General features: G+C 66.5%; 2 protein-coding genes across 2 annotated transcripts; both read left to right on the top strand.

Moving 5' to 3' along the window:
* Nucleotides 1–15157: 15157 nt before the first annotated feature.
* On the top strand, nucleotides 15158–48687 carry SYNGAP1 (synaptic Ras GTPase activating protein 1). The gene is made up of 19 exons (XM_075725307.1): nucleotides 15158–15177; nucleotides 16375–16498; nucleotides 16594–16699; nucleotides 26534–26631; nucleotides 28759–28880; nucleotides 31832–31985; nucleotides 32061–32159; nucleotides 33054–33608; nucleotides 34708–34852; nucleotides 35427–35571; nucleotides 35649–35885; nucleotides 36936–37137; nucleotides 37728–37903; nucleotides 38232–38273; nucleotides 38788–39619; nucleotides 40640–40813; nucleotides 41612–41823; nucleotides 44106–44207; nucleotides 48645–48687. Exons 1-19 carry the CDS (start codon nucleotides 15158–15160, stop codon nucleotides 48685–48687), a joined length of 3588 nt encoding a protein of 1195 aa, XP_075581422.1.
* Nucleotides 48688–54094: 5407 nt separating this feature from the next.
* Nucleotides 54095–55781, top strand: ZBTB9 (zinc finger and BTB domain containing 9). Its single transcript, XM_075725306.1, has 3 exons — nucleotides 54095–54500; nucleotides 54541–55118; nucleotides 55167–55781. The coding sequence occupies exons 1-3, from the start codon at nucleotides 54095–54097 to the stop codon at nucleotides 55779–55781; spliced, it is 1599 nt and encodes a 532-aa protein (XP_075581421.1).
* The last annotated feature ends 14035 nt before the right edge of the window (nucleotides 55782–69816 follow it).

The following is a 69816-nucleotide window of genomic DNA, read 5'->3' as shown; positions in this document are numbered from 1 at the left end:
CCTGCCGGGAGAGCCGGCGCCGTCAGCGACCCCCGCCCCCCCCGCCCCACAGCGACCCCGCCCCACGGCCCCCCCCCGCCCCGCGCCCCGCCCCCCAGGACCCCCCACTGCCCCCCCAGGGCCTCCCCCCCCCCAGGTGCCCCAGGGCAGCAGGAGCCGCCCCCTCCCCCCCCCCAAGCGGCCCCCCCGGGCCCCCTCCCCCCGCCCCCGCCCCTACCCGCCGCCGCGCGCGCCGCTCGGCCGCCGCCCCCACGTGACCCGGCCGGCCCCGCCCCCCCTGCGTCACCGCGGCCCCGCCCCCTTCCCCGCCGCGTCAGCGCGCGACCGGAAGCGGCCGGGGGTGGGGGAGGGGCCAGGTGGGGGCGGAGGGGGAGGGGGTGGGAGCGGGGGCGGGGGGGGGCGCGCGCGTGCGCGAGACTGAGCGCGAGCGGGGGGGCCGCGGCCGTGGCACGCGCGTGGCGGCCCCCTCCCCCCCCCGCCCCCGGGCACCCACGGGCCGCGAGCGCGATCGGCCCCGCCCCCCCCGGCGTGAACTGGGAGCGCTGGGAGCTACTGGGAGCGCTGGGGGCACTGGGGGCACTGGGAGCGCTGGGGGCACTGGGAGCGCTGGGGGCACTGGGGGCACTGGGAGCGCTGGGGGCACTGGGAGCGCTGGGGACACTGGGAGCGCTGGGAGCACTGGGAGCGCTGGGGGCACTGGGAGCGCTGGGAGCACTGGGAGCGCTGGGAGCGCTGGGATCACTGGGAGCGCTGGGATCACTGGGAGCGCTGGGGACACTGGGAGCACTGGGAGCGCTGGGGGCACTGGGAGCGCTGGGGACACTGGGAGCGCTGGGAGCACTGGGATCACTGGGAGTGCTGGGGGCACTGGGAGCGCTGGGGGCACTGGGAGCGCTGGGGGCACTGGGAGCGCTGGGGACACTGGGAGCACTGGGATCGCTGGGAGCGCTGGGATCACTGGGAGCGCTGGGGACACTGGGAGCACTGGGGACACTGGGAGCGCTGGGGACACTGGGATCACTGGGAGCGCTGGGGACACTGGGAGCGCTGGGGACACTGGGAGCACTGGGATCACTGGGAGCGCTGGGGGCACTGGGAGCGCTGGGGACACTGGGAGCACTGGGGGCACTGGGAGCGCTGGGGACACTGGGAGCACTGGGAGCACTGGGAGCGCTGGGGACACTGGGAGCGCTGGGGACACTGGGAGCACTGGGGACACTGGGATCACTGGGAGCACTGGGAGCGCTGGGGACACTGGGAGCACTGGGGGCACTGGGAGCGCTGGGGGCACTGGGAGCGCTGGGATCACTGGGAGCGCTGGGAGCTACTGGGGGCGCTGGGAGCGCTGGGGGCACTGGGAGCGCTGGGGGCACTGGGATCACTGGGGACACTGGGATCACTGGGAGCGCTGGGGACACTGGGAGCACTGGGGAGACTGGGAGCACTGGGAGCGTTGGGCGCACTGGGAGCGCTGGTGACACTGGGAGCACTGGGAGCACTGGGAGCGCTGGGAGCGCTGGGGACACTGGGAGCGCTGGGATCACTGGGAGCGCTGGGATCACTGGGAGCACTGGGGGCACTGGGAGCGCTGGGGACACTGGGAGCGCTGGGAGCGCTGGGATCACTGGGAGCGCTGGGAGCACTGGGAGCTACTGGGAGCGCTGGGGGCACTGGGAGCGCTGGGATCACTGGGAGCGCTGGGATCACTGGGAGCGCTGGGGACACTGGGAGCACTGGGATCGCTGGGAACGCTGGGATCACTGGGAGCACTGGGGACACTGGGAGCACTGGGAGCACTGGGATCACTGGGAGCGCTGGGGACACTGGGAGCGCTGGGGACACTGGGAGCACTGGGATCACTGGGAGCGCTGGGAGCGCTGGGAGCGCTGGGATCACTGGGAGCGCTGGGGGCACTGGGAGCGCTGGGATCACTGGGGGCACTGGGAGCGCTGGGGGCACTGGGAGCGCTGGGGGCACTGGGAGCGCTGGGAGCACTGGGAGCGCTGGGAGCGCTGGGATCACTGGGAGCGCTGGGATCACTGGGAGCACTGGGGACACTGGGAGCGCTGGGGGCACTGGGAGCGCTGGGGACACTGGGAGCGCTGGGAGCACTGGGATCACTGGGAGTGCTGGGGGCACTGGGAGCGCTGGGGGCACTGGGAGCGCTGGGGACACTGGGGGCACTGGGAGCGCTGGGGGCACTGGGGGCACTGGGAGCGCTGGGGGCACTGGGAGCGCTGGGGGCACTGGGAGCGCTGGGGACACTGGGAGCACTGGGATCGCTGGGAGCGCTGGGATCACTGGGAGCGCTGGGGACACTGGGAGCACTGGGGACACTGGGAGCGCTGGGGACACTGGGATCACTGGGAGCACTGGGATCACTGGGGGCACTGAGATCACTGGGAGCGCTGGGGACACTGGGAGCGCTGGGGGCACTGGGAGCACTGGGAACACTGGGAGCGCTGGGGACACTGGGAGCGCTGGGGACACTGGGAGCACTGGGGGCACTGGGAGCGCTGGGGACACTGGGAGCGCTGGGGACACTGGGAGCACTGGGAGCACTGGGATCACTGGGAGCGCTGGGGACACTGGGAGCGCTGGTGACACTGGGAGCACTGGGGGCACTGGGAGCGCTGGGGGCACTGGGAGCGCTGGGATCACTGGGAGCGCTGGGGACACTGGGAGCGCTGGGGACACTGGGAGCGCTGGGGACACTGGGAGCACTGGGATCGCTGGGAGCGCTGGGATCACTGGGAGCGCTGGGAGCACTGGGAGCGCTGGGATCACTGGGAGCACTGGGAGCTACTGGGAGCGCTGGGGGCACTGGGAGCGCTGGGATCACTGGGAGCGCTGGGGACACTGGGAGCGCTGGGGACACTGGGAGCACTGGGATCGCTGGGAGCGCTGGGATCACTGGGAGCACTGGGGACACTGGGATCACTGGGAGCGCTGGGGGCACTGGGAGCACTGGGGACACTGGGAGCGCTGGGGACACTGGGAGCGCTGGGGACACTGGGATCACTGGGAGCACTGGGATCACTGGGAGCGCTGGGAGCGCTGGGAGCGCTGGGATCACTGGGAGCGCTGGGGGCACTGGGAGCGCTGGGATCACTGGGAGCGCTGGGGACACTGGGATCACTGGGAGCGCTGGGGGCGCTGGGAGCTACTGGGAGCGCTGGGGGCACTGGGGGCGCTGGGAGCGCTGGGGGCACTGGGAGCGCTGGGGGCACTGGGAGCGCTGGGAGCACTGGGAGCGCTGGGGGCACTGGGAGCGCTGGGATCACTGGGAGCGCTGGGATCACTGGGAGCGCTGGGGGCACTGGGAGCGCTGGGATCACTGGGAGCGCTGGGAGCTACTGGGAGCGCTGGGGGCGCTGGGAGCGCTGGGAGCGCTGGGGGCACTGGGAGCGCTGGGAGCGCTGGGAGCGCTGGGATCACTGGGAGCGCTGGGATCACTGGGAGCACTGGGGACACTGGGATCACTGGGAGCGCTGGGGGCACTGGGAGCGCTGGGGACACTGGGAGCACTGGGATCACTGGGAGCGCTGGGGGCACTGGGAGCGCTGGTGACACTGGGAGCACTGGGATCACTGGGAGCGCTGGGGGCACTGGGAGCGCTGGTGACACTGGGAGCACTGGGGGCACTGGGAGCGCTGGGGGCACTGGGAGCGCTGGGATCACTGGGAGCACTGGGGGCACTGGGAGCGCTGGGATCACTGGGATCACTGGGAGCGCTGGGAGCACTGGGATCACTGGGAGCGCTGGGATCACTGGGAGCGCTGGGAGCACTGGGAGCGCTGGGAGCGCTGGGATCACTGGGAGCACTGGGGACACTGGGATCACTGGGAGCACTGGGAGCGCTGGGGGCACTGGGAGCGCTGGGGACACTGGGAGCGCTGGGATCACTGGGAGCGCTGGGGGCACTGGGAGCGCTGGTGACACTGGGAGCACTGGGGGCACTGGGAGCGCTGGGGGCACTGGGAGCGCTGGGATCACTGGGAGCGCTGGGGACACTGGGAGCGCTGGGGACACTGGGAGCACTGGGATCACTGGGAGCGCTGGGATCACTGGGAGCACTGGGGACACTGGGAGCACTGGGGACACTGGGGGCACTGGGAGCACTGGGATCACTGGGAGCGCTGGGGACACTGGGAGCGCTGGGGACACTGGGAGCACTGGGAGCACTGGGATCACTGGGAGCGCTGGGAGCGCTGGGAGCGCTGGGATCACTGGGAGCGCTGGGGACACTGGGAGCGCTGGGAGCGCTGGGAGCTACTGGGAGCGCTGGGGGCACTGGGGGCGCTGGGAGCGCTGGGGGCACTGGGAGCGCTGGGGGCACTGGGGACACTGGGAGCGCTGGGAGCACTGGGAGCGCTGGGAGCGCTGGGATCACTGGGAGCGCTGGGGGCACTGGGAGCGCTGGGATCACTGGGAGCGCTGGGAGCTACTGGGAGCGCTGGGGGCACTGGGGGCGCTGGGAGCGCTGGGGGCACTGGGAGCGCTGGGGGCACTGGGGGCACTGGGAGCGCTGGGATCACTGGGAGCGCTGGGATCACTGGGGGCACTGGGAGCGCTGGGGGCACTGGGAGCGCTGGGGGCACTGGGAGCGCTGGGGACACTGGGGGCACTGGGAGCGCTGGGGGCACTGGGGGCACTGGGAGCGCTGGGGGCACTGGGAGCGCTGGGGGCACTGGGAGCGCTGGGGACACTGGGAGCACTGGGATCGCTGGGAGCGCTGGGATCACTGGGAGCGCTGGGGACACTGGGAGCACTGGGGACACTGGGAGCGCTGGGGACACTGGGATCACTGGGAGCACTGGGATCACTGGGGGCACTGAGATCACTGGGAGCGCTGGGGGACACTGGGAGCGCTGGGGGCACTGGGAGCACTGGGAACACTGGGAGCGCTGGGGACACTGGGAGCGCTGGGGACACTGGGAGCACTGGGGGCACTGGGAGCGCTGGGGACACTGGGAGCGCTGGGGACACTGGGAGCACTGGGAGCACTGGGATCACTGGGAGCGCTGGGGACACTGGGAGCGCTGGTGACACTGGGAGCACTGGGGGCACTGGGAGCGCTGGGGGCACTGGGAGCGCTGGGATCACTGGGAGCGCTGGGGACACTGGGAGCGCTGGGGACACTGGGAGCGCTGGGGACACTGGGAGCACTGGGATCGCTGGGAGCGCTGGGATCACTGGGAGCGCTGGGAGCACTGGGAGCGCTGGGATCACTGGGAGCACTGGGAGCTACTGGGAGCGCTGGGGGCACTGGGAGCGCTGGGATCACTGGGAGCGCTGGGGACACTGGGAGCGCTGGGGACACTGGGAGCACTGGGATCGCTGGGAGCGCTGGGATCACTGGGAGCACTGGGGACACTGGGATCACTGGGAGCGCTGGGGGCACTGGGAGCACTGGGGACACTGGGAGCGCTGGGGACACTGGGAGCGCTGGGGACACTGGGATCACTGGGAGCACTGGGATCACTGGGAGCGCTGGGAGCGCTGGGAGCGCTGGGATCACTGGGAGCGCTGGGGGCACTGGGAGCGCTGGGATCACTGGGAGCGCTGGGGACACTGGGATCACTGGGAGCGCTGGGGGCGCTGGGAGCTACTGGGAGCGCTGGGGGCACTGGGGGCGCTGGGAGCGCTGGGGGCACTGGGAGCGCTGGGGGCACTGGGAGCGCTGGGAGCACTGGGAGCGCTGGGGGCACTGGGAGCGCTGGGATCACTGGGAGCGCTGGGATCACTGGGAGCGCTGGGGGCACTGGGAGCGCTGGGATCACTGGGAGCGCTGGGAGCTACTGGGAGCGCTGGGGGCGCTGGGAGCGCTGGGAGCGCTGGGGGCACTGGGAGCGCTGGGAGCGCTGGGAGCGCTGGGATCACTGGGAGCGCTGGGATCACTGGGAGCACTGGGGACACTGGGATCACTGGGAGCGCTGGGGGCACTGGGAGCGCTGGGGACACTGGGAGCACTGGGATCACTGGGAGCGCTGGGGGCACTGGGAGCGCTGGTGACACTGGGAGCACTGGGGGCACTGGGAGCGCTGGGGGCACTGGGAGCGCTGGGATCACTGGGAGCACTGGGGGCACTGGGAGCGCTGGGATCACTGGGATCACTGGGAGCGCTGGGAGCACTGGGATCACTGGGAGCGCTGGGATCACTGGGAGCGCTGGGAGCACTGGGAGCGCTGGGAGCGCTGGGATCACTGGGAGCACTGGGGACACTGGGATCACTGGGAGCACTGGGAGCGCTGGGGGCACTGGGAGCGCTGGGGACACTGGGAGCGCTGGGATCACTGGGAGCGCTGGGGGCACTGGGAGCGCTGGTGACACTGGGAGCACTGGGGGCACTGGGAGCGCTGGGGGCACTGGGAGCGCTGGGATCACTGGGAGCGCTGGGGACACTGGGAGCGCTGGGGACACTGGGAGCACTGGGATCACTGGGAGCGCTGGGATCACTGGGAGCACTGGGGACACTGGGAGCACTGGGGACACTGGGGGCACTGGGAGCACTGGGATCACTGGGAGCGCTGGGGACACTGGGAGCGCTGGGGACACTGGGAGCACTGGGAGCACTGGGATCACTGGGAGCGCTGGGAGCGCTGGGAGCGCTGGGATCACTGGGAGCGCTGGGGACACTGGGAGCGCTGGGAGCGCTGGGAGCTACTGGGAGCGCTGGGGGCACTGGGGGCGCTGGGAGCGCTGGGGGCACTGGGAGCGCTGGGGGCACTGGGGACACTGGGAGCGCTGGGAGCACTGGGAGCGCTGGGAGCGCTGGGATCACTGGGAGCGCTGGGGGCACTGGGAGCGCTGGGATCACTGGGAGCGCTGGGAGCTACTGGGAGCGCTGGGGGCACTGGGGGCGCTGGGAGCGCTGGGGGCACTGGGAGCGCTGGGGGCACTGGGGGCACTGGGAGCGCTGGGATCACTGGGAGCGCTGGGATCACTGGGGGCACTGGGAGCGCTGGGGGCACTGGGAGCGCTGGGGACACTGGGATCACTGGGATCGCTGGGATCACTGGGAGCGCTGGGGACACTGGGAGCGCTGGGAGCACTGGGGACACTGGGATCACTGGGGACACTGGGATCACTGGGAGCGCTGGGGGCACTGGGAGCGCTGGGGACACTGGGAGCACTGGGGGCACTGGGAGCGCTGGGGACACTGGGAGCGCTGGGGACACTGGGAGCACTGGGAGCACTGGGATCACTGGGAGCGCTGGGGACACTGGGAGCGCTGGTGACACTGGGAGCACTGGGGGCACTGGGAGCGCTGGGGGCACTGGGAGCGCTGGGATCACTGGGAGCGCTGGGGACACTGGGAGCGCTGGGGACACTGGGAGCGCTGGGGACACTGGGAGCACTGGGATCGCTGGGAGCGCTGGGATCACTGGGAGCGCTGGGAGCACTGGGAGCGCTGGGATCACTGGGAGCACTGGGAGCTACTGGGAGCGCTGGGGGCACTGGGAGCGCTGGGATCACTGGGAGCGCTGGGGACACTGGGAGCGCTGGGGACACTGGGAGCACTGGGATCGCTGGGAGCGCTGGGATCACTGGGAGCACTGGGGACACTGGGATCACTGGGAGCGCTGGGGGCACTGGGAGCACTGGGGACACTGGGAGCGCTGGGGACACTGGGAGCGCTGGGGACACTGGGATCACTGGGAGCACTGGGATCACTGGGAGCGCTGGGAGCGCTGGGAGCGCTGGGATCACTGGGAGCGCTGGGGGCACTGGGAGCGCTGGGATCACTGGGAGCGCTGGGGACACTGGGATCACTGGGAGCGCTGGGGGCGCTGGGAGCTACTGGGAGCGCTGGGGGCACTGGGGGCGCTGGGAGCGCTGGGGGCACTGGGAGCGCTGGGGGCACTGGGAGCGCTGGGAGCACTGGGAGCGCTGGGGGCACTGGGAGCGCTGGGATCACTGGGAGCGCTGGGAGCGCTGGGATCACTGGGAGCGCTGGGGGCACTGGGAGCGCTGGGATCACTGGGAGCGCTGGGAGCTACTGGGAGCGCTGGGGGCGCTGGGAGCGCTGGGAGCGCTGGGGGCACTGGGAGCGCTGGGAGCGCTGGGAGCGCTGGGATCACTGGGAGCGCTGGGATCACTGGGAGCACTGGGGACACTGGGATCACTGGGAGCGCTGGGGGCACTGGGAGCGCTGGGGACACTGGGAGCGCTGGGAGCACTGGGATCACTGGGAGCGCTGGGGGCACTGGGAGCGCTGGTGACACTGGGAGCACTGGGGGCACTGGGAGCGCTGGGGGCACTGGGAGCGCTGGGATCACTGGGAGCACTGGGGGCACTGGGAGCGCTGGGATCACTGGGATCACTGGGAGCGCTGGGAGCACTGGGATCACTGGGAGCGCTGGGATCACTGGGAGCGCTGGGAGCACTGGGAGCGCTGGGAGCGCTGGGATCACTGGGAGCACTGGGGACACTGGGATCACTGGGAGCACTGGGAGCGCTGGGGGCACTGGGAGCGCTGGGGACACTGGGAGCGCTGGGATCACTGGGAGCGCTGGGGGCACTGGGAGCGCTGGTGACACTGGGAGCACTGGGGGCACTGGGAGCGCTGGGGGCACTGGGAGCGCTGGGATCACTGGGAGCGCTGGGGACACTGGGAGCGCTGGGGACACTGGGAGCACTGGGATCACTGGGAGCGCTGGGATCACTGGGAGCACTGGGGACACTGGGAGCACTGGGGACACTGGGGGCACTGGGAGCACTGGGATCACTGGGAGCGCTGGGGACACTGGGAGCGCTGGGGACACTGGGAGCACTGGGAGCACTGGGATCACTGGGAGCGCTGGGAGCGCTGGGAGCGCTGGGATCACTGGGAGCGCTGGGGACACTGGGAGCGCTGGGAGCGCTGGGAGCTACTGGGAGCGCTGGGGGCACTGGGGGCGCTGGGAGCGCTGGGGGCACTGGGAGCGCTGGGGGCACTGGGGACACTGGGAGCGCTGGGAGCACTGGGAGCGCTGGGAGCGCTGGGATCACTGGGAGCGCTGGGGGCACTGGGAGCGCTGGGATCACTGGGAGCGCTGGGAGCTACTGGGAGCGCTGGGGGCACTGGGGGCGCTGGGAGCGCTGGGGGCACTGGGAGCGCTGGGGGCACTGGGGGCACTGGGAGCGCTGGGATCACTGGGAGCGCTGGGATCACTGGGGGCACTGGGAGCGCTGGGGGCACTGGGAGCGCTGGGGACACTGGGATCACTGGGATCGCTGGGATCACTGGGAGCGCTGGGGACACTGGGAGCGCTGGGAGCACTGGGGACACTGGGATCACTGGGGACACTGGGATCACTGGGAGCGCTGGGGGCACTGGGAGCGCTGGGGACACTGGGATCACTGGGAGCACTGGGAGCGCTGGGGACACTGGGAGCACTGGGATCACTGGGAGCGCTGGGGGCACTGGGGGCACTGGGAGTGCTGGTGACACTGGGATCACTGGGAGCGCTGGGATCACTGGGAGCGCTGGGGACACTGGGATCACTGGGAGCGCTGGGGGCACTGGGAGGGCTGGGGACACTGGGAGCACTGGGGGCACTGGGAGCGCTGGGGGCACTGGGAGCGCTGGGGACACTGGGATCACTGGGAGCGCTGGGAGCACTGGGAGCGCTGGGATCACTGGGAGCGCTGGGAGCACTGGGGACACTGGGATCACTGGGATCACTGGGAGCACTGGGAGCGCTGGGAGCACTGGGAGCGCTGGGATCACTGGGAGCACTGGGGACACTGGGATCACTGGGAGCGCTGGGGGCACTGGGAGCGCTGGGGACACTGGGAGCGCTGGGAGCACTGGGATCACTGGGAGCGCTGGGGGCACTGGGAGCGCTGGTGACACTGGGAGCACTGGGGGCACTGGGAGCACTGGGGACACTGGGGGCACTGGGAGCGCTGGGGGCACTGGGAGCGCTGGGATCACTGGGAGCGCTGGGGACACTGGGAGCGCTGGGGACACTGGGAGCACTGGGAGCGCTGGGATCACTGGGAGCGCTGGGGACACTGGGAGCACTGGGGACACTGGGAGCGCTGGGCGCACTGGGAGCACTGGGGGCACTGGGAGCACTGGGGACACTGGGAGCGCTGGGGACACTGGGAGCGCTGGGAGCACTGGGATCACTGGGAGCGCTGGGGACACTGGGAGCGCTGGTGACACTGGGAGCACTGGGAGCACTGGGGGCACTGGGAGCACTGGGGGCACTGGGAGCGCTGGGGACACTGGGATCACTGGGAGCGCTGGGAGCACTGGGAGCGCTGGGATCACTGGGAGCGCTGGGAGCGCTGGGATCACTGGGAGCGCTGGGAGCGCTGGGAGCGCTGGGATCGCTGGGAGCGCTGGGATCACTGGGAGCGCTGGGAGCGCTGGGATCACTGGGAGCGCTGGGGGCACTGGGAGCGCTGGGATCACTGGGAGCGCTGGGAGCTACTGGGAGCGCTGGGGGCACTGGGGGCGCTGGGAGCGCTGGGATCACTGGGAGCGCTGGTGACACTGGGAGCGCTGGGAGCGCTGGGGGCACTGGGAGCGCTGGGGACACTGGGATCACTGGGAGCGCTGGGGACACTGGGAGCACTGGGAGCACTGGGAGCGCTGGGGGCACTGGGAGCGCTGGGGACACTGGGAGCACTGGGGACACTGGGAGCGCTGGGGACACTGGGATCACTGGGAGCGCTGGGGGCACTGGGAGCACTGGGAGCGCTGGGGACACTGGGATCACTGGGAGCGCTGGGGGCACTGGGAGCGCTGGGGGCACTGGGGACACTGGGAGCACTGGGATCACTGGGAGCACTGGGGACACTGGGATCACTGGGAGCACTGGGAGCGCTGGGATCACTGGGAGCGCTGGGATCACTGGGAGCACTGGGATCACTGGGAGCGCTGGGATCACTGGGAGCGCTGGGGACACTGGGAGCACTGGGATCACTGGGAGCGCTGGGATCACTGGGATCACTGGGAGCGCTGGGATCACTGGGAGCGCTGGGGGCACTGGGAGCACTGGGGACACTGGGAGCGCTGGGATCACTGGGAGCGCTGGGATCACTGGGAGCACTGGGGACACTGGGATCACTGGGAGCGCTGGGAGCACTGGGAGCGCTGGGGGCACTGGGAGCACTGGGATCACTGGGATCACTGGGAGCGCTGGGATCACTGGGAGCGCTGGTGACACTGGGAGCGCTGGGAGCGCTGGGGGCACTGGGAGCGCTGGGGACACTGGGATCACTGGGAGCGCTGGGGACACTGGGAGCACTGGGAGCACTGGGGAGACTGGGAGCGTTGGGAGCACTGGGGACACTGGGAGCACTGGGGACACTGGGAGCGCTGGGGACACTGGGATCACTGGGAGCGCTGGGGGCACTGGGAGCGCTGGGGGCACTGGGGACACTGGGAGCACTGGGATCACTGGGAGCACTGGGGACACTGGGATCACTGGGAGCACTGGGAGCGCTGGGATCACTGGGAGCGCTGGGATCACTGGGAGCACTGGGATCACTGGGAGCGCTGGGATCACTGGGAGCGCTGGGGACACTGGGAGCACTGGGATCACTGGGAGCGCTGGGATCACTGGGATCACTGGGAGCGCTGGGATCACTGGGAGCGCTGGGGGCACTGGGAGCACTGGGGACACTGGGAGCGCTGGGATCACTGGGAGCGCTGGGATCACTGGGAGCACTGGGGACACTGGGATCACTGGGAGCGCTGGGAGCACTGGGAGCGCTGGGGGCACTGGGAGCACTGGGATCACTGGGATCACTGGGAGCGCTGGGGGCACTGGGAGCGCTGGTGACACTGGGAGCGCTGGGAGCGCTGGGGGCACTGGGAGCGCTGGGGGACACTGGGATCACTGGGAGCGCTGGGGACACTGGGAGCACTGGGAGCACTGGGGAGACTGGGAGCGTTGGGAGCACTGGGGACACTGGGAGCACTGGGGACACTGGGAGCGCTGGGGACACTGGGATCACTGGGAGCGCTGGGGGCACTGGGAGCACTGGGAGCGCTGGGGACACTGGGATCACTGGGAGCGCTGGGGGCACTGGGAGCGCTGGGGGCACTGGGGACACTGGGAGCACTGGGATCACTGGGAGCACTGGGGACACTGGGATCACTGGGAGCACTGGGAGCGCTGGGGGCACTGGGAGCGCTGGGATCACTGGGAGCGCTGGGAGCACTGGGATCACTGGGAGCGCTGGGATCACTGGGAGCGCTGGGGACACTGGGAGCACTGGGATCACTGGGAGCGCTGGGATCACTGGGATCACTGGGAGCGCTGGGATCACTGGGAGCGCTGGGGGCACTGGGAGCACTGGGGGCACTGGGAGCACTGGGGACACTGGGGGCACTGGGAGCGCTGGGGGCACTGGGAGCACTGGGAGCGCTGGGGACACTGGGATCACTGGGAGCGCTGGGGGCACTGGGAGCGCTGGGGGCACTGGGGACACTGGGAGCGCTGGGACCACTGGGAGCGCTGGGGACACTGGGAGCGCTGGGAGCACTGGGAGCGCTGGGGGCACTGGGAGCACTGGGATCACTGGGAGCGCTGGGGACACTGGGAGCGCTGGGGACACTGGGAGCACTGGGATCACTGGGAGCGCTGGGAGCGCTGGGGACACTGGGAGCGCTGGGGACACTGGGAGCACTGGGATCACTGGGAGCGCTGGGGGCACTGGGAGCGCTGGGATCACTGGGAGCGCTGGGATCACTGGGAGCGCTGGGGACACTGGGAGCGCTGGGGACACTGGGGGCACTGGGAGCGCTGGGGACACTGGGAGCGCTGGGGACACTGGGAGCGCTGGGATCACTGGGAGCGCTGGTGACACTGGGAGCACTGGGGACACTGGGAGCTCTGGGGACACTGGGAGCGCTGGGGACACTGGGATCACTGGGAGCGCTGGGGACACTGGGAGCGCTGGGAGCACTGGGGAGACTGGGAGCACTGGGAGCGCTGGGAGCACTGGGGACACTGGGATCACTGGGAGCGCTGGGGGCACTGGGAGCACTGGGAGCGCTGGGATCACTGGGAGCGCTGGGAGCGCTGGGGACACTGGGAGCGCTGGGAGCCCTGGGGGCACTGGGAGCACTGGGGACACTGGGAGCGCTGGGATCACTGGGAGCACTGGGGACACTGGGATCACTGGGAGCGCTGGGGACACTGGGAGCACTGGGAGCGCTGGGAGCACTGGGATCACTGGGAGCGCTGGGAGCACTGGGATCACTGGGAGCGCTGGGGGACACTGGGAGCACTGGGGACACTGGGAGCACTGGGAGCGTTGGGGGCACTGGGATCACTGGGGACACTGGGAGCGCTGGGAGCACTGGGGGACACTGGGAAGCACTGGGAGCGTTGGGGCACTGGGAGCACTGGGGACACTGGGAGCGCTGGGGACACTGGGATCACTGGGTGCGCTGGGAGCGCTGGGGGGGCACTGGGAGCGTTGGGGGCACTGGGAGCACTGGGGGCACTGGGGAGCGCTGGAGCACTGGGGGCACTGGGAGCACTGGGGACACTGGGATCACTGGGAGCGCTGGGGGCACTGGGAGCGCTGGGGGCAATGGGAGCGCTGGGGACACTGGGAGCGCTGGGAGCCCTGGGAGCACTGGGAGCGCTGGGATCACTGGGAGCGCTGGGGAGCACTGGGGACACTGGGAGCGCTGGGGGACACTGGGATCACTGGGAGCGCTGGGGGCACTGGGAGCACTGGGATCACTGGGAGCGCTGGGAGCCCTGGGAGCGCTGGGAGCGCTGGGAGCGCTGGGGACACTGGGAGCACTGGGAGCGCTGGGAGCGCTGGGGGACACTGGGAGGGCTGGGGACACTGGGGACACTGGGAGCGCTGGGAGCACTGGGGACACTGGGAGCGCTGGGAGCGCTGGGAGGACTGGGAGCACTGGGGACACTGGGAGTGCTGGGAGCACTGGGGACACTGGGAGCGCTGGGAGCGCTGGGAGCGCTGGGAGCAGGGCACAGGGAGGCACTGGGATGGGGGAGCAGGGTTACTGGGAGCACTGGGAGCACTGGGGTAGAGAGCCTGGGGACCCCCATGCCACTGAGATGGGCCACTGCTGTAACTGCTGCCACTGGTGTTGCTGGTGGCACTGGTATCACTGCTGTCACTGCACTGGTGTCACTGCTGTCTCTGCTGTTACTGGTGCCACTGCACTGCTGTCACTGGTGTTGTTGGTGTCACTGGTGTTGCTGGTGTCACTGCTGTCACTGCACTGGTGTCACTGGTGCTGCTGGTTTCCCTGCTGTCACTGCTGTCACTGGTATCGCTACTGTCACTGCTGTCACTGGTATCACTGATGCCACTGGTGCCACTGCACTGGTGCCACTGATGCCACTGGTGCTGCTGCTGTCACTGGTATCGCTGCTGTCACTGCACTGGTGTCACTGGTGCCACTGGTGTCACTGGTGCTGCTGTCACTGCTGTCACTGGTATCGCTGCTGTCACTGGTGCTGCTGGCATCACTCCTGTCACTGCTGTCACCGGTATCACTGATGCCACTAGTGACACTGCACTGGTGTCACTGGTGCCACTGGTGCTGCTGCTGTCACTGGTGCCGCTGCTGTCACTGCTGTCAGTGGTGTCACTGGTGCTACTGGTGTCACTGGTATCGCTGGTGTCACTGGTGTCACTGGTGCCGCTGGTGTCACTGCTGTCACTGGTGCCGCTGCTGTCACTGGTGTCACTGGTGCTACTGGTGTCACTGCTGTCACTGGTGCCGCTGCCATCACTGCTGTCACTGCTGTCACTGCTGTCACTGGTATCGCTGCTGTCACTGGTGTCACTGGTGCTACTGGTGTCACTGGTGCCGCTGCTGTCACTGGTGCCGCTGCTGTCACTGCTGTCACTGGTGTCACTGGTGCCGCTGCTGTCGCCGGTGTCGCGGGGGGGGGGATGGGGCGGCCCTTAAAGGCGCCGCCTCCGAGAGCGGCCGGCGCCCCCCCCCCGCACCCCTGCCCCTCCCCCCGCCTCCCGCCCGGGCCCGCCCCCCTCCCCCCGGCCCGGGTCCCTCCCCCGGACTCCCGGGTCCCCTCCCCCGACGCCTGCGTCCCCCCCCCTCCCCCGGACGCCTGGGTCCGCCCCCCCCTCCCCCCCCCGGCCGCCTGGGTCCCCCGCGCCGCCCGTGCCGGCGCCCGGGGGAAGCGAGCGCGGAGGAACCATGTCCTATGTCCCCTTCCGAGGGGTACCGGCACCGGGCGGCACCGGGCGGCACCGGGGGGCAGCGGGGGGGGCAGCGGGGGGGGGGCGGTCCCGGCCCCGCAGCCGGTACCGGGAGGCAGCGGCCGGGGGGGGGGGAGCGGCCCGGGGTGGGGCCGGGAGCAGCAGCGGGGACCGGGCGGGGCCGGCACCGGCACCGGCACCGGCACCGGGGGGGTCGGCACCGGGGGATGCCGCTGCCGGGGGATGCCGGTACCCGGGGATGCCGGGGCCGGGGGGGGATGCTGGGGCCGGGGGGGGGCCGGTACCGGGGATGCCGGGACCCGTGCTGATACCCGGGGATGCCGGTACCGGGGATGCCGGTACCCAGGGATGCCGGTACCCGGGGATGCCGGTACCCGGGGATGCCGGTACCCGGGGATGCTGGTACCCGGGGATGCCGGTACCGGGGATGCCGGTGCCGGTCGCGGCCAGTGCCGGGGGGGCCGCTCGCCCCGGGGGGGGCCGGTCCCGGGCTGATGCTGGTGCCGGGGGATGCGGGTGCCCGCTGCTGCCGGTCCCGGGGGTGGCGGCCCCGGGGGTGCCGGTGCCGGGTCCTTCACCGCCGACGGGGCCCGGCCTGGGGGGGGGGGGCTCCGGGGCCGGGGGGGGTGGGGGGCGGCGGCGGGGCCGGGGGGTCCCCGGGGAGCGGGCTGACCCACTTCGAATCGGGGCCGGGGCCGGGCTGGGGGGGAGCTGCCCTGCGGCCTGGGGACCGGGGGGGGGACCCGGGCCTTGCCCACCCCCCCGCAGCCCCCCCACCCATGGGAGCCCCGAGGGACCCAGGCGTCCGGGTCAGGGTGGGGGTGGTGGGGACCCAGGCGTCCCAGCCCCTCACCCCCAGCTCCCCAATTGGGGACCCGGGCCTTGTGCATCCCCCAGCGTGGGAGGCTGGGGCACTCAGGCGTCTGGGGGGCTCCCAGGCGTCTGGGGGGCACCCAGGCGTCTGGGGGGCACCCAGGCATTGGGGTGAGGACCCAGGCATTGGGGTGGGGGCCCAGGTATTGGGGTGGGGGCCCCCTCCCCCGCCATGCGCTGCCGTTGCCGGAGCAACGCCGGGATGCGGGAGCCCAGCACCCATGGGTGGGGTGGGGGGTGTGTGTGTGGGGGGGGGAAGCGGCCGTCGGGGGGCGGCCCAGCGGTGACCCCCCCCCCCTCCCCACTCCTTCCCACCCCCCCAGATGTGCGAGGAGCCCCCCTGGCCCGCGGGCCCTACGCCCCATCGCCCTACGAGCGCCCGCCCTGGAACCCCCGGTTCTGCATCATCTCCGGGAACCAGCTGCTGATGCTGGATGAGGAGGAGGTGAGCGGGGACAGACATTTTGGGGGGTGGGGTGGGGGGTGGGGGGGTCGTCACCCCTGCGCCCCCCACCCTGGGCCTTTCTCCTTCGCTCCCAGATCCACCCGCTGCTCATCCGGGATCGCCGGAGCGAACCGTGCCGGAGCAAGCTGCTGCGCCGCACCGTCAGCGTGCCGGTGGAGGGCCGCCCCCACCCCGAGCACGGTACCGGGGGGCCCCCGCGGGCCCCGGTTACGGGGGGGGGGGGCGGGGGGCGCGGGGGGTGCAGCAGCGCGAGAGGGGAGGCTCAGCAGCATCCACCCCCCCCCCCCCAGCACGCCTCCCCCGAGCGCCGGCAGCCATCCCATAATGCTCGCGGGAGGCACGCATGGCTGCTCGGCAACCGTTGCTAGGGAAACCCCGCGGCGCGGGGAGGCGGCCGCCCCTCCCCCCTCCCCCCCCCCCCAAAAAAAAAAAAAAAAAAAAGAGGGGACCCGGGCGTCCGCGGCCTTGACCCGACCCCTCCCCCCCACCTCGGCCCACGCCCCTCCCCCATCCCCTCCCCCCCCCTCCCCCCATCCCCTCCCCTCCGCTCCCCCCCCCACCCATCCCCCCCCCCCCGGCTCCCCTCCCCCCCCGAGGGGACCCAGGCGTCCGGGCGCTGCCCCTCCCCCCGCATCGTGCCCCGTGGGTGGCCTCGGGGGGGGAGGGGCGTGGGGATGGGGGGGGATGGGGACACGGGGGGACACGGCGGCGCCCCCTCCCCCCCCCCCGCCCCTCCCCCGCTTCCTCCCGGCATTTAAAAAAAGAATTTTGTCTCCCGGCGAAGTTGGGCTTAAAAGCGTCGCCATGGCGACGGCGACAGCGCGGGGGGGACACGCGCGCGCCACCCCCCGCCACCACTGCCACCATCGCCACTGTCACCACTGCCACCATCGCCACCACCATCACCATCGCCACTGTCACCACTGCCACCATCGCCACCATCACCAGCACTGCCACCCCCGCCGCCACTGCCACCACCATCGCCACTGTCACCACTGCCACCATCGCCACCACCATCATCACCATCGCCACCATCACCACTGCCGCCACTGCCACCATCGCCACTGTCACCTTCACCACTGCCACCACTGCCACCGTCGTCACTGTCACCACTGCCACCATCGCCACCACTGCCACCACTGCCACCATCATCAGCACTGCCACCACCACTGCCACCATCGCCATTGCTGCCGCTGCCACCACCATCACCACTGTCACCATTGCCACCACTGCCACTGCCACTGCCACCATCGCCGCCACTGCCACCACCATCGCCAATGGCACCATCACCCCCACTGCCACTGCCACCACCATCACCACCCCCACCGCCACTGCCACCATCGCCACTGCCACCACTGCCATTGTAACTGCCACCACCATCGCCACTGTCACCATCGCCACCACTGCCACCACCACTGCCACTGCCACCACCGGCACCATCGCCACTGCCACCACCATCCAGTGTCACCACCCCCACTGCCACCACCGGCACCACCACTGTCACCGCTGCCACCACTGCCACTGTCACCATCGCCACCATCATCACTGCCACCACCATCCAGTGTCACCACCCCCACTGCCACTGTCACCATCACCACTACCACCACTGCCACCACCATCCAGTGTCACCACCCCCACTGCCACCACCTGCACTGCCACCATCACCACTGCCACCAGTGACACTGTCACCATCGCCACTGCCACCACCATCCAGTATCACCACCCCCACTGCCACCACCACCACCGGCACCACCACCACCACCGGCACTGCCACCACCGCCACTGTCACCATCACCACTGGCACTGCCACCACTGCCACCACCACCACTGCCACCACCGCCACTGTCACCATCACCACTGGCACTGCCACCACCAGCACTGCCACCACTGCCACCACCGCCACTGTCACCATCACCACTGGCACTGCCACCACCGGCACTGCCACCACTGCCACCACCACCACTGCCACCATCGCCACTGTCACCATCACCACTGGCACTGCCACCACTGGCACTGCCACTATCCAGTCTCACCACCACCACTGCCACTGTCATCAGTCACCATCGCCACTGTCACCATCCAGTGTCACCACCACCACTGCCACCATCGCCACTGTCACCACCATCCAGTGTCACCACAGCCACCGTCACCACTGCCACCCACCAGCACCCGCGCAGTGCAGGGGGACCAGCCACGTGCCATCCCCACCATTGCCACCATCCACTGCCACCATCCAGTATCACCAGCACTGCCATTGTCACCAGTGTCACCATCCAGTGTGACCATCACTGCCGCCATCCAGTGCCACCATCCAATGTCACCACCATCCACTGTCACCACCGCTGCCACCACTGCCACCATCACCACTGTCACCAGCACCCACATGGCACAGGGGGGACCGGCCACGTGCCACCCCTGCCACTGCCACCACCACTGCCACCATCCAGTGTCACCATCCAGTGCCACCACTGCCACCATCGACTGCCACTGTCACCAGTGTCACCATCCAGTGTCACCATCCACTGTCACCACCACTGCCACCACTGCCACCATCCAGTGTCACCATCCACCGTCACATCCCCTGTCACCAGCACTGCCACCAGCACTGCCACCGCTGCCACCATCCACTGCCACCATCCACTATCACCACTGCCACTGTCACCAGTGCCACCATCCAGTGTCACCAGCACTGCCACCAGCATTGCCACCCTGTCACCATTCAGTGTCACCACTGTCACCGTCCACTGTCACCACCACTGCCACCACCACTGCCACTGTCACCAGTGTCACCATCCAGTGTCACCAGCACTGCCACCAGCATTGCCACCCTGTCACCATTCAGTGTCACCACTGTCACCGTCCACTGTCACCACCACTGCCACCACCACTGCCACTGTCACCAGTGTCACCATCCAGTGTCACCAGCACTGCCACCAGCATTGCCAGCCCGTCACCATTCAGTGTCACCACTGTCACCATCCACTGTCACCACCACTGCCACTATCACCAGTGTCACCATCCAGTGTCACCACCACCACCATCCACTGTCACCACCACTGCTACCACTGCCACCACTGCCACCTTCACCACTGTCACCAGCACCCACACAGCACTGGGGGACCGGCCACGTGCCACCCCTGCCACTGCCACCACCATTGCCACCATCCAGTGTCACCAGCACTACCACCACTGCCATCAGCATTGTCCCCAGTGTCACCACCACCACCATCCAGTGTCACCGATGCTGCCACTGTCGCCAGTGTCACCACTGCCACCACCCGCTGTCACCATCCCCACTGCCACCAGCATCACCAGCACCATCACAGCGGGGGGACACACTGGCCACGTGCCACCCCTGCCACTGCCAGCAACCGCTGTCACCACCACAGCCACCACCAGCACTGTCACCAGTGTCACCACTGCCACCACCTACCACCACCAGCACTGCCACCACCACCAGTACCACCAGCACCAGCAGTGCAGGGGGACCAGCCACGTGCCACCCCTGCCACTGCCACCACTGTCACCACCACTGTCACCACTGCCACCAGCACTGCCACCACTGCCACCATCCACCGCCACCACCACTGTCACCACTGCCACCATCACCATCACAGCACAGGGGGGACCAGCCACGCACCGCTGCCACCCCCACCGCTGTCACCATCGCCACCAGCATCAGCGCCGCCACCATCCCCTGCCACCACCATCATCACTGTCACCACTGTCACACCTCCCCATCACCACTGTCACCATCACCACAGCCACCACTCTTGCCACTGCCACCACTGTCACCACCATCGCCACAGCCACCACCATCACCATCACCACTGCCACTGCTGTCCCCACTGCCACCACTGTCACCATCATCACTGCCGCCAGTGCCACGGTCACCGGTGGCAGTGCCTATGCTGCCACAGTCCCTGCTGCCACCACCACTGCCACCCGCCATCCCCACTGTCCCCACGGCCACCACCACTGTCCCCGTTGCCACCACTGCTACCATCACCACCACCACCATTGCCGCTGCCATGGCCACCACTCTCAGTGTCACCACTGCCACCACTGCCATAGTCGCTGTCCCCATTGCCACCACTGCCACCACCACCAGTGCCACCAGTGTCACCTCCCCACTGCCACCAGTGCCACCACCACCAGTGAGTGCCACCAGTGTCCCTGTCTCTGCTGCCACCAGCCACCAGTGCTACCACTGTCACTGCCACCGCTGCCACCATCCCCACTGTCCCCACTGCCACCATCACCACCACTGTCCCCACTGCCACCATCATCACCATCACCACCACCAGTGCCGCCAGTGTCACTGTCACTGCCACCATTGCCACCACTGCCATGACCGCCAGCGTCACTGACCCCACTGCCACCATCACCAGCACCACCAGTGCTGCCAGTGACACTGCCACTGCCACCACTGCCATGGCTGCCAGTGTCACTGTCCCCACTGCCACCACTGTCACTGCCACCATCACCACCATCACCAGTGTCACGGTTCCCACTGTCCCCACTGTCCCCACTGCCACCATTACCACCAGTGTCACTGTCCCCACTGCCATGAATTGCCACCACTGTCCCCACTGCCATGGCCACCAGTGTCACTGTCCCCACTGCCACCATCACCACCATCACCACTGTCACTGTCCCCACTGCCCCCACTGCCACCACCACTGTCACTGCCACCACTGTCCCCACTGCCATGGCCATCAGCGTCCCCACTGCCACCATCACCACTATCACTGGTGCTGCCGGTGTCACTGTCCCCACTGCTCCCACTGTCCCCACTGCCCCCACTGCCATGGCCACCAGCGTCCCCACTGCCACCATCACCACCATCACCGGTGCTGCCGGTGTCACTGTTCTCACTGTTCCCGCTGTTCGCACTGTTCCCACTGTCCCCGCTGCCACCACAGTCCCCGCTGCCATGGCCACCAGTGTCACTGCCACCATCACTGCCATCACCAGTGCCACTGTCCCCAGTGTCCCCCAGTGTCCCCAGTGTCCCCCGTGTCCCCCGGCCCCCCCGCTGTCGCTGTCCCCCGTGGGGGGTCTCTGTGGGGGCCGGTCCCGCGGGGGTCCCACGGGGGGGGGAGGGGACACGGCCACGAGACCCCGCGCGCGGCGGCGGGGCGTGGCCACGTCTCCCCGGCAACGCCGCCCCGCCCCCTCCTCCGGACCCCGCCCCCCCCGGCCCGGGGCGGGGCCGCGCGCGCCCGAGGTGAGAGCGGGGGGGGAGGGGGAGGGGAGGGGGCGGGGCCGGAGGGGGCGCGCGGCGGGGGCGGAGCGTGCGCGCGCGCGGGGCGGCGGCGGCGGCGGGAGCGGGAGCGGCGGGGGGTGAGTGTGCAACGGCCGGGGCGAGTGTGCAACCCCCCCGGGCGAGTGTGCGGCGGCGGCGGGGGCGAGCGTGCACGGGCGGGGGCGAGCGTGCAAGGGCGGGAGCGAGCGTGCAAGGGCGGGAGCGAGCGTGCACACTTGCAGGGGTGACAGGGAGTGTGCAGGGCTGGGGCTGAGTGTGCAAGGCTGTAGGGGTGACAGGGAGCGTGCACAGCTCAGGGGTGAGCGTGCAAGGCTGTAGGGGTGACAGGGAAAGTGCACAGCTGAGGGGTGAGCGTGCAAGGCTCTAGGGGTGACAGGGAGCGTGCAGGGCTGGGGCTGAGTGTGCAAGGCTGTAGGGGTGACAGGGACTGTGCAGGGCTGGGGGGGTGAGTGTGCAAGGCTGTAGGGGTGACAGGGACTGTGCAGGGCTGGGGGGGTGAGTGTGCAAGGCTGTAGGGGTGACAGGGAGCGTGCGGGGCTGGGCAGTGAGCGTGCAAGGTTCTAGGGGTGACAGGGAGTGTGCAGGGCTGGGGGTGAGTGTGCAAGGCTGTAGGGGTGACAGGGAGCGTGCACAGCTCGGGGGTGAGCGTGCAAGGTTCTAGGGGTGACAGGGAGTGTGCACAGCTCGGGAGTGAGTGTGCAAGGCTGTAGGGGTGACAGGGAGCGTGCGGGGCTGGGCGGTGAGCGTGCAAGGCTCTAGGGGTGACAGGGAGTGTGCGGGGCTGGGGAGTGAGTGTGCAAGGCTGTAGGGGTGACAGGGAGCGTGCGGGGCTGGGTGGTGAGCGTGCAAGGCTCTAGGGGTGCCAGTGAGCGTGCAGGGCTGGGGGGTGAGTGTGCAAGGCTTTGGGAGTGCCAGTGAGCGTGCACAGCTCGGGGGTGAGCGTGCAGGGCTGGCAGCAAGTGTGCAAAGGTCTGGGGGTGAGGGTGCACAGCTGGGGGGGTGAGTGTGCATGGGCCAGGTGTGACAGTGAGCGTGCACAGCTGGGGACAAGCGTGCCCGGCTCCAGGTGTGAGTGTGCACGGCTGGGAGTGAGCAGGAGCGTGCAGAGCTCGGGGGAGTGAGCGTGCACGGCTGGAGCGTGCATGGCTTCACAGGTGAGCGTGCACGGCTGGAGGCGGGAGGGTGAGCGTGCACAGCTCCAGGGGTGAGCGTGCACAGCCCCGGGGCTGACGGCGAGTGTGCACGGCCAGGGCTGAGTGTGAGCGTGCAAAGCCGGTGAGTGTGGGCATGCACGGCCAGGGGTGAGCGTGCACGGCTCGAGGGTAACAGCGAGTGTGCAGGGCCTGGGGTGAGCGTGCACAGCTGTGGGGGTGAGCGTGCACAGCCCCAGGGGAGTGTGCATGGCCTGGGGCGGGGAGGTGATGGCTCAGGGGTGAGAGTGAGCGTGCACGGCCTGGGGCGAGTGTGCACGGCCTGGGGTGAGCGCGTGCGGTGCCTGGCGTGAGTGTGAGCGTGCACGGCCTGGGGTGAGCGTGTGCGGCTCCTGGTGCGAGTGTGAGCGTGCACGGCCTGGAGCGAGCGTGCACGGCCTGAGGTGAGCGTGCACGGCTCCAGGTGTGAGCGTGAGCATGCACGGCCAGGGGTGAGCGTGCACAGCTGGCGGTGAGCGTGCACGGCCCAGGGCGAGCGTGCACGGCGCCGGGGGTGAGTGTGAGCGTGCACGGCCTGGGGTGAGTGCACGGCCTGGGGGAAGCGTGCACAGGCTGAGGTGAGCGTGCACGGCCTGGGGTGAGCGTGCAGAGGCTGAGGTGAGCGTGCACGGCCTGGGGTGAGTGTGCACAGGCTGAGGTGAGTGTGCAGAGGCTGAGGTGAGAGTGCACGGCCTGGGGTGAGTGTGCACAGGCTGAGGTGAGTGTGCATGGCAGGGGGTGAGCGTGCACAGCTCGGGGGGGGGGTGAGCGTGCGCAGCCTGGTGTGAGTGTGCGCAGCCAGGGCTGAGTGTGCACGGCCTGGGCCGAGCGTGCATGGCTCCGGGGGTGAGTGTGCACAGCCAAGGGTGAGCGTGCAAGGCCCGGGCTGAGTGTGCCCCCAGCCCCCTGCACACGACCGCCTGCGTGTAACCCCCCCACCACCCCCCTCGCCGCCTCTCGCCCCCCCGCCCCGGCCTGCGCGTGGCACACGCGTGTGCGAGGCGTGCGGGGATGCGGCCGGGGGCCGGTTCCCCCCCGGGTGCCCGTGGGGCTCGCGGGGGGCCCCCGGGGCGGCTCTAGGGCGGGGGAGGCGCCATGTGGGGCCCCCCCCAGCCGGGCCCCCCCTGGGCGCTGCGGGGCACCCTGGGCCCCCCCCCCGGCACCCGCCTCAGCCTGGAGGGCGGCAGCAGGACCGTGGCCGGTAGGAACCGGGGGCGGGGGCTGGGCTGGGGGGACCCCCAGACTGGGGGCACTTGGGGGGGTCTCGGGGGGGGCAGGGCTGGGGGGACCCCAAGATTGGGGGCAGGGCTGGGGGGGGCTGGGCTGGGGGGACCCCGAGATTGGGGGCACTTGGGGGGGGGCAGGGCTGGGGGGACCCCCAGACTGGGGGCAGTTGGGGGGGGCAGGGCTGGGGGGACCCCAAGATTGGGGACACTTGGGGGGGGTCTTGGGGGGTGGGACCCCAAGATTGGGGGCAGTTGGGGGGGGTCTCAGGGGGGCACGGCTGGGGGGACACCGAGATTTGGGACAGTTGGGGGGGGTCTTGGGGGGTGGGACCCTGAGATTGGGGGCAGTTGGGGGGGGCAGGGCTGGGGGACCCCAAGATTGGGGGTAGGGCGGGGGGGACCCAGAGATTGGGGACAGGGCTGGGGGTGGCTCGGGGGGGCAGGGCTGGGGGGACCCCGAGATTGGGGACACTTGGGGGGGGGTGTCGGGGGGGGCAGAGCTGGGGGGAGCCCAAGATTGGGGACAGTTTGGGGGAGAGACAGGGCTGGGGGGACCCCGAGATTGGGGACAGTTTGGGGGGGGTCTCAGGGGGGGCAGGGCTGGGGGGACCCCGAGATTGGGGACAGCTGGGGGGGGGCAGGGCTGGGGGGACCCCGAGATTGGGGACAGTTTGGGGGGGGTCTCAGGGGGGGCAGGGCTGGGGGGAGCCCGAGATTGGGGACACTTGGGGGGGGCAGGGCTGGGGGGACCCCGAGATTGGGGACACTTGGGGGGGGTCTCAGGGGGGGGCAGGGCTGGGGGGAGCCCGAGATTGGGGACACTTGGGGGGGGCAGGGCTGGGGGGACCCCGAGATTGGGGACACTTGGGGGGGGTCTCGGGGGGGCAGGGCTGGGGGGACCCCAGGGGCAGAGTTCAGGGGATGTTTAGGGGGGGGTGGAATTTGGGGGGGCGGGGGCAGAATTAGGGGGTCCCCAAGATTGGGGGCAGAGTTAAGGGGACCCCAGGGCCGGGGCAGAGTTAAGGGCATTTGGGGGGGGGGCAGAATTTGGGGGGGTCTTGGGGGGGGCAGGGTTAAGGGGACCCCGAGGTTGGGAGCAGAGTTAAGGGGATATTGGGGGGGGGGGGTCAGGGTTAAGGGGGGTTTGGGGGGGGGCAAAGTTGGGGGACCCCAGGGCTGGGGGCAGATTTGGGGGACCCCAGGGCTGGGGGCAGCGTTAAGGGGATATTGGGGGGGGGGCAGAGTTTGGGGGACCCCAGGAGCATGGGGACGCCCCTTGGTTTTGGCGGGGGGTGGGGGGGTGACGTCAGGGATGGGAGGAGGGACGGGGGGAGGGGCAGAGGGATGGGGGGGGCGAGGGGACCCCGGGGGCTGCTGGGAGGTGGGGGGGGGGAGGGAGGCCCTCAGGGTGCTCCCTGACACGGGGGTGACCCCATGGCCCCCCCATACCCGTCCCAGGATGCCTGGGGCCCCCCCAATTCTCCCAGGATGCCTGGGGCCCCCCAAATCCCTCCCAGGATGCCTGGGGCCCCCCAAATCCCTAGGTCCCCCCAAATGCTCCCCAGATGCTTGGGGCCCCCCAAATCCCTCCCAGGACACCTGGGACCCCCCAAATCCCTCCCAGGATGCCTGGGGCCCCCCAAATCCCTGGGTCCCCCCAAATGCTCCCCAGATGCTTGGGGCCCCCCAGATCCCTCCCAGGACACCTGGGACCCCCCAAATCCCTCCCAGGATGCCTGGGGTCCCCCAAATCCCTGGGTCCCCCCAAATCCTCCCCAGATGCCTGGGGCCCCCCCATTACCCCTCCCAGGATACCTGGGAGCCCCCAAATCCCTCCCAGGATGCCTGGGTCCCTCCCAAATCCCTGGGTCCCCCCAAATCCTCCCCAGATGCCTGGGGCCCCGAAAATCCCTCCCAGGACACCTGGGCCCCCCCAAATCCCTGGGTCCCCCCAAATACTCCCCAGATGCCTGGGGCCCCGCATTACCCCTCCCAGGACGCCTGGGCCCCCCCAAATCCCTGGGCCCCCCCCAAATCCTTGGGTGTCCCTCTTACCCCTCCCAGGATGCCTGGATCCCCCCCCAAATCCCTGGGTCCCCCCAAATCCTCCCCAGATGCCTGGGGCCTCCCATTACCCCTCCCAGGACACCTGGGCCCCCCCAAATCCCTGTTTCCCCCCAAATCCTCCCTGGATTCCTGGGCTCCCTCCCCCCCCGCCGTAGGCCCGCATCCCGCAGCGGGGGGGTGGGGGGGTCCCCACTGTTGTGTGTGCCCCCCCCCTTGTCCCCGGTGTCCCCTCAGGCTCCTGTCCCCCCCTTGTCCCCCCCAGATTACCACGGCGGCCGCTCCCGCAGGAAGAGCGTCCCCGGGGGGAAGCAGTACAGCATCAACATGGACGCCCCGCCCGCCCCCCCCTTCCGGCCCTCGGTGAGCACACGCCTGTCGCCGTGGTTGCCCTCATCCCGCACACGCCTGTCGCCGTGGTTGCCCTCGTGCCGCACACGCCTGTCGCCGTGGTTGCCCTGGCCCCGCGCACACCTGTCGCCATGGTCCTGCGCGTGCGTGTTGTCGTGGTTGGGCTGGTCCCGGGAGGGGCGTGCTTGTTGCCGTGGTTACCGGGATCCTGCACACGCCTGTCGCCGTGGTTACCCCGTCCCGCACATGCGTGTCGCCACGGCTACCCTGCTCCTGCACACGTGTTGCCGTGGTTACGCCGGCCTGCGCACGTGGTTTGTCGTGGTTACCCTGGTCTTGTGCACATGGGTGTTGTCATGGTTACTCCATCCTGCACACGCGTGTTGTCATGGTTACCCCATCCTGCCCTTGTATGTTGCCATGGTTACCCCATCCTGCACACACACGTGACCCCGGTTGCCCACGGTTACCCTGGTGCTGCGCGTGTATGTTGCCATGGTTACGCTCATCCAGCGCACGCCTGTCACCATGGTTACCCCATCCTGCACACGCCTGTTGCCACGGTTACCCTGGTCCTGCACATGTATGTTGCCTGGGTTACCCTGGTCCTGTGTGCACATCTCAACATGGCTGCTCCGCTCCTGCACACATGTGTTGTCATGGTTACCCCACTCCCATGTCTCCATGGTTACCGCAGTCCTGCACACGCGTGTCCTCATGGTTACACTGGCTGCACACGTGTGTGTGGCCACAGTTACCCTGGTCCTGCACATGTATGTTGCTGTGGTTACCTTGGTCCTGCACACACGTTGCCATGGTTACCTTCATCCTGCACACATGGTTACCCCGGTCCCATGTTGCCATGGTTACCCCGGTCCTGCCCATGCATGTTGCCATGGTTACTCTGCTCCTGCACACACGTGTCATCGTGGTTACCATGCCCGTGCACATGCCTGTTGCCATGGTTACCATCACCCACGTCGCCATGGTTACCCTGGTCCTGCCCGCGCCTGTCACCGTGGTTACCGTGACTCTGCACACGCGTGTTGCCGTGGTCACTCTGCTCCTGCACATGCCTGTCGCCTGGTTGCCGTGATCCTGCCTGTGCCTGTCACCATGGTTACCCTGGTCCCACGTCGCCGTGGTTACCGTGGTCCTGCCCATGCCTGTTGCCATGGTTACCCCGCTCCTGCCCACCCGGTGACCCCGCTCCCATGTCACCACGGTCCCCCTACTCCTGCACATGCCTGTTACCATGGTTACCCCGATCCCTCATCCCCATGGTTACCCCTGCTCTTCCACATTCCTGTTGCCGTGGTAACCCTGTTCCTGTGCTCCCCGTTGCCATGGTAACCCTGCTCCTATGCCCCCCATCACCGCGGTAACCCTGGACCCATGCTCCCCATCGCCATGGTAACCCTGCTTCTATGCCCCCATCGCCATGGTAACCCCGGTCCTATGCCCCCCATCACCATGGTAACCCTGGACCCATGCTCCCCATCGCCATGGTAACCCTGGACCCATGCTCCCCATCGCCATGGTAACCCCGGTCCTATGCTCCCTGTTGCCATGGTAACCCCGGTCCTATGCCCCCCATCGCCATGGTAACCCTGGACCCATGCTCCCCATTGCCATGGTAACCCCGGTCCTATGCCCCTCATCACCATGGTAACCCTGGACCCATGTTCCCCGTCGCCATGGTAACCCTGCTCCTATGCCCCCATCGCCATGGTAACCCCAGTCCTATGCCCCCCCATCACCATGGTAACCCTGGACCCATGCTCCCCTTCGCCATGGTAACCCTGCTCCTATGCCCCCATTGCCATGGTAACCCCAGTCCTATGCCCCCCATCGTCATGGTAACCCTGGACCCATGCTCCCTGTCGCCATGGTAACCCTGCTCCTATGCCCCCATCGCCATGGTAACCCTGGACCCATGCTCCCCATCACCATGGTAACCCCGGTCCTATGCCCCCCATCACCATGGTAACCCTGGACCCATGCTCCCGGTCGCCATGGTAACCCCATCCATCCCCATTGCCTCCATGGTCCCCTGGTCCCCCCGGCCCCCCCGCCACCCGTGACCCCCCTGCCCCCCGCCCCCCGCCCCTGGCCCCCCCTCAGCCGCCTGTACCCCAGCAAGGCTTCCTGAGCCGCCGCCTGAAGAGCTCCATCAAGCGCACCAAGAGCCAGCCCAAGCTCGACCGCACCAGCAGCTTCCGGCAGATCCTGCCCCGCTTCCGCAGCGCCGACCACGACAGGTGGGGACGCGCGGGGACACCGCGGGGACGGCCTGGGGGCACCCGTCGAGGCACGGGGATGCTCTGGGGGTGGCGGTGGCGTGGGGACAGGCCTGGTCTCTGGGTGACACTGAGCTGGGCATGGGGACGGTCCTGCTGCCCCGGTGTCACCTGGTCAGGTCTGGGGACAGTCCTGGTCTCTGGGTGACACCAAGCTGTGTTTGGGGATGGTCCTGTTCCCCAGGTGACACCAGGACAGGTTTGGGGATGGTCCTGCTGACCAGGTGGCACTGGGTCATGCTTGGGGACACTCCTGGTCTCTGGGTGACACCAAGCTGGGTTTGGGGACGGTTCTGCTGCCCAGGTGGCACTGGGTCATGCTTGGGGACAGTCCTGTTCCCCAGGTGACACCAAGCTGGGTTTGGGGACGGTCCTGCTGCCCCGGTGGCACTGGGTCAGGCATGGGGACACTCCTGCTCTCTGGGTGTCCCCAGGCTGGGGCTGGGGCCAGTCCTGCCCCCCATGTCCCCAGGCTGGGCACAGGGACGTCCCCATTCCCTGAATGTCCCCAGGCTCGGGGTGGGGGTGGCCGGTCCGGATGCAGGGACAACCCCCTGTGTGGGGCGGGTCCCCAATGTCCCCATATCGGGCCGGGTCCCCCCTGTCCCCATCCCCACGTGTGGCAGCTCCCCAATGTCCCCAGTGTCCCCATATGGGGCAGCTCCCCACTGTCCCCAGTGTCCCCATATCAGGCAGGTGTCCAGTGTCCCCAGTGTCCCCAATGTGTGGCAGCTCCCCACTGTCCCCAGTGTCCCCATATGGGGCAGGTGCCCAGTGTCCCCAGTGCCCCCGTATGGGGCAGGTCCCCAGTGTCCCCGTATGGGGTAGACCCCCAGTGTCCCCAATGTGTGGCAGCTCCCCACTGTCCCTACTGTCCCCATCCCCACGTGTGGCAGCTCCCCAGTGTCCCCAGTGTCTCCAGTGTCCCTGCATGGGGCAGGTCCCCAGTGTCCCCATACGGGGCAGCTCCCCAGTGTCCCCAGTGTCCCCAGCATCCCCAGTGTCCCCATCCCCACGTGTGGCAGGTCCCTAGTGTCCCTGTATGGGGTAGACCCCCAGTGTCCCCAATGTATGGCAGCTCCCCACTGTCCCCAGTGTCCCCAGTGTCCCCGCATGGGGCAGCTCCCCACTGTCCCCAGTGTCCCCGCATGGGGCAGGTCCTCGCCACTCCCCACCTTGGGGACACGCTGGGGACCGGGTGGCCGGGCAGGTGGCGGGCGGTGCCGGCGCTGTTTGGAGCCGGAGCCAGTGGGTGGGAACCGGGCGCAGGATCCGGCCTGGCACCCAGCCCGGCGTCACCGTCACCGTCACCGCGGATGGGGTACGGTCCCCTGTCCCCGGGGAGGGGGGGGGGGGGGTCCCATGTCCCCAGGGAGATGGTCCCCAGGAGATGGGGTCTCCTGACCCCCGTGTCTCCTGGGGATGTCCCCAAGGAGGCCCTCTGTCCCCAGGGGGGTCCCCTGTCCCTTGGGATGTCCCTTGTCCCCGGGGAGATGGTCCCTGGGCTCAGAGGACTTCTGTCCCCTTGTCCCTGTCCCCTGGGGACACGGGTCCTCGCTGCTCCCGGGGCCCCTCATCCCCTTACCCCCGGGTGGTCCCCGAGGGGATTCCCCTGTCCCCAAGGGGTGGCCCTGTCCCCAGGAGCACCCCTTGTCCCCTACCCCCAGGGCTGGTCCCCAAAGGTCCCTTGGAGGGGGGGGGGATGTCCCTTGGGATGTCCCCAAGGGGATGCCCTGGGCGGGGGGGTCCCTTGTCCCTTGTCCCCAGGGGAAGGGGGGGGGGGTGTGCCTGCTCGCTGGGGTATTTTTAGCTGCGCCACCCCCGCCACGCTGGGTGCCGGTGACACGGTGCCGGTGACGGCAGCCGGGAGCGGCGGCCGTGGGGACGGGGACATGGCGGGGCCCGCTGCTTACGCAGCCCCGCGGCTAAATATAGCGCCCGGGGGCGGCTCACCTGCGCCAGCTGCCGAGTGCGAGGGGGGGCCAGACGCCTGCGGCCCCCTGGTCTGGGGGGTCCTGATGCCTGGGTCCCCCTGGTTTGGGGGGCCTGACACCTGGGTCCCCCTGTTTTGGGGGTCCTGACACCTGGGTCGCCCTGTTTTGGGGGGTCCTGATGCCTGGGTCCCCCTGTTTTGGGGCAGCTGACACCGGGGTCCCCCTGTTTTGGGGGTCCTGACACCTGGGTCCCCCTGGTTTGGGGGGACTGGATGCTTGGGTCCCCCTGTTTTGGGGGTCCTGACACCTGGGTCCCCTCTGTTTTGGGGCAGCTGATGCCTGGGTCCCCCTGTTTTGGGGCAGCTGACACCTGGGTCCCCCTGGTTTGGGGGTCCTGATGCCTGGGTCCCCCTGGTTTGGGGGGTCCTGATGTCTGGGTCCCCCTGTTTTGGGGCAGCTGACACCTGGGTCCCCCTGGTTTGGGGCAGCTGATGCCTGGGTCCCCTCTGTTTGGGGGGGGGCCCAGACACCTGGGTCCCCCTTGCCTGGGTGGGGGGGCAGATGCCTGGGTCCCCCTGTTTTGGGGTGGCCGGATGCCTGGGTCCCAGACGCCTGGGTCCCCTCTGGCTTTGTGGGGCCCAGACACCCCCGACACCTGGGTCCCCTCTGGCTTTGGGGTGGGGGGGGGGGTCCCCGGACGCCTGGGTCCCTCGGGGATGTGACAGCGGGGGTTGTGGGGGGTCACTCCTGGGTGCCCCCTCCATGTCCCCGTCCCCCCCCGCCCTGACTCTGTCTCTCTCTGTCCGTCCCGGCGCCGCGGACGTGTCCCCAGGTCCCGCGCGGATGCCCCAGGTACCCCCCACCCCCCCACCGCCACCGTCACCCCCCGCTCGCATGCCACCACCCCTACCCTGGGCACCTCCCCACCCCCACCCCCACCCCGCCACCCCCCCCGAGCCTCCCCCCGCGTCCCCGCAGGGCCCGGCTGATGCAGAGCTTCAAGGAATCGCACTCCCACGAGTCCCTGCTGAGCCCCAGCAGCGCGGCCGAGGCGCTGGAGCTCAACCTGGATGAGGACTCTATCATCAAGGCGGTCCACAGCAGCATCCTGGGCCAGGAGTTCTGCTTCGAGGTACGGTCCAGACCTTCTCGTCACCCCCCCCGGCCATCACCGTGGCATCTGGTCACTGTTGTCTATCACCCGCAGGTGACCACGGCCTCGGGGACCAAGTGCTTCGCCTGCCGCTCAGCCGCTGAGAGGGACAAGTGGATTGAGAACCTGCAGCGGGCGGTGAAGCCCAACAAGGTGAGGACGTCGTCGTCGTGGGGGCAGAGGTGGTCAAGTGGTGGAGATACTGGTAGAGATGGGGATGGTCAGCTGGTGGGGGTGGTCAACTGGTGGGGGTGGGGATGGTCAGCTGGTGGGGGTGGTCAACTGGTGGAGATGCGGATGGTCAACTGGTGGGGGTGGTCAACTGGTGGAGATGGGGACAGTCAACATGTGGGGGTGGTCAGCTGGTGGGGTTGGTCAACTGGTGGAGATGGGGATGGTCAATGGGTGGGGGTGGTCAACTGGTGGGGGTGGTCAACTGGTGGCAATGGGGACGGTCAACTGGTAGGGTTGAGAATGGTCAACTGGTCGTGTGAGAATGGTCAACTGGTGGGGGAAGGGTTGGTCAGCTGTGGGGAGGTCAACTAGTGGGGATGGCCAGCTGGGGGGGATGGGATTAGTCAGCTGTTGAGGATGAGGATGGTCATCTGGCAGGGACAGAGATGGTTAACTGGTGGGGATGGGGGTGGTCAGCTGGTGGGGATGGGGATGGTCAGCTGGTTGGGATGGTCAAATGGTGGGGATGGGGGTGGTCAGCTGGTGGAGATGGTCAAATGGTGGGGATGGGTATGATCAGTTGGTGGGGATGGGGATGGTCACCTGGTGCAGATGTCCCCTGGGGCACCCTGGCCCTTGGGGTCACGCTTCCCTGGGGTCACTTGTCCTGGTGGCCACTCAGCTGGTGTTGTCCCCTGGGGTTGCCCCTGCCCCAGGGTCACTGTCCCCATCTGCCCCCACCCCCAGCTCTCCCTGCCCCATCTGTCCCACCGCCCTGGGCCCCCCCGCACCCCACGTCCCACTCCCAGCTGTCCTCACCCCCAACGGTCCCCACGTCCCCTGCTGAGCTCCCTCCCTCCCACCCCTCCTCAGGACAACAGCCGGCGGGTGGACAATGTCCTGAAGCTGTGGGTGATCGAGGCGCGAGACCTTCCCCCCAAGAAGCGGTACTACTGCGAGCTGTGCCTGGACGACATGCTCTACGCCCGCACCACCAGCAAGGCGCGCACCGACAATGTCTTCTGGGGAGAACATTTTGAGTTCAACAACCTGCCGGCTGTCCGCACCATCCGCCTGCACCTCTACAAGGACACCGACAAGAAACGCAAGAAGGACAAGAGTAACTACGTGGGGATGGTGAGCATCCCCATCGCCAGCGTCACCGGTCGGCACTTCGCCGAGCAGTGGTACCCGCTCAGCCAACCCAGCGGCAGCAAGAGCAAGGCGGGTTGTCCGGCTCTACGCGTCAAGAGCCGCTTCCAGACCATGAGCATCCTCCCCATGGAGCTCTACAAGGAGTTCGCCGAGTACGTCACCAACAATTACCGGATGCTCTGCGCCGTCTTGGAGCCCGTGCTCAGCGTCAAGAGCAAGGAGGAGGTGGCCTGCGCGTTGGTGCACATCTTGCAGAGCACTGGCAAGGCTAAGGTGGGGGGCTGGGGGGGTGGGGAGGGGCAGGGTGGAGGTGGGGTGGAGGACTGAGGATGGAGGGATGGAGGGATGGAGGGAGGGAGGGATGGAGGGAGGGCAAGATGGAAGGAGGATGGAGGGATAGGTGGAGGATGGATGGATGGAGGATGGATGGATAGAAGGATGGATGGAGAATGGAGGATGGAGGGATGGAGGATGGATGGATGGATGGATGGATGGATGGAGACTGGCTGGATGGAAGGATGGACAAATGCAGGATGGATGGATGGGTGGATGGATGGAAGGGTGGAAGGAGGCTGGAGGATGGATGGATGGAAGGATGGATGGAAGGAGAATGGAAGGATGGATGAAGCAGGATGGACAGACAGACGGAAGATGGAGGGAGGATGGATGGAGGATTGGATGGATGGAGGACAGATACATGGAGGATGGATGGATGGATGGATTGATGGATGGATGGATGGATGGATGAAGGGAAGGAGGATGGATGGAGAGGGATGGACAGATAGCTGGGGGATGGATGGATGGATGGAGAGCTGGATGGATGGAGGGCAGATGGAGGAGGGTTGGAGGACAGATGGAGGATGCACGTATGGATGAATGATGGATGGATGGAGGATGGGTGGGTGGAAGGTGGGTGGAGCAGGATGGACAGACAGATGGGGATAGATGGAAGGTTGGATGGAGGATTGAGGACGGCTGGAGGACACATGGGGGATGGACAGAGGACAGAAACATGGATGGTGGAGGGGGAGATAGAAGAGAACGGGCAGACGAGTGGGGGATGGATGGAAGGTTGGATGGATGGAGAAGGGATAGAGGGCAGATGGAGGACAGACATGGAGGATGGAGGGAGGAATGGAGGATGGATGGATAGAGGATGGAAGAGCGATGGGTGGAGGACAGATGGATGATGGACAGATGGATGGTGGGTGGGTGGATGGATGGATGGATAGATGGCAGGTGGAGAGATGGATGGATGGACGGACAGAAGATGGAGGCAGGACACACGGATGCACAGAGGGTGGGCTGGGCCAGCCTGGCCGGGCTGCTGGGGCGCAGGCAGGCATTGGGCTGCCCTGACGGCCGTGGGCAGGACTTCCTGTCGGACATGGCCATGACGGAGGTGGATCGCTTCATGGACCGGGAGCACCTGATCTTCCGGGAAAACACCCTCGCCACGAAAGCCATAGAGGAGTACCTGAAACTCATCGGCCAGAAATACCTCAAGGATGCCATCGGTGAGCTCAGCCCGACACTGGAGGGTCCCCGTCATGGCTAGGGGTCCCCATCATGGCCAGGGCTCCCCTGGCATGGCTGTGGGACAGTGGGTGGCCCCACACATGGTCACATCCCCCTTGGCATGGCCATGGGATGGCTGGGTGGTCCCTTCTCATGATCATGTCCCCATTAGGGTACAATAAGGTACCTGCTCATAGGCAGGTGGCATGGCGGTGGGATGGTTGGGTGGTCCCTTCTCGTGGCCATGGGACAGTTAGGTGGTCCTTCCTCATGGCTGTGTCCCCATTGTTATGGTCATGCGACGGTTGGGTGGTCCTTTCTTACGATCATGTCCCTGTTGGCATGGCCAGAGGATGGTTGGGTGGTCCCTTCTCATGACTATGTCCCCTTGAGGTGGTCTGGCTATGGGACAGTTGGGTGGTCCCCAGCCCCTGTTCATTTCCAGGTCCCCACTGGCATGGTTGTGAGATGGTTGGGTGGTCCCTTCTCATGGCCATGTCCCCATCGGGCTGGCCTGGCCGTGCGACAGTGGAGCGGGCCCCGGTCCCCTCTGACGTCCCCATCCCCACACAGGCGAGTTCATCCGGGCACTGTACGAGTCGGAGGAGAACTGCGAGGTCGACCCCATGAAGTGCTCGGCCTCCACCTTGGCTGACCACCAGGCCAACCTCCGCATGTGCTGCGAGCTCGCCCTCTGCAAGGTGGTCAACTCGCACTGGTGAGTCCTCGGGGCTGGGGACATCCCCCGGCGTCCCCACCGCAGGTCCCTGACCATGTCCCCCCCGCCCCACACAGCGTGTTCCCACGGGAGCTGAAGGAGGTCTTTGCCTCGTGGCGGCTGCGATGCGCCGAGCGGGGCCGCGAGGACATCGCCGACCGGTTGATCAGCGCCTCGCTCTTCCTGCGGTTCCTCTGCCCCGCCGTGATGTCCCCCAGCCTCTTTGGCCTCATGCAGGAGTACCCCGACGAGCAGACCGCCCGCACCCTCACCCTCATCGCCAAGGTCATCCAGAACCTGGCCAACTTCACCAAGTGAGTGCCCAGCATGGAGGAGGGAGGCGGGGTGGTGCATGATGGTGGTTGGATGGAGGGATGGTGGGGGATGCAGGTGGGTGGGGAGGAGAATGGAGGGATGGCGGAGGGAAGGTGGATCTCTAGGTCTGTGGGTGGATGGAGCTTGGATGGATGGGTGGATTCATGGGTGGATGGAGGGTAGTTGGATGGGTGAGTTGACAGATGGACAGAAGACAGATGGATGAGTTGATGGGCAGAAGACGGATAGATGGACAGAAGGTGGATGGATGAGTTGATGGATGATGGCTAGAAAATGGATGAATGAGTTGACATGGATGAGCTGGAAGGAAGATGGACAGATGGAGATAAGATGGATGGATGAGTTGATAGATGATGGGTGTAAGATGGACAGATGAGTTGATGGATGAGGGACAGAAGATGGGTGAAGATGGATGGATATGTTGATGGATGGACAGAAGATAGAAAATGGACGGATGAGCTGGAAGATGGATGGAAGATGGATAGATGGACAGAAGGATGGATGAGTGGATGGATGGTCAGAAGAAGGATGGATGAGTGGATGGATAGGCAGAAAATAGAAAATGGATGGACGAGTTGGTGGACGGATGGATGGTGAGTGGAGGATGAGTGAGTTGGTGGGTGAGGTGGTGGCTGGAGGGAAGATGGATGAACAGAAGGCGGCTAGATGGATGGAAGGTGGGAGGATGTGTTGACGGGTGTAAGATGGACGGATGAGTTGGATGGACAGAAGACAGACAGATGAGTTGGTGGATGGATGAGTTGGGCGGAATGATGGGTGGATGGATGGATGGGTGGATGGATGGATGGATGGATGGATGGAAGGAAGATGGATGGATGACTTGGTGGATAGATGGATGGATGGAGGACAAACAGACGGAAGAGCTGGACAAAGGCCAGACGTGGCTTTACGAAGGGGCACCTGGAAGCTTGAGGAACAGAAGGTTCAAAGGGTGGCAGACAAGGCTGGGGGGGGACAACAGCCAGTCGGGGGGGCCAGTGGGGACCCTGCTGAGTGCCCGCCCACAGGTTTGGCAGCAAGGAGGAGTACATGGCCTTCATGAACGAGTTCCTGGAGCTGGAGTGGACCAGCATGCAGCAGTTCCTCTACGAGATCTCCAACCTGGACACCCTCACCAACAGCACCAGCTTCGAGGGCTACATTGACCTGGGCCGCGAGCTCTCCACCCTGCACGCCCTCCTCTGGGAGGTCATGTCCCAGCTCAGCAAGGTACCCCGGTACCTGGGCCCCCCATGCTGGGGGGGGTCACCTGGACACCTGGGTCCTCTCCTGGGTGGTGATCAGAGGCCTGGATGCCTACATTCTCCGTGGGGGAGGTTTTGGGATCCTGGACATCTGGGTGCCCCTGGAGGGGCATTTTGGGGTCCCATCCTCCCCAGCCCCCTAAGAGGAGGTCATTGGGGTCCCAGCCCCTTGTGTCCCACCACAGGAGGTCATTGAGACGCCATCCACCCATGCCCCCCCAGGCAAGGTCACTGGGGTCCCATCCACCCATGTCCCACCATGGGAGGTCATTGGGGTCCCAGCCTCTTGTGCCCCCCGCCCAGGGGAGGTCATTGGGGTCCCAGCCCCCCAAGTCCCACCACAGGAGGTCATTGGGGTCCCATCCACCCCTGCCCGCCTTGGGGAGGTCATTTCGGTCCCATCCACCCATAGCCCACCACAGGAGGTCATTGGGATCCCAGCCTCTTGTGCCCTCTGCCCAGGGGAGGTCATTGGGGTCCCATCCACCCATCCCCTCCAGGGGAGGTTTCTGGGGTGCCGGGAGGGTGGGGACACGTGGCTGACCTGCCCCCCAGGAGGCCCTGCTGAAGCTGGGCCCACTGCCCCGGCTGTTGACGGACATCAGCGTGGCCCTGCGCAACCCCCACCTGCAGCGGCAGCCGAGCCAGGGGGAGCGGCTGCCCCCCAAGGGGCTGGTGCTGCGGGGGCCCTCGGCCGACCTCCAGCCCTACCTCGTCCGCGACCTCAACAGGTAGGGACCCCCGAAAACCCCCCTGTGTCCCCTCACATCCTCGTGGTGCCTCCCACATCCCCAGGGCACCTCCATCCCCATGGTACCCCCACGTCCTCATGGCACCCCGATATCGTCATGGTACCTCCACATCCCCGTTGTACCTCCACCCCCGTGGCACCTCCACATCCCCGTGGTATTCCTACATCCCACCCCCATGCCTCCCCCGCTGTGTCTGCGCATGTCACCGTGGTGTCCCCCCCCATGTCACCCTGGTGGCCCTCAGTCTCACCAGGGGTGTCTCCCCCCACCGTGGATCCCCGTGGTCACCTGCTCTCTGCCCCCACAGCTCCGTTGACCTCCAGTCCTACATGGTGCGGGGCCTCAACAGGTGGGTGACGGGGACGGGATGGGGACAGGGATGGGATGGGATGGGATGGGATGGGATGGGATGGGATGGGATGGGATGGGATGGGGTTGAGATGGGATGGGGATGAAGTGGTGTTGGGAATGGGGATGGGATGGGGTGGGATGGGGATGGGGATGGGACAGAGATGGGATGGGGTTGAGGATGGGGATGGGACTGGGATGGGGACAGAGATTGGGATGGGATGGGGATGGAGATGGCATGGGGATGGTGATGAGGATGGAGATGGGAACTGGGATGGGATGGAGATGGGATGGGGATGGGTATGAGGATGGGGATGGGGCTGTGGGTAAGGATGGGGATGGGACTGGGATGGGGATGGAGATTGGGGTGGGAACAGAGACGGGGACAGACATGGGATGGGATGAGGATGGGAATGGGAATGGGATGAAGATGGGGCCGAGACCAGTGTGGGGACCTCTCTCCGGCACCACCCCGCCGGAGATCCCCACCCCACCCTGACCCCCACCCCCCGTAGCTCCATGGAGGTGCCCCGCCTGCCCTCCCCGCCGCAGGAGAAGGGGCCGCAGGAGGTGCTGGTGCTGAGCCGCCCCCCCCTGGCCCGCTCCTCCCCCGCCTACTGCACCAGCAGCTCCGACCTGACGGAGCCCGAGGGGGGCCGGGGGGCTCTGGGGGTGGGCAAGAGCGTCTCCATGCTGGACCTTCAAGACGGCCGTGTTGACAGCGTCCCTAGTTTGCCTGCCGAGCTGCTCGCTGCCGGCGGTCCGGCCCCGGGCGGGGCTGGAGGGGGGCTGCGTCCTGGCCGCCTCTCGCAGGGCAGCGCCTCCAGCCTGGCCCCCCCTCGCCTGGGGGTACCCGAGCCTGGGGGGCCGCAGTTGCGGGTCCCCCTCTCCTTCCAGAACCCCCTTTTTCATTTGGCGGCCGACGGACCCTTGCGGGGACCCGAGCCGGGGGGTGAGGGGCCCTTTGCCCCCCCCCTGCACGGGTACAGCAAGAGCGAGGAGCTGGCGGCTCCCCCCCCCAAGCACATCACCCACAGCCACAGCTACAGCGACGAGTTCGCCCGGCCAGGGGGGGACTTCGGCCGGCGGCAGCTCTCCCTGCAGGACACCCTGGCCCCTCCCCAGATCACCATTGGGGCCCCCCCACCCCCCACCCCTCGGGGGGCTCGGGCGGGGAAAGGCGGGGGGCCAGGGCCGGCGGCCTTGGGGGTGCCCCCCAAACCGCGGCCGGCCAGCGGGAACCTGCTGGCGTCCCCCGAACCAGCTTACGGACCCCCCCGCTCCCGGCAGCCCTCCCTGGCCAAGGAGGCGTCGGTGGCTGGGATGAAGCCGCCGGTCACCAAGCAGGTGGGGGGACACACAGGGGACATGGGGCATGGTGGGGCTGGAGGACAGGGGGACATGGTGGGGATGGGGGACGTGGTGGGGACATGGGGGCTATGGGGGACGTGGGGACATGGTAGGGATGGAGGACATGGTAGGGACGGAAGACACGGGGACATGGTGGGGATGGGGGGCATGGTGGAGCCATGGGGGCCATCATGGGCGCATGGAGGACATGGGGAGCCATGGGGTCATGGGATACGGTGGGCATGGAGGGACATGGTGAGGATGGAGGACATGGGGACATGGTGGGGATGGAGGACATGGGGGACATGGGGACATGGTGGGGACATGGTGGGGACATGGGGGACATGGCGGATGTGAGTGACATGGACCCTAGTGGGGATGGGGGGATGTTATGGGGATGGGGGACATGGGGACGTGGTGGGGATGGAGGACGTGGGGGACATGGGGACATGGTGGGGATGGGGGACATGGGGACACGGTGAGGATGGAGGACATGGGGGACATGGGGACACAGTGGGGATGGAGGACATGGGGACATGGTGGGGATGGGGGACATGGGGGACATGGGGACACGGTGGGGATGGAGGACATGGGGATGTAGTGGGGATGGAGGACATGGGGGACATGGAGACACGGTGGGGATGGGGGACACGGTGGGGACATGGGGGCTATGAGAGACATAGGGACATTGGGGATGTGGGGGGACACAGGGACATGGGGGAACATCAGGGACATGGGTGAGATGGGGGACATGGGGGCTATGGGGGGACACGGTCGGGATGGGGACACAGAGTGATGTGGGTGACATGGGGCACGGTGGAGCTGGAAGGACGTGGATTGATACAGGGGCCATGGTGGGGACGTGGCGGGGATGGGCGGACATGGTAAGGAAGTAGTTGGACATGGGGGACGTGGGGACACAGGACATAGCAGGGACAGGGAGGGCAGCTGCGGGGACAATCTGCGGGGACGAGAGGGACCAGGCCCATCGCCGTGTCCCCTGCCGCGTCCCTCCAGGCCTCGCAGACACCGTCGACGCTGAACCCGGTGATGCCGGCAGCGGAGCGCACAGTGGCCTGGGTGTCCAACATGCCACACCTCTCGGCCGACATTGAGAGCTCCCACATCGAGCGCGAGGAGTACAAGCTCAAGGAGTACTCCAAGTCCATGGACGAGAGCCGGCTGGACCGGGTAGGGACCACCGACGCACCCAGGCGTCCAAGGCTGGGCGGGGCAGGGCTGCCCAGGGACCCAGATGTCTGGAGCCCAGGAGAGGACCCTGATGACACAGGTCCTGGGGACCCAGGTCCCAGGAGATGACCCTGATGGACCCAGCTCCTGGAGACCCAGGTGTCCGGGCTCCAGGAGATGACCCTGGTGGACCCAGGTGTCCAGAATCCAGGAGATGACCCTGATGGACCCAGCTCCTGGAGACCCAGGTGTCCGGGCTCCAGGAGATGACCCTGGTGGACCCAGGTGTCCAGAATCCAGGAGATGACCCTGATGGACCCAGCTCCTGGAGACCCAGGTGTCCGGGCTCCAGGAGATGACCCTGGTGGACCCAGGTGTCCAGAATCCAGATGACCCTGATGGACCCAGCTCCTGGAGACCCAAGGTGTCCGGACTCCAGGAGATGACCCTGATGGACCCAGGTGTCCAGGCTCCAGGAGATGACCCTGATGGACCCAGGTCCCAGGGACCCAGGTGTCCAGGCTCCAGGAGATGACCCTGATGGACCCACATGTCCGGGCATCACCAGGGTGGGGACCCTGCTGTTTGGGTGTCACCACGGGGGGGGGTCCCAGGTGTTTGGGTGTCACCATGGTGGGGACCTAGATGTTTGGTCATCACCACGGTGGGGACCTAGATGTTTGGTCGTTGCCATGGTGGGGACCTTGGTGTTTGGGCGTCACCGTTGGGGGAACCCAGGCATCTTCGTGGTGGGGATGGGGAGATGCCGCCGGCGCCCTGCAGTGTGGGCTGTGGCAGGTGAAGGAGTACGAGGAGGAGATCCACTCGCTGAAGGAGCGGCTGCACATGTCCAACCGCAAGCTGGAGGAGTACGAGCGGCGCCTGGTGTCGCAGGAGGAGCAGACGAGCCGCATCCTGCTGCAGTACCAGCACCGCCTGGAGCAGAGCGAGAAGCGCCTGCGGCAGCAGCAGGCAGAGAAGGACTCCCAGATCAAGAGCATCATCGGCAGGTGAGGGAGGGACCCGGCCCCGGGGACAGCGAGGGGACACCGGGGACGCTGGGGGGTTGGGGAGGGAGAGGGGGATGGGGGGAATGGTGGGACTTGAGTGTGGGGGGCATGGACGGGTGTTGGGGGCATGGAGGGATGTGAGGGACATGGGGACGCAGATGGAGATGAGGGACATAGATGGCCGTGGAGGACATGGGGACGTAGAGGGACATGGGGACACAGACGGAGATGAGGGACATAGGTGGACATGGAGGACATGGGGACACAGAGGGACATGGGGACACAGAAAGACATGAGGGACAGATGGACATGGAGGACATGGGCACATAGGGGGACACAGGAGATGAGGGACATAGGTGGACATGGAGGACATGGGGACATGGGGACACAGATGGAGATGAAGGACATGGAGGACGGGGATGTAGAGGAACATGGGGACACAGATGGAGATGAGGGACAGATGGACATGGAGAACATGGGGACACAGGGGGACATGGGGACACAGGAGATGAGGGACAGATGGACATGGAGGACATGGGGATGCAGGGGGACATGGGGACACAGATGGAGATGAGGGACAGATGGACATGGAGAACATGGGGACACAGGGGGACATGGGGACACAGGAGATGAAGGACATAGATGGACATGGAGGACATGGGGACGCAGAGGGACATGGGGACACAGAAGGAGATGAGGGGCATAGTGGGACATAGAGGAATGTGGGGGACATGGCGGCACAGAAGGACAGGAAGGACACAGAGGGACATGTGGACGTAGAAGGCCTTGGAGGTGATGGACACGGAGGATATGGGGACACGGGGACACAGAGGGACAAGGGGACACAGAGGGACGTGAAGGATATGGGGACACAGGGGGACAGGGGGATTATAGGGACACAGACCTGGGGTTGCAGAGGGACATGGGGACACAGAAGGACATGAGGACATAGATGGACATGGGACATACGGGGACGCAGAGGGACGTGGGGACACGGAAGGACATGGGGACATAGATGGACGTGGGACATGCGGGGACGCAGAGGGACGTGGGGACACAGGACATGGAGGATGTGGGGATGCAGAGGGACATGGGACAGACGGGCGTAGCAGGACGTGGCAGGGACAGGGGGACTTGGGGACACAGAAGGACATGGGGACGTAGTGGGACATGGAGGGTATGGGGACATGGGGGGTGCGGAGGATATAGGGACACAGAAGGGTGTGGGTGACGTGGGGACACAGAGGGACGTGGGGACACGAGGGGACACCCCTCGTGTCCCCGGGGTGTCCCTGAGGGGTGGCAGCCTGTCCCGGGGGGGTCCCTGGGGGGTTCCGGGGGGGTCCCTGGGGTGGCGGTGTGACCCTGGGGTGTCCCTGCTGTGACCCTGGGGTGTCCCCACATGCCCTTGGGGTGCATGGCAGCGTCTCTGGGTGGGTGGCCCTACGGGCTGTCCCCAAGAGTGGCACTGTGTCCCTAGGGGGGTGTCCCCATGACCCACGGTGTCCCCAGGGTGTCCCTGGGTGTCCCTAGGGGTGGCAGGGTGTCCCTGGGGGGTGCCCCCGGGGGTGTCCCCATTACTTGGGGTGTCCCTGGGGGGGTGTCCCCATGACCCGGGGTGTCCCTGGGTGTCCCCAGGGGTGTCAGTGTGTCCCTGGGGGGTGTCCCCAGGGGTGTCCCCATGACCCGGGGTGTCCTTGGGGTGTCCCCAGGGGTGTCAGTGTGTCCCTGGGGGGTGTCCCCAGGGGTGTCCCCATGACCTGGGGTGTCCCTGGGTTGTCCTTGGGGTGTCCCTAGGGGTGTCAGGGTGTCCCTGGGGGGTGCCCCCAGGGGTGTCTCCATTACCTGGGGTGTCCCTGGGGGGGTGTCCCCATGACCCAGGGTGTCCCTAGGGGTGTCAGGGTGTCCCTGGGGGGTGTCCCCAGGGGTGTCCCCATGACCTGGGGTGTCCCCGGGGTGTTCTGGGGTGTCCCTAGGGGTGTCAGGTTGTCCCTGGGGGCTGTCCCTGGGGGTGTCCCCGGGGGTGTCCCCATGACCTGGGGTGTCCCTAGGGGTGTCATGGTGTCCCTGGGGGCTGTCCCCGGGGGTGTCCCCGGGGGTTGTCCCCATGACCTGGGGTGTCCCTGGGTTGTAATTGGGGTGTCCAAGCCTTGGCCCCGGGAGGGGGGTGTCCCCGAGGGGCGTCCCCGGGGGTGGCAGCGGGACCCCGGGGGGTGTCCCCGTGTCCCCGGGGTGCCCCCCCGGGGGTGGCAGCGTGACCCCGGTGAAGCCTGGCCCCGCAGGCTGATGCTGGTGGAGCAGGAGCTGCGCAGGGATCACTTGGGCGCCCACGACCCCCCCGAGGGCCGGCGGCGGCTGCTCGACGCTCAGGTGGAAATTACAATGTCATTGCTCTGCTCCGTGTGACATCGGCCATCCCACGCCGCGCTGGGGGCGGGGCCCGGGGTGGGGGGCACCCTTGGGGTGGGGGGCACCCATGGATAAGGGGTATGGGGACCCATGGGTGGGGTATGGGCACCCCAAGGGGGGCGTATGGGCATCGCTGGGGGGGGTCTATGGGCACCCCAGGTGGGGTGTGGGCACCCCTTGGGGGGGGGGGGGGTGTGGGCACCCCTTGGGGGGGGGTGTGGGCACCCATGTGGGGGTATGGGAACCCATTGGGGGGGGTATGGGCACCCATTGGGGGGTTATTGGCATCCCTGGGGGAGTATGGACACCCATGGTGGGGGTATGGGCACCCATTTGCGGGGTATGGGCACCCATTTGGGGGGGGGTTATCAGCATCCCTGGAGGGGATATGGGCACCCATGGGTGGGGGTATGGGCACCCATAGGGGTTTATGGGCATCCCTGGGGGAGTATGGGCACCCTTTGGGGCGGGTGTTGGGGATGTCTGTGGGCACCTTTAAGGGGGGGTATGGGCACCCATGGGTGGGATGTGGGCAACCTTTGGGGGTGTATTGGGCACCCATGGGGGGGTATGGGCACCCATGGCGGGTATGGGCACCCTGGGGGGGGGTATGGGGGATCTATAGGCTCGTGGGGGGTACTGGCATCCCTGGAGGGCTACTGGGGGGCTATGGGCACCCCAGGGGGTTTATTGGCACCCCTGGGCGGGGGGGTGACCTATGGGGGGTATGGTCACCTATGGGGGATGTAGGGGACAGGGCCATCCCTAGAGGGGACATGGGGATGCCCAGAGTGGGACATGGTGGCCCCTGGGGGGGGGGGGGTGGGGGGGGATATGGTCACCCCTGGGGGGGCACAAGGGGACAGAGCCATCCCTGGGAGGGGACATGGGGACCCTGTCGGGGGGGCACAGGGACCCATAGGGGGATGTGAGGGGGACAGGGCCACCCCCAGTGGGGACCTGGTGACCCACAGGGGGACAGGGTGGGGGGGACACACACACAGGGCCACCCCCAAGGGGGACATGGTCACCCCTGGGGGCGGACAGGGCCATCCCCAGCGGGGACAAGGCCACCTCTGGGGGGGACATGGGACCCCTCTGAGGGACAGGGCCACCCCCGGGGGTACAGAGTCACCCCTGGGGGGGGACAGAGCCACCCCCGGGGAGACACGATCGCCCCTGCGGAGGGGTCAGGGCCACCCCAGGGGGTACAAAGTGACCCCCGGGGGGGCACAGGGCCAGCCCCAGCGGGGACAGGGCCACCCCTGGGGGGGCCCAGAGCCACCCCAGTGGGGACAGGGCCACCCCTGGGGGGACATGGTCACCCCCGGGGGGACAGGGCCACCTCCAGGGAGGACACTAGAGGGACATGGGGGGGGGTGTGACAGAGCCACACATACAACCCCCCCCCAGCCTAGGGACAGGGCCACCAGTGTGTCCCCAAGGCCACCTTCCCACCCCCCCCCCAAGTGACGGAGACGGTGACGGACCCCCTCCTTGGGTTGGGGTCACCCCCAGCCACCTCAGGGCCACCACCCGCCCCCCCCCAAAGGCCACCACCGGGACACGGTGTGTCCCCAAGTCCCCGACACCCCCCCCACCCCCCCACGGGGACGAGCGTGTCCCCCACGGTGGCCCTGACCCCCGTGTCTCTCTTCGTCCTAGCTGTCCGTCAGGTAGCGCGGGCCAGCCCTGCCATTGTCACGGGACCCTCGGCCTCCGGTGACACGCCAGGTGGGTCCTCCTGTCCCCGTCCCCGTCCCCGTCCCCCCTCCCCCTAGGTAGCACCCAGGGGACATTGGGGAACCCTTAGGGACACAATGCTGGGGTGTCCCCGTGTCCCTCAGGGTCACTGGGAACCCTTGGGGACATGGATCCAAGGTGTCCCCATGTCCCTCTTGTGTCTCCATGTCCCTCAGGGACATTGGGAACCTTTAGGGACATGGATCCAGGTGTCCCCATGTCCCTCCTGTGTCCCCCAGGGACACTGGGAACCCTTGGAGACATGGATCCATGATGTCCCCTTGTCCCTCTTGTGTCCCTCAGGGACACTGGGAATCCTTGGGGACATGGACCCATGGTGTCCCCAAGAACCTCTTGTGTCCCTGTGTCCCCCAGGGACACTGGGAACCCTTGGAGACATGGATCCATGATGTCCCCTTGTCCCTCTTGTGTCCCTCAGGGACACTGGGAATCCTTGGGGACATGGACCCATGGTGTCCCCAAGAACCTCTTGTGTCCCTCAGGGACACTGGGAATCCTTGGAGACATGGACTCATGGTGTCCCCTTGTCCCTCTTGTGTCCCTGTGTCCATCTTGTGTCCCCCAGGGACACAGGGAACTCTTGGGTGTCCCCAGTGCTGGGGTGTCCCCATGTCCTGTGGACACTGGGAACCCTTGAGGACATGGGTCCGGGGTGTCCCCATGTCCTCCAGGGACACTGGGAACCCCTGGGGACACAATGGTGGGATGTCCCCATGTCTTCTGGACATTGGGAACCCTTGGAGACACAGAGCTAGGGTCACTCATGTCCTTCTTGTGTTCTCATGTCCCCTGAGGGATACTGGGAGCCCTTGGGGACATGGATCCAAGGTGTCCCCATGTCCCCAGGACACTGGCTGGGAAACCCTTGGGGGCATGGATTCTGGTATGTCCCCATGTCCCCGTGCCCCAAGGACATTGGGAACCGCTGGGGACCTGGATCCAGGTGTTGCCATGTCCACCCTGTGTCCCCATGTTGCCTGAGGGACACTGGGGACCCTTAGGGACATGATGCTGGGGTGTCCCCATGTCCTCTGGACACTGTGGAACCTCCGGGGACATGGATTTGGGGATGTCCCCATGTCCTCATGTACCCTGGACACTGGGGAACCCCTGGGGACATAGATCCAAGTGTCCCCATGGTCCCTCTTGTGTCTCTGTGTTTCCCTGGGGACACTGGGAGCCCTCGGGGACAAGGATCTGAGCTGTCCCCATGTCCCCAGGACACTGGGAAAAACTTGGAGACATGGATTTTGGCATGCCCCCATGTCCCTGTATGTCCCAGGGACATTGGGGGACATTGGGAACCTTTGGGGACATGGATCCAGGGTGCCCCCATGTCTCTGTTGTGTTCCCATGTCCGCCCCAAGGACATTGGGGACCCTTGGGGACATGGATCCAGGTGTCCCCTTGTCCCTCTTTGTGTCCCTGTCTCCCCCTGGGGACACGTCCCCCAGGTGTCCCCATGTCCTTCCTGTGTCCTGGCAGGACCTTGTCCCCTCCCTGACATCCCCCATCCCAATCCATCCCAGGAGATGCTGATTTGGGATGTCCCCATGTCCCTCCCCTGTACCACATCCCCCCGGCACCCCCAGGACACGGATCCGGGGTGTCCCTGTCCCTCCTGTGTCGTGACCAGGACATGCCACGGGGACGTCCTTGTCCCCTCCTGGTGTCCTTTGTCTCTTGTCCATTTCAGGGGACATGGATCCGGACTGTCTCCATGTCCTTCTTGTGTCCTCATGTTCCCCAGGGACACTGGGAACCCTTGGGGACGTGGACCCAGGGTGTCCCCATGTCCCTCTGGTGTCCCCATGTCCCTCAGGGACACTGGGAATCCTTGGGGACATGGGCCCAGGGTGTCCCCATGTCCCTTCTGTCTTCCCATGTCCCTCCTGTGTCCCTGTGTCCCCTTGGGGACATGGATCCAGGGTGTCTCCATGTCCCTTGGGACACCAGGGATTCTTGGGGTCACAGATCTGGGGTGTCCCCATGTCCCTCAGGGACACTGGGAACCCTTGGGGACATGGCTCCAGGTGTCCCCATGTCCCTCCCGTGTCCCCATGTCCCCCTTGGGGACATAGATCTGGGGTGTCCCCATGTCCCCTTGGGGCCACCAAGGAGCCCTTAGGGACACGGCTCTGGGCTGTCCCTGTCCCGCTTGTGTCCCCCACAGGGGTGACAACAGCGGGGACAGCAGTGTCACCGTCCCCTCTGGGGGTGGCTGGGTTTGGGGGGGGGTGGGTGGGCCACCCACCGTCCCCCAGCGCTGGTGCCCGCCGTCACCCGCCTCGTCTCCATCCTCGTGTCTCGTGTCCGTCCCCATCTCACCTCACCTGGGCTGGGGGGGTGGGCGGGGGGGGGGGGGTGTGACACGCACGTCCCTGTGCCATGTCCTGTCCGGGGCGGGGGGACAGGGACGGGATGGGGACATTTTGGGGGGGTGGGGGGGGGGGGTCTGCCAGCGCCTGAGGGTCCCACTGAGCCGCTGCAGGTGAGTGCTGCGCCGCGTCGGGGAGAGGAGGGTGGGGGTGGCAGAAGGTGGGGTGGGGGTGGGTGGGTGGCGGTGGCTTGGGGACACTTGGGGACACTTTTATTTTGGGCGGGGGGGGGACGGGGGGGGGTGAACGAGCCCCCTCGGTGCCTTGCAGGAGAGGCAGCTTTCCGCCGTGGGTGCAGCAGACCCGGGTGTGAGCTGGGCCGGGGGGGTCCCCGCGCGGCCCCCGCCTCCGCCCCCGCCACCCCCGATCACGGCCAACGGCGAGCTGCGCGGCCCCGCTGCTGAGCACTAGCCCCCGCCCCGGGGGCCGCCGGGACCCCCAACCCCCCGCCCCGGGGCTGGCGGCGACCCCCGGCGACCCCCGGGGGAAGAGGCGGCGGTGGGGGGAGGAAGGACACCCCTCCCTCCCCGGCCTCGTGCGACACGGGGAGGCCCTCGTGCGAGGGGAGAGGGGAGGCCTCGCGCGACGGCGCCTCGTGCAACAGGAGCTGGGTGGCCTCGTGCAAGGGCTCCCCGTGCAACGGCTCCTCGTGCAACAGGAGCCCGGTGGCTTCGTGCAAGGGCTCCCCGTGCAACAGGAGCAGAGAGGCCTCGTGCAAGGGCTCCCCGTGCAACAGGAGCAGGGAGGCCTCGTGCAAGGGCTCCCCGTTCAACGGGAGCAGAGAGGCCTCATGCAAGGGCTCCCTGTGCAACAGGAGTGGGAAGGCCTCGTGCAAGGGCTCCCTGTGCAACAGGAGCAGGGAGGCCTCGTGCAAGGGCTCCCCGTGCAACAGGAGCCAGGTGGCCTCATGCAAGGGCTCCCTGTGCAATGGGAGCAGAGAGGCCTTGTGCAATGGCTCCTTGTGCAGCAGCTCCTCGTGCAACAGGAGCCAGGTGGCCTCGTGCAAGGGCTCCCCATGCAACGGGAGCAAGGCAGCCTCATGCAAGGGCTCCTCATGTGACGGGAGTGGGGAAGCCTCGTGCAAGGGCACCTTGTGCACCAGCACCTCGTGCAACCGGAGCAGGGAGGCCTTGTGTGACGGCTCCTCAGGCAACGACTCCTTGTGCAACGGCATCTCAGGCAAGGGGAGCAGGGAGGCCTCGTGCAACAGCTCCTCGTGTGATGGGAACAAGGAGGCCTCGTGCAACAGCTCCTCGTGCACTGGGACAGGGGTGGCCTCGTACATCAGCTCCTCGTGCATCGGGTCCTTGTGCAATGGGGGCAGGGAGGCCTTGTGCACCAACTCCTCGTGCAGCAGCTCCTCGTGCACCAGGACTGGGGCGACCTTGTGCACCGGGAGCGGGACGGCCTCGTGCACTGGGACTGGGGCTGGCCTTGTGCATTAGCTCCTCGTGCACCAGGATCAGGCCAGCCCTTGTGCACCGGCTCCTCGTGCATCGGGACTGGGGCAGCTTCGTGCAGCGAGACTCGGGTTGGCGGGGGGGCCCTCGTGCATCAGGATCACGGTGGCCTCGTGCAACGGCTTCTTGTGCTCCAGGACCGGGCATCCCTCGTGCGGCACCTCCCTGTGCACCAGGACCGGAGTTCCCTTGTGCATCACCTCCCCGTGCACCAGGACCAGGCCAGCCCCCCCCGCCGACACCCCCCTCCCTCCCCCGTGCATCACTCTCCTCGCACCAGGACCAGACCTCCCCTCGTGCATCACCACAACTTGTGCACCAGCCTCCTCGCACACCAGACCCGGACCTTCCCCTCGTGCATCACGTCACCCACGCACCGGGCAGCTCTCGTGCATCGCCTCTCCGTGCACGGGGACCAGACCTCCCCCCGTGCATCACCTCCCTCGTGCATCACGTTTCTCCCACCCCGCGTGCGCCAGCCTCCTCGTGCACCGGGGACCGGACCTCCCTTGTGCATCACCCTCCCTCGTGCAGCGACCTCGCTCGTGCACCAGGCCCCGGGGCAGCCCTCGTGCATCGCCTCCTCGTGCACCAGGGACCGGAGCTCCCTGTGCGACACCTCCTCGTGCAGCAGCACCCCCTGCCCCGCGCACCACGCCGGGGACCCCCCCCCCTTTTTTTTTGCCCCCCCTTCTCTCTTCCTCGTGCATCGTCTCTCGTGCATCGCACCCCACCCCGCCCACCCCGTGCACCAGGAGCTGCAGGACCCCCCCTGCACGTCCAGCTCCGCTGTGCAACAGCCTCGCCAGGCACCGCGACCGGGGCGTCACCGTGCACCAGGACTGGGGGGGGGGGGGGGGGGGGGGGGGGTCACTGTGCATCGGGGGGGGTCCCCATGCATCAGGACCCGGGGGGGGGCCCCGTGCACCACCAGCCTCATTCACCAGGACCTGGGGGGGGGGTGTGTGTGTGTGGGGGGGTGTCTCCGTGCACCGCCGGCTTCGTGCGACAGCACCAGGGTGTCCCCGTGCACCGTGCTCTGCTCCCCTTCCCTCGTGCATTGCGCCCCCCCCGCCACGTGCCACCGGCCCCGGCCTCGCACCTCCAGCATCATCCTGGGACCCCCCCTACTCACCAGCTCCCACCCCCCCCCCCGTGCAGTGGGACCCCCCAATGCACGGGTCCCGCCCCCCGTGTACCGGGACCCCCCCCACATTCACTGGGACCACCCCCCCCACCCAAGCAATCGGGGACCCCCTCAAGTCACCAGGACCCCCAAAGCACTGGGACCCCCCAATGCACCGGGGTATCCCCACTCCCCCGTGCACCGGGACCCCCAATGCACAGGGGTCTCCCCCCCACGCCGTGCACTGGGACCCCCAATGCAGCGGGACCCCCAAAGCACCGGGACCCCCCCCCCGAAGCACCAGGACCCCCCCAATGCACCGGGGTCTCCCCCCCCCGTGCACCGGGACCCTCAATGCACCGGGACCCCGGGACCCCCCAAAGCACCGGGACCCCCGAAGCACCGGGACACCGGGACCCCCCAGTGCACCAGGGTCTCCCCCCACCTCCGTGCACCGGGACCCCCAAAGCACCGGGACCCCCCCCCCCCGCCGTACACCAGGACCCCCAATGCACCGGGACCCCCCGAAGCAGCGGGACCCCCGGGACCCCCGAAGCACCGGGTCCCCCCCCGCCGTGCACCGGGACCCCCCAATGCACCGGGACCCCGGGACCCCCCAAAGCACCGGGACCCTCAATGCACCGGGCCCCCCCCCCCCCCGCCGTGCACCGGGACCCTCAATGCACCGGGACCCCCAAAGCACCGGGACCCCAGGACCCCCAAAGCACCGGGCCCCCCCCGGCGCCCCCCCCTGCACCAGGCCCCCCCGCTTCACCGGCCCCCCCGTTCAGCGGCCCCCGGTGCCCCGGTGCCGGGCCGGGCCCGCCGCAGCCCCGACAATCCCCGCCCGCGGGGCGGCCCCAGGGCGGGTCTGGGCTGGCTCCAACCCCCGCCGGGGCCGCCGCTGCCCGCGGAGCCTTTAATAAACTCGGATCGGTCTTGTAGCCCCCGCCCACCGGGCAGCGAGGGGCCAATGGCGGCGCGAGGTGGGAGGGGGCGGAGCGGAGGCGGTGGGGAGGGGCTGCCCGAGGGGGCGTGGCCTGCCCGGGCGGGGCGGGGGGGGGCGGGGCTTGGCGGGCTTGGCAGCGGCGCGAAGGGGGCGGGGTGGGTGGTGATCGGGGCGGGGCTTAGGAGGGGCGGGGCTTCCCGAAGGAGGGCTGGGAGGGGGCGGGGCCTCTCGGGATTGGGGCGGGGCTTAAGGGGCGGGGCTTCCCGGGGCGGGAATTAACAAAGGGTGGGCTGGAGGGGGCGCGGCCTCTCGGGGATTGGGGCGGGGCCTGGGGGCGGGGCTTAGGAGGGGGCGGGGCTTCCAGAAGAGCGAGCTGGGGGGCGGGGGCCTCTAAGAGGGGCGTGGCTTCCCGGGGCGTGGCTTCCCGAAGGGAGGGCTGGGGGGGCGGGGGCTTCCCGGGGCGGGAGGGGCCGGGGATTGGGAGGGGGTGGAGCTGCGCGAGGGGGCGGGGCCTCCCAGGGTGCGGTTTGGGAGTGGGCGGGGCTCCCTGAGCCCTCAGGGGGCGGGGCTTCAGCGGGCGGGGCTTGGGCGCGAGAGCGACAAAAAGCGCTTCGCGGGGGGGTGGGGCTTCCCCGCTGACGTCACTGCTCCGTCCACGGAGGGGGGGCGGGGGCTTCCCAGCGACGTCACGGCTCGGAGCCGCCGGCGGCCGGGGGGTGAGCGCGGGGCGCGCGGTCACGTGACGGGACCGGGGCTGCGGGGGGGTCCCGGGGGGTCCCGTGGGGTGCGGGGGTCCCGGGGGCGTCCCAGAGGTGCGGGGGGTCCCGGGGGGGTCTCGGGAGGGCGCGGGGGGTCCCGGGGCGGGTCCCGGGGGGGTCTCGGGGGTTCCCGGAGGGTGCGGGGGTCCTGGGGGGGTCTGGGGGAGGGTGCGAGGGGTCCCGGGGGTGGTCCCGGGGTTCCAGGGGGGTCCCGGGGGGGTTTTGGGGGTTCCCGGAGGTGGGGGGGGGTCCTGCGGGGGTCTCGGGAGGGGTGCGGAGGGGTCCCAGAAGTGCGGGGGGTCCCAGGGTGGGTCTCGGGGTTCTAGGAGGTTCGTGGGGGGGTCCCGGGGTGGGTCCCAGGGGGGTCTCAGGGGTTCCTGGAGGTGCGGGTGTCCTGGGGGGCTCTCAGGAGGGTGAGGGGGGGGTCCCGGGGGTTCTAGGGGGTCCCGGGGCGGGTCCCAGGGTTCTAGGGGGCTCCTGGGGGGGTCCCGGGGGGGTCTCGGGGGTTCCTGGAGGTGCAGGCGTCCTGGGGGGCTCTCAGGAAGGTATGGGGTCCCGGGGCGGGTCCCGGGGTTCTAGGGGATTTGTGGGGAGGGGTCCCGGGGAGGGTCCCAGGCAGGATCTTGGAGGGTCCTGGGGTGGTCTTGGAGGTGTGGGTGTTCCTGGGGGGGTCTCAGGAGGGTGCAGGGGGTCCTGGGGGTGGTCCCGGGGGGGGGGGTCCAGGGGTGTGGGTGGTCCCAGGGCAGGTCCCGAGGGGGATCTCAGAGGGTCCCGGTGGTGCAGGGGGTCCTGGAGCAGGTCCTGGGGGTGCAGGGCTTTTCGGGGGCGTGTCAGGTGGGTCCCGGGGGCGGGGAGCAGCAATGGGGCGAACCGGGGAGGGGCAGGAGTGGGGCTGGCGGGGCCGGTGGGGGGCAGTGGGGCAGCCCCAGGGCTTTAGGAGCCCCCCGTCCCCCGCGCACCCCGTGGGGCAGAAGAGGAGCCCGTGGGGTGTTAGGGCACCCTATGGGGCAACAGAGCACCTGAGGGGTCAACAGGGCACCCATGGGGGCATAAAGCACCCCATGGGTCAGTAGAATGTTCATTGGGCAACTGGGCACCTTAGGAGTCAACAGGGCACCCATGGGGGCAACAGGGCACCCAAGGGAGCCTAAAGCACCCCATGGGTCAGTAGACTGTTCATTGGGCAACTGGGCACCTTAGGGGTCAACAGGGCTCCCATGGGGGCAACAGAGCACTTTGAGAGGTCAACAGGGCACCCACCCATGGAGGCAACAGGGCACCTGAGGGGTCAACAGGGCACCCATGGGGGCCTAAAGCACCCCATGGGTCAGTAGAATGTTCATGGGGCAACTGGGCACCCAAGGGGGCTACTGGGTGTCCCCCACCCCATGTGACAGACCTGTCCCTGCAGGCTCGTCGCGGGGAGGATGGCGGCAGAGGGGGGCCGGGTGCAGATCTCCTTCCCCCAGCACGCGGCGGCGCTGCTGGACTCCCTCAACCGCCTGCGGCTGGAGGGGAAGTTCTGCGACGTGGCCGTCCACGTGGGCGGCCGGATCTTCCCGGCCCACAAAAGTGTCCTGGCTGCTGCGTCCCCCTTTTTCCACGACAAGCTGCTGCTGCAGGATGGGGGGCGCCTGCTGCTGCCCCCCGCCATCGACCCCGATGCTTTCGAGGGGCTCCTGCATCTCATCTACTCGGGACGCTTGACGTTGCTTTTGGAGGCCCTGCCCGGTCATCTCTTGGTGGCCAGTGGTCTCCAGATGTGGCACGTGGTTGATCAGTGCTCAGAGATCCTGAGGGAGTTGGAGGGTGGGGCGTGCCGGTGGGCTGGGCGGGGCAGCGAGGGTGACATCATCGTCATCAACTGGCCGCGGCGGTGAGGCTTCATCATCATGGACCGCCCGTGGTGGAGATGGGTCTTCGTGTACAACCCACGGTGGAGATGGAGCGTCGTCGTGGACCACGCGTGGTGATGGGTCTTCATGCAGCACCCATGGTGGAGATGGAGGATCATCATGGACCACCCGTGGTGGAGATGGGTCATCATGTCCCACCCGCAGCGGTGACGGAGCGTCGTCATGGCCTGCCCGTGGTGGTGATGGCTCTTCATTGTCCTCGTGGACCACGCGTGGTGGTGACGGCTCGTCGTGTCCCACCCGTGGTGGTGATGGAGGATCCTCGTGGTCCACCCGTGGTGCTGATGGATCTTCATCATCATCATCGTCATGGCCTGTGCGTGGTGGCGATGGCTCTTCATGGGCCACCCGCGGCAGTGACGCGGCGACGCCATCTTTCACCAAGGAGGGGGGCGAGGAGGTCCTCAAAATCCGTGTGGCTGCCGATGTGACACCAGCAGCAACATCATCCTTGAGCTCCCTCCTGAAGGACGCTGGCGAGGAGGTCCTCAAGATCTGTGTGGAGGAGGAGGAGGAGGAAGAAGAAGAGGAGGAAGAAGAGGGTGGCCACCGCCGCCGCCACCGCCCCACCGATGCCCTCCAGATCGTGCTGGAGGAGGAGGAGGAGGAAGATGGGGTGCCTGGAGATGCCCACGAGCCCCCCAAGATCTTCTATATCAAGCAGGAGGCGGGTGATGCCGCTGCTGTTGAGGGCCTCCTGCCGGCAGCAGAGCTGGCGGGCGGCTTCGCGCCGGCAGAGGTGAGCTACGTCATCCCGACGGGCGGCGGGGGGACAACCGGCGGCACGATGGTGACAACCGGCGGGGCGGCCGTCTTCCCGCAACCATCTTGGAAGCCGGTGGACCTTCACGGGAACGAGATCCTGGGCCGAGGTCAAGCCCTCCACGCCCCGGTGAAGCTGGGAGCAGCTCCTGACGGCAAACGTTTCGGTTGCTTGTGCGGTAAACGGTTTGCCGTCAAACCCAAGCGGGATCGGCACATCATGCTGACCTTCAGCCTGCGTCCCTTCGCCTGCGCCGCCTGCCACAAGCGCTTCAAGCTGAAACATCACCTGACGGAGCACATGAAGACCCATGACGGGGCCGGGCGGGCCTGCGAGCGCTGCGGCCGACGCTTCCGCCTGCGGAGCGGTTTGGCCAAACATCGGCCGCTCTGTCAGGGACCTCGTTGGGGAGGGGGTTGCTGGGCCTGCGAGTGAGGCGGGGCGGAGGGTAAAGGGATGGGGGGGGTGGGGAATGGTTTAGGCTCTGGTCCCAGTTCAGGGCTCCAGGCCCCAGCTCGGGGCTCCAGGGCCCAGCCTGGGGCTCCAGGCCCAGCCCAACACCGGGGCTCCCGGCCCCAGCTCGGGACTCCAGGCTCCCGGCCCCAGCTCGGGACTCCAGGCTCCAGGCCCCAGCTCAGGGCTCCAGGCTCCAGGCCCCAGCTCAGGGCTCCAGGGCTCCAGGCCCCAGCTCGGGGCTCCAGGGCCCAGCCTGGGGCTCCAGGCCCAGCCCAACACCGGGGCTCCAGGCCCCAGCTCGGGACTCCAGGCTCCAGGCCCCAGCTCGGGACTCCAGGCTCCAGGCCCCAGCTTGGGACTCCAGGCTCCAGGCCCCAGCTCAGGGCTCCAGGGCTCCAGGCCCCAGCTCGGGGCTCCAGGGCCCAGCCTGGGGCTCCAGGCCCAGCCCAACACCGGGGCTCCAGGCCCCAGCTCGGGACTCCAGGCTCCAGGGCCCAGCTCAGGGCTCCAGGCTCCAGCCCAACTTGGGGCTCCTGGCCCCAGCTCAGCTTGGGGCTCCAGGGCCAGCCCGGAGCTCCAGGCCCAGCCCAGCTCAGGGCTCCAGGCCCATCCTGGGACTCCAGGCCCAGCTCCAGCTCCGGCCCAGTTTCGTTCAGGGCCTGGCTCAGTTCAGAGCCTGGGCCAGTTGAGGCTCTGCCCTACTTTAAGGCTCTTTCCCAGTTTGGGGTCGGCTCCCAGTTCAGGCCCTGTACTGGTTTGGGGCCAGCTCCCAATTAAGAGCACCCCTAATTTGGGTTCCAGTCCCTGCCCTCATCTCACTTCTGCTTCTGGTGCAGCACCGGCCAACCAGCGCACGCGGGGCGGGAGCACGGCGGCCAATGGCGGTGCACGGGGCCGGATGGCGTTGCCATGGGGATCGCGTTGCTGCCTGCCTGTGTCACCATGGCAACGGGTGACCATGGCAATGGGAGCGGGTGGCCCCCCCCCCCCCCGGTCCTGCTGCCCACCCACAGCCACCCCCAGGGGACCCCCCTGTCCCCATGGGGGACCCCGGTGTCCCCCCCCCCGCCCCTCCTGGGGACCCCCCTGTCCCCATGGGGGACCCCAATGTTCCCCTGCCCCTCCTGGGGACACCCCTGTCCCCATCGGGGGGCCCCCCTGTCCCTCCAGCCCCCCTCTGTCCTTGGGGACATCTCCCCCAATACTGCAGGGACACTCATGTCCCCAAGTGCCACCCAACAGGACACAGTGCCACTAGCGATGTCACCCCATGAACTTTAATGGGCTGAAATGGTGTGGAAAAAGGGGCAAAGCTGTAAAAAGAAATAAAATAAAATGTGTTGGATCACTGGGATTGGGAGAACTGGTAAGTGACTGGGCCAAACTGGGATGGCACAGGGTGATGTGGGGATCCCACCTGAGCTGGAGTGGGTCATGCTGGGATGGCGCTGTCACCTATGGGGTGACACATGGGGTCCTACCATTGCCAGACTGGGATGGTACTGTCATCTATGTGGTGACACGGGGTTCTACCAGTGCCAAACTGGGTCAAACTGGGATGGCACTGTCATCCACAGGGTGACACATGGAGATGTGGGGTCCCACCAGTGCCAAACTGGTCCCCATTCCTGGATACACCCTACTACCACCTACACAAAAGGGGGGTACATGTGGGCGGGTGGACACCTCAGTTCCTGCCGCCCCACTGGTGGGTTCTGGGTGTGTTGGGTCTCGGTATCCATGTTCACAGCAGAGGTCACCGGCTGGGACATGACAGACTGACTGGCTTTCCTTGATCCAAGATTTCTGTGAGGGGAATGCCAGCTTTCCCCATGGACTGTTTAGGATTGTCCATCACATGAAGGTTCTTGTCTTTTTAGCTGTTCGCTATATCTTCTCCAGTGGTAACACCTCACCGGGTGTTCACAAAGCTCCCGGGAACACTCGCTGCACTTTCTAGGTGGATACTTCCCGTAGGATGAAGGTTCAAGGACAGCTTTCCACTTGTTCATCCAGGAGGTCAATGGTTCCTCGCGAAGGAGGAAGACGACAAAGGTCTTGTGTCACATGCAGGCCTCAGGAACGAGTCATCTCACTCCCACCATTTCCCATACTCCCCTCCCTCAAAAGTGCGTTTTCCCACCCTGTGTTTCCCGAGGGATGGGTTTTGATTCCTTGCCCACTCTCCTGGATGCCTGGAGGTGGTCAAAGCATCCTGCTGGTGTTGGGTCGGCACACGGACCTCTCTATGGTGGACTACCCGTAGGAGTCTGCCATAAGTTCAATGCTTGTACGGTCTCCCGTAAGTTTCTCCCCTCATTAGCATCCTCGTTTTGCCATTTGAGTCATTTAATCAACCCCTTCCAGCTTTCCACCGCACCCTTCCTCAGAGCTCGGTAGGGTTTCAAAGTCCACTTAACTCCATGCTCAAGACACTGTTTCCCTCTCATTTTATTTTTAAAAGGTGACCCATTATCTGTATCTCCTATGGCACTGGTTGCTCACCAAACCATGGATTTAATCCTGCTGCAGTGCCTGGAGGGTAAAACATAACCCAAACTTGTTGCTCTTTCAACTCCAAGCATCATAAATTTCCATCCTTCAGAGCTTGGTATCACAGGGGAGATAGAGTCAACTTACCAAGTGTCCCAAAGGACTTTCCCTTCCCTAAGTGGTTGACTTCTGATAACTCTTCCTACCATTACAAAATCCATGAGTGGTCATTGGTGGCACTACTTGTTGCTTAGAACTTGGCCAACATGGCCTTGCTGCATGATGATATGGGTCTGTGTGGCACCACAACTCACAGAGCAATTCAGCCATCCAGTACTCAAGGTAGAAGAAAAATCCTGCCATGTTTCAGTGGGAGAAATTCCGGGATGTTTGCAGTTTCAGAGCTGGGCTCGGGCAAAAATGGGCTTGAGCGTGCGAGATTTTGGGACCGTAGAGAGGCAAGGTGAAGCTGGAGCCCCAGCGTTTGTGGTGCCGTGGAAGCGCCGCCAAGGGAGGGCGAGGGCTGGCCAGAGCTTTGGGTGCTGGCACCTTTGGCGTGGGAGAAATCTTTGGACATTTTCAACTTCACAGCTAGATTTTGTCTAAAGAGGGAAAGAGTTTTTGGACCTTTCCGTGCCTAGGAGCACAGAGCCCCAGCGTTTGAGGGGCTGTGAAAGCGCTGCCAAGGGAAGGTGAGGACCAGCAACAGCTTTCATCTGGTGGTTGCCCGTATCTGTCCAAGTGGGATTTTTCCAGTGTGTGGCTCCATGCCCTGTAGCAGTAGGACGCCAGATGGTGAGCTGTTCTTTTTATTCCTGTACCAGGTTTGCGTGGCAAGGTTTTGGTAGAGGGGTGGCTTCTGTGAGAAGCCGCCAGAAGCTTCCCCCATGTCTGATAAAACCAATGCCAGCCAGCTCCAAGTTGGACCCGCTGCTGGCCAAGGTGGTAGCACCTCTGGGATAACATATTTAAGAAGGGGGAAAAAAAACCCCATGGGACACCAACAGCAGCTGGAGTGAGGAGTGAGAATGTGTGAGAGGAAGGACTGTGCAGACCCCAAGGTCAGTGCAGGAGGAGGGCAGGAGGTGCTCCAGGCGCGGAGCAGAGATTGCCCTGCAGCCCCTGGTGCAGCCCATGGTGGGCAGCTGAGCCCCTGCACCCATGGAGGGCCCCGGGGAACAGAGATCCCCCTGCACCCGGGGAGGAGCCCATGCCGGAGCAGTCTGCTTCTGAAGGACTGCACCCCATGGGAGGGACCCACGCTGGAGCAGGGGAGGAGGGTGAGGAGTCCTCCCCTGAGGAGGAAGGAGCAGCAGAGATGATGGATGATGAACTGACTGCTACCCCCATTCCCGTCCCCCTGCACCACTCAGCGGGAGAAGGGAGAGAAAATGGGGAGTGAAGCTGAGCCTGGGAAGAAGGGCGAGGTGGGGGGAAGGTGTTTTGAGATTTGGTTTGATTTCTCATTACCCTACTCTGATTTGATTGGCAATAAATTAAACTGGTTTTCCCCAAGTTGAGCCTGTTTTGCCCGTGATGGTAATTGCTGAGTGATCCCCCTGTCCTTATCTCGACCCACCAGCCTTTCGTTGTATTTTCTCTCCCCTGTCCAGCTGAGAAGGGGACTGACAGCGGCATTGGCACTTGGCATCCAGCCAGGATCAACCCACCACAGTTCCCAATGTTTTCTTCTCCATACATCTCCCATTCCCCATCTGCCAGTTGCGTTTTGCCCAATTTCCTCGCTGTTGCGTAGCACCAGCCCATACATATACGGTCAATATGCCATTTCTAAGAGCTAATGCCATGTCCTAGAGCTCTGCGGGTTGAGCAGAACATTCTGCTCGCTCCGTTACTGCAAGTCTATCAGCTAGAGATCCAGCAGCAGCCATCCCTTGCCATTCACCCAATGTTTTATGAGCATTCCCATCAGTCAGAGGAGCACCCTGGGTAGGAGAACGTGGAGGCTTTCTGTATTCGGTGGCCATTGGTGTGTGCCACACAGCTTCAGCAACTTTATTCTCCTTAGTCAAGCCACCTGTGATAGAAACACAGTCCCACCTCTGTACAGCAGTCTTAGGTGCTACATCTAAAGGCGGTGGTTTACCACTGAGAAGAGGTTTAGGAAGAGCTATTGGCACGTGGAACGTTAAGCTTCTTCCCTGAGGTGAGGGTTCAGTTGTTCCCAACCCATCATAAGCTGCTAGAACCTCTTCAAAGGTTGAGGAACTGTGCTGAGCACTCTACCACGAGTTGGAGCTCCTTGGAGCCGGGAGGTCCTTGTTGACATAGTCCCACCAATATCCCACCTCGCCCACCTGGATATGCAGTGAGAGGGGCTGCACAGGGCGGAAGGGTCCCAATGACTGATACGCATTCACATTGGCCTTTAGAAGATCCAGGGGCTCTTCACGTGGTGGAGTCCATGCCTAGACTGCATTTTTCCTGAAGAAGTTATAGAACGGTCATGTTGTTATATGAAATCCTGGAATACATGTCCTCCAAAACAGAATCATTTAGGTTGGCAAAGACCTTTAAGATCATCCAGTCCAACCATTAACCTAACACTACCAAGTCCACCACTGAACCGATTAAGGGGAGAGCAGCAATTTCATGTTTCCTGCCTTGGTGGATGGATTACTTATAATGAAAATAAAAACTAGGAGTCATTAAGGTTGGAAAGGACCTCTAAGATCATCAGTCCAACCGTCAACCCAACACCCCCGTGCCCACTAAACCATGTCCCAGAGTGCCACCTCTGCCCATTTTTTGAACGCTTCCAGGGATGGGGACTCCACCACCTCTCTGGGCAGCCTGTTCCAATGCTTGACCACCCTTTCCGTAAAGAAATTTTTCCTAATATCCAATCTAAACCTCCCCTGGCACAGCTTGAGGCCATTTCCTCTCACCCTGTCGCTTGTTCCTTGGGAGAAGAGACCAACACCCACCTCACTACACCCTCCTTTCAGGGAGTTGCAGAGAGCGATCAGGTCTCCCCTCAGCCTCCTCTTCTCCAGGCTGAACACCCCCAGCTCCCTCAGCCACTCCCCACCAGCCCTGTGCTCCAGACCCTTGTCTCAGACAATGTGGTGAGGCAAGTTAAGGTCTGTGTAGAGACAAGGTAAGGTCTCCAAAGGGATGAACTGGGGTCTGCGTAGCACCACAGGTGAGAAGCCGATGTCGAGGATGGGCAGTTCTGCCTTCTGATGGCCGAAGGTCATGTGGAGTTCATTTGAGGAAGGGGTGCACGACCACCCAAAAGACCCCTCGCAACCACCACCCCCCCCCAGTGGCACCTGCACAGATGGAAAACAGTCTGGAACAAGCCTCAAGGGGGGTGAGACCAGAGGCAGGGACTGGCCTATAAGACACAACTTCGAGGAGCCACGTGCGCATCCCCACCTTCGGAGGACCCCACGCTGCTGCTGCTCTGGACTGGCCTCCTCCGCCCACTGCCAGCGCAGCCGCAGGCCCTGCGCTCCGGGAGCAGCGTGCCCACCGCCGGAGGACTGCCGCGTTTGCCATCGACATCGTGGGATCCAAGGGTGGTGATCTCTCCCCTCTTTCTTCCTTTTCCTTTCCTAAGTATTTGAACTGGAACCCACGTTGCCTATTGTTGCGCTTCCCTGGTTCGGGTTGCCTACCGTTATGCTTTCCAAGTTCAGGTTGGTGTTTACCATCAATAAAGTGTTTAATCGATCATTTGGTGTCGTTTCACCTTAATTTAGCCCAAGGGAATGACAGAACCTCCATGATCCTCTCTGGGGAGCCCAGTTTGGGTTGTGACAAGGTGTCCTCACCTACCATCGATATTTGGGCTCCTGCGTCAACAAGGAATGTTGTACGGTGGCAATCATTAACCACGACCATTATCTCAGGACTTGGATCCTCAGCGGTGGGAGTAGCAGCTGCAAGCGCTTCCACTGAACCAAGCCCCAACCCTGGTTTCCCATAGATTCATGGTCTGGGTTCAGTGCCGATAGGTTTGCGTCTATCTCTGACCTCACATCCTTCGTATCCTCTGGCTCCCGTTGTTATCCTTGTAAATGCTATGACATCACCCCCACCTCCTGACACCAGTCCCAGAGAACCATCATGAGAAGTTAACAAGAACCCACCCAGTAGAAGGGGAGTTGCCAGCTTGTTGAATCAACTCAACGGGAGCCCCTTATCCAAGCACATTTCCCATCATCTGTGAGTATTTCCCAATTTTCCCCTTATATTTTGCATGGAGACAGACCATCTCTTTTTCATTCCTTTTATTTTAGCTGAGGTTCTCCCCTGGTTTTCATCCCGTGGGGCACAGAGTGATCTGCTAGCATACATTGAAGGACCTCTTGGAAAATAATACACTTTAAGCCTGTCTTAACGGCTAAAGCTAACAATTTCTCAGCTCTGAGTTCAAAGGCTTTTCCCCCCATGAGCGGTGGGATGCAGAGTGCGTCCCCAGCGCAAGTCCGTAAAGGACTGGGATTATTTGGCCCTGTGGTATCCAATATTTCCGGACCTGATGCCAACGGTGGAGGTTCAGCGTGGGTAAGGTGGAGGTGGTTGGGTCCAGCTGTCCAGATCCGCGCCAGCCCCTCCACGGGTGTCACCTCCGTGTCTTCCCCTCCAGATCAATTAATTGGAGATGAGTTTTGTGCGCCTGCAGGTACGCTCCGTTGTTCAGCCTTAATTACTGGTGCCAAGAGGGCGGGGAATCATCCTCATTATCACCCGCGGGTCTGCTCGTTTCCAGATATCCCAACCATCATCACCCACGGCACAATGAACTTGAACTGGGTCTGAACTGGTTTCCCACCACCTTCTCTTGCGCTCTTCACCTTCTCCAACTACCTGGGGCTGACGTTTTGACTCGAGCGGTCTATTTTGCATTTCTAATTGCTTACACTTCACTTCTTCCTCATTTTCCTCTTCCAACCCTACATTTTCCCCTTCCTGCTCCTCAATCGTATCTGTCACTGCTCCAGGACAACTGCCCAGTCGCCAGCACACTGCATTTTCTCCTTTTCCCTTCTCTAACCTACACTAAGCTTGCCATCACCAAACTCCTCCCAAATATCACCAGGATCCGGCCAGCAGCTCTCCATCTGGGACAAATCCTGTCTGGGATTTCGCCATCCCTCTTCCTTAAATTTTTCTCCCGCTTGTTGCCGCTTAGCATCTGGTTTTTCGGTCTTTGCCATGGCATGGATGCACACAGGTATCTCTGCTCACACCAAAGCGGTCACCTCCAGCAGCTCCAATGGGACATGGCCATAAGAGATCCCCCTTCTGACATCACTAACATGTCACGGTCCATTTGCATCTCTCAAAACACTCTGTCAAGGAGCTTGTTAAGAAATATAACGAACAAACAAGGGTTCAGTCCCCTTTGCACCGAGTAGTTTATCACCTGAACTCGCTTATTCACCACTCCAGTCGCACGGTTTCATCACTTATAACTCATCAATTCATTAATTTGTGTGTCTACGAGCAAAACAAGCTGCCCAGGCAATGATGCGAGCAGTCATCCTTCCTCTGAGCAGGAGCTGAGTGACATCTAGGAAGTGACACAAGGTGACACATGGGTCACACCAGTGCTGGACTGGGCCAAACTGGTCCCCTCCCCGCTGGCGGGGGTGGTGGGGGTGACTCACGCAGATGCCTGGGGCCAGAGCGGGGTTGGAGGGGTCAGGAGGGGTCACCGTCGTCACCGTTGTCCCCACCGTCCCCGAGGATGGCAGCGCCCAGGGCCTGCAGCTGCGTCACGAGGGAGCCCAGTGCGGCTGGGGAGACATGGAGTGACACTGGAGGACACCAGGGACATGGAGGGACATTAGGGGCTGGGGGGGGAAACTGGGGGGACATTGGGGACCTGGAGGGGTACACTGGGGAGACACTGGAGGGCTGGAGGGGCATTGGGGACATGGGGGGAACATTGGGAGGACATGGGGGGACATTGTGGGGGCTGGAGAGACATTGGAGACATGGGAGAGGGGACATTGGGGGCACCCAGGGGTGTCACAGGACACTGGGGGGGACATTGGGACATGGGGGGGCATATGGAGGGGTACATGGGGACACTGGGGGAGACATGGGGACACCCGCAGGTGCCACATGGGACGGACCTACCTCTGCCATGGGCAGGCCCCATCCTGTCTCCACGGGGGGTGTCCTGGGGGTGACACGATGGGTGACACGGGGACAGCAGCCACTCCTGTCCCTGAGTGGCCTCCCAGACCAGTGTCCCTCCCTTGTCCCCCCCTCCCCACGTCCCCTGGCCCCTCACTATGCCACCTCCCCATGTCTCCAGTCCCCCCACGTCCCCTCTCTGTGTCCCCCACATCCCCACCCGTGTCCCCAAGCCACCTCACCTCGCCCTGCGCTGCCTTGTCCTGCATCACCTCGTCCTTTGTCACCTGGCCGTGTGTCACCTCCTCAGCCAACCCCAAGGCCACCGCTGCGGGGACAGGGACAGGCCGTGGTGGGGACATGGCAGCCACCACTCACCCACAGGGGCACAGGGTGGCACCGGGTCCCCAGGGTGTCCCCTGGCACCTGCCCGCTGTCCCCTCGTGTCCCCCCGGTCATGTCCCCTGCCTGATGCCCTTCCCACCAAGGGTGTCCCCAACATGTCCCCAGCATGTCCCCACTCACCCCTGCGCCGGACCCTGGCCGTTGTCCCCGTGAGCAGATGGGTGCTGCCTGTCACCTTGGCCACCGGGCTGGGGACAGCGTCACTGTGTCACCCCCAGCCCCAGACACGGGTCAGGGCCAGCAGGGTGGGGACAGAGCCACCGTGTCACCGCTGGGATCCCCAAGAGCAGGAACAGGGTCTCCTGCCACCCCTGCGCTCCCAAAGTCACTCCCAGGGTCCCCCCCAGTGTCCCCATGCCACCCTTGAGGTCGCAATGTCACCCACGGGGTCACCTCCCACCCTCAGGGTCCCCTCCAAAGTGGACCCAGGCATCTGGGTCCCTCCCCCATCACTCACTTGTGCCCTGCCGGGTCCCGCTGCCACCGTGGCCGGGCCAAGGCCACCGCCGGGGCCACCAGCCCTGGGGACAGGGTGATACCGGGGTCACCAGCCATGCCTGTCCCCGTGTATCCGTCCCTGTGTCCCCGTCCCTTCCCTGCCCCCATGTCTCCCTCCCTGTCCCCATGTTCCTGTCCCCTCCCCGCTCTGGTCCCTCTGTCCCACTCCCCGCCCCAATGTCCCCCTCCCCTCTGTGCCACCCATCCTCATGTCCCCCTCCCTGTCCCCGTCCCCCCATCCCCTCCCTGTCCCAACATCTCCCTCCCTGTCTCTGTGTCCCCCTCCCCTCTGTGCCCCCTGTCCCCATGTCCCCCTCTGTGTCTGACACGTCTCCCTCCTTGTGCCCCCCTCCCCATCCCTGTGTCCCCCTCCCTGGCCTTGTGTCCCCGTGTCCCCCTCCCCGTCCCCGTGTCCCCGTACCCTGGAGGACGCGGAGCCGCTGTCCTGCCCGGTGCAGGCGGGCACTGAGGGTGACCATGGTCCCGGTGGCTGCTGTCACCTCAGCCTCGCGTGCTGTCACCCCCCCGGCCAGCCTGGGGGACACGGGGATGGGGTGGGACACAGGGACAGAAGCAGCAGAGACGGGGCAGTGGGGACAGGGACACTGGTGACCTCCCAGTGTCCCCATCCCAGTCCTCTCCCAGTACCCCTCAGAGGTCTCTCAGTTCCTTCCCAGTGCCCTCCCAGTGCCTCCCAGTAACCCCCCGGCTCCTATCCCTGTCCCCCCAGCTCTTCTCAGTGTCACCCTAGTCCCTCCCAGTGCCCTCCCAGTCCCTCAGAGTGGCCCCCAGTCCCTCCCAGTCCCCCCTTCCAGTTTCTTCCCTGTTCCCCCCCATCCCTCTCGGTGCCCAGTTCCCCCCCAGTCCCACTAGTGCCCCTCCAGTCCCCCCCAGTTGTCCCCCAGTCCCTCCCAGTGTCCCCTATCCCTCCAGTTCCTCCCAGTCCCCTCCCAGTACCTGGCAGCTGCCCGGGCCAGTCCCCTCAGTGCCTCCTCAGCTGCCTCTGCCCGTCCCCGCTGCCGCATCACCTCCTGCACCAGGCGCTGGGACAAGTGCCACCGTGTCCCCAACCTGTCCCCAGGACCTCCCGTGGCCCCAGCATATCCCCACTCTGGGTCACCTCCCCGGCTAGGCACTGGGACATGGCCCACTGGTCACCGGTGTCCCCATCATGTCCCCAACCCCTCCACAAGTGGTCCCCCGTGATGTCCCCAGTGTGTCCCCCCATACCTGAGCCATCCCCGACCCATCCCTGTGTCCCCAGTGTGTCCCCAACACATTCCCAGCACTGTCTCTCTGTGTCCCCAGCACATCCTCATGTCCCCAGCATGTCCCCCTCCATGTCACCACATGTCCCCACTGTCGTTGTGTCCCGTGTGTCCCATTTCTCAGGCATGTCCCCAGCAGGTCCTTGTGTCCCCAGCATGTCCCCATGTGTCCCACGTGTGTGTCCCCATGTCCCCTAGCAGGTCCCCATATGCCCCACGCGTGTCCCCCCATGTCTCTAGCAGGTTCCCATGTCCCCAGCATGTCCCTGTATGTCACACGTGTGTCCCCCTGTGTCCCCAACAGGTCCCCATGTACCCACCGAGTCCCTCTTTACCCCACACATGTCCCCACTGTGTCTCCATATGTCCCTCCATGTCCCCAGCACATCCCTATATGTCCCATGCATGTCCCCAGCAGGTCCCCATGTCCCCGGTAGGTCCCCGTATGTCCCACGCATGTCCCCCCATTTCCCCAGCAGGTCCCACGCGTATCCCTAGCAAGTCCCCATATGTCCCCCCATGTCCCCAGCAGGTCCCCATATGTCCCACGTGTGTCCCCCGCCATGTCCCCGCTGACCTCGGTGTCCCGACGCTGCAGCTCGGCGGTGGCCGCCCTCTCGCGCAGGCTCAGCTCCAGCCGCGTCACCCGGCGCGTCCCCGCTGCCACCGCTGCCCCCAGCGTCCCAACCTGAGGAACCCAGGCGTCCGGGAGTCTCCCAAGGGGGACCCAGGCACCCAGAAGCCCCCCTGGAGGGAAAGAGGTGACCCCTGGAAGGGACCCAGGGGTTCAGGCACCCTCCAGCCCCCCTCAGATGGGACCCAGGTGCCACCCACATGAGGGAGCCAGGCATCCAGGCACCCCCTAAACCCCCCAGATGGGACCCAGGCACCCGTTGAGGACCCAGGACTCTCAGTGCCCCCCAACCCCTAAGATGGGACCCAGGCACCCCCCGCTCCAGGGAGGGACCCAGGAGTCTGGGTGCCCCCCAAACCCCCCCAATAAGACTCAGGAACCCCCAGCCCCAAGATGGGACCCAGGCATCCGGGCACCCACCTGCGCCCGCAGCGCCCGCTGCGCCTCCTCCTGCAGCCGCAGCTGCACCAGGAGGGCGAAGACCTTCTCCCGCCAGCGCCCCAGGAGCGCCTGCAGCCGGGGGGGGGCCACCGCCATGGGGATCCCGGTGGGGGGCAGCTGGGGGGGCATAAGAGGTGAAGGCGTGAGTGTCCCAGGGCACCCAGACACCCCCAAGCACACCCCAAAGCCACCCAAGCCCCCCCCCCCCCCCGCAACACACCCATGTCCATCCAAGGGACACGTGAGACCCCCTCAGCACCCCAGAATCTCCCTGTTGCACATCAGTGTCCCCTCAGCACCCCAAAAGCCCACCCAGTGGCACCTTATAGCACCCCAGGGGTGCCCCAACCCCCCCGAGCACCCCAGCCCCCTGTGTCACGCCATTGTGCCTCCAGACCCCCCCCCCCCCCCCGTGGCACCCCAGGACGCCCCTAGCAACCCAAAAGCTCCCCCCAGCAGCACCCTATGGCACCCCAGGGCTCACCAGACCAACCCCGAACTTGCCTGCCCCCCCTCAGCACTCCAGAGACCCCCTGGACCCCCCAGGAATCCGCCCCATCTCCCCGTGCCGCCCCATTGCCCAACCAGAACCCCCTGTGGCACCCCAGGGCCTCCCCACTGCCCCCCAGGGGCACCTCACAACACCCTAGGGCTCACCCAGCACCCCAAAAGCCCCCCCAGTGGCACCCTAGGGGAGCCGCAAACCCCTCCCAAAACACCCCAGGCCCACCCCCAGCACCCAAGGGGACCAACCCAGCACCCCAGAGGGCCCCCCAGCGGCACCCTATGCCCCCCTGCCCCCAAAAGCCCCCCAGGGGCACACTGTGGCCCCCCCAGCCCCACCTCACGGCCCAGTTCTTGCTCCTGCAGGGTCAGGATGTGGCCAAGGGCGCTGAGCCGGGCCTGGAGCAGCACCTGGGCCTGGCACTGGGGGGAACGGGGACAGCGTGGGGACACTGCAGGGACAAGGGGTGTGGGGACATTCTGGAGACAAGGGACTCCATGAGGACAGGGGGACAGCCTGGGGGCAGGGGGACACCATGGGGACACCAAAGGGACGTGGGAAGGTCCTGGGCACACTGGACATTGGGGACAGGGGTTATGGGGACATCCTGGGGAGAGGGGACAGGGTGACAACCTGGGGGTAGAGGGAACCATGGAAACACCAAAGGGACACGGGGACATCCTGGGAATACGGGATACTGGGACACTGTGGAGACAGGGGACGTGGAGGCACCCCAGGGGCATGGGGACACGGGACATGGGGACACTGTGGGGACAGGGGACATGGCCACCATGTCACCCCACCATAGAGACACCCCGGGGACATGGGGACATCCTGGGGACACTGTGGGGACAGGGGGCATGGCCACCATGTCACCCCACCATAGAGACACCCCGGGGACACGGGGACATCCTGGGGACAGGGGACATGGGGACATCCTGGGAATACTGGATACTGGGACACTGCAGAGACAGGGGACATGGAGGCACCCAGGGGCAGGGGGCACCCCGGGGACACGGGGACATCCTGGGGACACTGTGGGGACAGGGGACATGGCCACCCTGTCACCCCACCATAGAGACACCCTGGGGACATGGGGAGAGCCTGGGGACAGCAGAGGGACAGGGGACATCTTGGGGACATTGTGGGGACAGGGGACATCCTGGGGACACTGTGGGGACAGGGCACAAGGCCACTGTGTCACCCCACCACAGAGACACACTGGGGACAGGGGGACAGCGGAGGGACAGGGGACATCCTGGGGACACTGTGGGGACAGGGGACATGGCCACCCTGTCACCCCCACCATGAGGACACCCCGAGGACAGGGCCATCGTGTCCCCAAGGGCAGGGGACATGGCCCCAGGGGACCCAGGGGCCTGCGCTCACCTCCTCCAGGGGCTGCCCCCCATCCGGCTCCGCCCCCTGGTCTTGGCCCCGCCTCCTTTCATCCTCAAGCTCTGCCTCCAAGGCCTGGCCCCGCCTCTTCTCAGCCTGAAGCTCTGCCTCCAAGGCTTGGCCCCGCCTCCTCTCAGCCTCAAGCTCCACCTCCAAGGCTTGGCCCCGCCTCCTCTCAGCCTCAAGCTCCACCTCCAAGGCTTGGCCCCGCCTCCTCTCAGCCTCAAGCTCCGCCTCCAGGGTCCTGTCAAAGGG

The sequence above is a fragment of the Pelecanus crispus genome, chromosome 29, assembly GCF_030463565.1.
Source record: "Pelecanus crispus isolate bPelCri1 chromosome 29, bPelCri1.pri, whole genome shotgun sequence".
Classification (NCBI taxonomy): domain Eukaryota; kingdom Metazoa; phylum Chordata; class Aves; order Pelecaniformes; family Pelecanidae; genus Pelecanus; species Pelecanus crispus.
Note: the sequence above shows the minus strand (reverse complement) of the source record. Positions and strands in the feature narration are given on the sequence as shown.

Bases quoted from the DNA above. Each gene is read 5' to 3' on its own strand.
- SYNGAP1 (XM_075725307.1), top strand. From the start codon at position 15,158: ATGTCCTATGTCCCCTTCCG. The intron at 15,178-16,374 runs AGGGGTACCGGC...TCCCACCCCCCC, and splicing joins ATGTCCTATGTCCCCTTCCG to AGATGTGCGAGGAGCCCCCC. The intron at 39,620-40,639 runs GTGGGGGGACAC...GCGTCCCTCCAG, and splicing joins AGCCGCCGGTCACCAAGCAG to GCCTCGCAGACACCGTCGAC.
- ZBTB9 (XM_075725306.1), top strand. From the start codon at position 54,095: ATGGCGGCAGAGGGGGGCCGGGTGCAGATCTCCTTCCCCCAGCACGCG. The intron at 54,501-54,540 runs GGGGCAGCGAGG...CAACTGGCCGCG, and splicing joins GGCGTGCCGGTGGGCTGGGC to GCGGTGAGGCTTCATCATCA. The intron at 55,119-55,166 runs GAAGAGGGTGGC...GATGCCCTCCAG, and splicing joins AGGAAGAAGAAGAGGAGGAA to ATCGTGCTGGAGGAGGAGGA.